This window comes from Sycon ciliatum, chromosome 3, assembly GCF_964019385.1.
Source record: "Sycon ciliatum chromosome 3, ocSycCili1.1, whole genome shotgun sequence".
NCBI lineage: Eukaryota > Metazoa > Porifera > Calcarea > Leucosolenida > Sycettidae > Sycon > Sycon ciliatum.
Genome location: NC_088645.1, coordinates 30,587,517 through 30,644,636, shown reverse-complemented (window position 1 = coordinate 30,644,636; position 57,120 = coordinate 30,587,517). Strand labels below are relative to the sequence as shown.

Below are 57,120 nucleotides of genomic sequence, written 5' to 3'. Positions count from 1 at the left end.
AGTATCGATACCCGCACGAGATACCATTGGGTGTTGACCAGTGTCATACCTGTCAGTTTTTTTCCTGGACGGAAGGAATTGCTGATCTGTAATTATTGTCAATATTGATAGAGCGGTATTGATGACCAGCTTTGTACAATGATGCCAGGAAGTTGACAATCGTGGCTATATCACTTGAAAAGGGATCATTGTTCCGTTCACGACACCAGCCCATCCATTTCTTGAATAGGGAGTCGTACGTCTTCGTAGATTTCTGCCTCCATGATCCAAGGAGGAGTTCTGAAGCTTCCTCAGAAACATTCTGACTGGTGTACTTTCTCCTGAGATATTCCACGCGGCTAGACGAGGGACTATCTCCGGTTCGTTTACGCTGTGCGTCGGCAAAATCAGATCTGGAGTGCTGGGAAGCAACAGGGGCTCCTCTACCAGCAGGTCCAGGAGGGCTGGATACCACGGTTGACTCAGCCATACCGGTGCAACAAGCACTATCCGAGATTTCTGAGGGCAGACCTGTGCTACTACTCTGCTTATCAGGTTCCAAGGTGGGTTGGCATAACCCTGACACTTTGTCCAGTCCAACGAGAAGGCATCCACGTCTATCGCATTTGGATCGGGACGCCGGCTCACATACATCGGCAGGAGATGTGTCAGCCGAGAGGCAAACAGGTCTACATTCATGGGACCCATTCGAGCAAAGATCTCCTTGAATACATCTGGATGCAACATCCAGTCCGATCGATCTTTCATCACGAGAGACTCGTCGTCTGTAACTGTGTTCAGTGATCCTGCTAAGTGAGTGGCCTGGAGACTTATCTGTCTTGCCATGCACCATGTCCACACCTCTTTGGTGAGGCGATTGAGGTCGGGAGACACAGTGCCTCCGAACTTGTTGATATACGTCAAGGCTGTGGTGTTCACGGTCCATCTTCAGGTGAACCAGAAGATTTCGACTTGACTTCAGAAATGCTTTTACAGCCAGGAAGGCTGCTAACGGCTCCAAGCAGTTTATATGCATCTCTCGTTCCTGACAACTCCACGGACCGCCTGTTTGGGAGTTCTGGCAAGATGATCCCCAGCCCACTGTCGAGGCATCCGTCTCTATCACCAGGTCTGGTTTCGGCGTGAGAAGACGACGACCGTTCCAGTCTGTCAGGTGATCGATCCACCAGTCCAATTCCTCCAGAGCTTCGCTGCTCAAGAGACAAGGATGATCGTAATTCTAAGATCCCTCCTCTAGGGCTTTCTGCAAACAGCCCTGAAGGTTTCGATAGAACAAAGGACCTGGTGGAATCGCATGTGCAGCATGGCTCAGTTTGCCCAACAGGTGAGTTACAGAAATTGCTGAGTGTGTTTTTTCCTCTCGCAATTTTTTGCATCTGATCGTGTTTTCTCCACGGTAAATTTATCTCCCGGCAATCTGATCGTCAGATTCTCGGAGTTCACCGGTATTAAGCCGAGAAAATCTATCTCCTTGGTGGAGTTCGGTTGTGGTTTCTGGTAATTCACAATGAACCCTAGATTCTCCAGGAGGAAAATCAGACCGGCCGTGTGGTCGTTTGTCTCGTTCTCCGCCATGCTCAGGATATCGTCGATATGAATGATCACCCTCAGTCCTGAGTGTGATTATCACCGCCCTTGAGGTCTTGGTAAAAACCCGCGGGGCTGACGATAGTCCAAACGGCAGACAGTTGAACTGATACATCTTTCCCTGCCATGCAAAACGCAGCAACTTTCGCTGGTCTGCGGCAATATTCCCTGGCAATGGGAATCATGAAGTGCGCATCTTTCAGGTCGACTTTCGTCATGAAATCGCCTGGTCTCAGCAGATCTTTCAACATGTGTATACCCTCCGTTTTGAAATGGGACACTTCCACAAATGGTTCGGAGCTTTCAGATTGATAATCGGTCTTATCGCTCTGTCTTTCTTCGGGACAGCGAAGAGTTGAGACACAAACTGATTGTTCGTTTGATCTGCAGGCATTACTTCGGAAATCGCATGCCACAGTTTGCTTTGTATTGCGACAACTTCTGAGGAGATCTTTTTCGTTTCCTCCTCTTGAAATACAATCTCCCTTGGGGAAACGATTTGAAAGGGTTCTTGAACAAAGTGAATTTTGTAACCCTGAACACCCCGCAACCATGCATTGGGTCGAGACACTTTGTGTCAGGTCTCTGACACCCATTTCCAAGCTCGGGTATTGAAACTTCTGAAATGGCCTGTTTGTTCGCCATCAAAGTTATTTCGAGGGAGATTTTGATTTCTCCTCCTCCCGAAACACTATCTCTCTTGGAGAGTGAGATTGAAAGGGCTTCTGAAGCCACTGAATTGTGTAACCCCGAATACATTTCAAGATCCACTGGTCTGAGCTGATTGCATTCCAGTTTTGTGCAAGCATTGCTACACTTCCCGCAATCGGGAACTGGTGAAATACGACACTTTCTGTCATGTCTTTTTCACCCATCTGCTGGAAAGCACTCACAACAGAAGACATTGAGTAGTTTTGAAAACTCTTTATTTCCTTTAGAGGAAGGGGTAAAGGCGGATGGCTCACTTTGCTGACTCCTGACGACTTCTGTCGTTGGGCTTCCTGTTGAACTGGGGATTGTACTGGTTTCCGCTGTAAGGTCGGAACCGGTTGCCGTTCTGATTGAAACTGCCCCGATTTGAATGGCCTCCCCGTGGGGCATGGTTGGCTCGGCCTCCTCGAACAAACGATCCGGTGGAAGCCTTGCCACCTCGCGAGGACGCCGCCTGCGACAAACATTTGAGCTCTTCGCTCCGTTCCTTCGCTTTTCTGGAGAAGCCATCTCCAAACAGCTGGGGTGCAGACGTTTTGAACGTATCGTCATCTTCTGCCATTTCGGCAAGGTCGCGATTCATACAAAGAATGGCATTTCGCCGCCTTTCTCTATTCAAATGCATATTTGCATTGCCAATAAAAGCCTACGCCTGTTGGCATGCTTCGACCGTGGCTTGTACGGTGAGAGTCTCTTTCCCAGCTTCCTCTAGTACGTAGGTTAAAGGACCTACGGCATCCAAAAGCAAGGCCTGTTGTTTCGACAGGGCCTTGTCTCGCGACTTGGTCGCAGGGTGTAATCGGGACTTCAACATCTTGTCCATGATGGGCGCAGAGGCCACATCTACTTTGGGGCGCCCAAAACGACTACGCCATTGGCGCCGAACTTCGTTCGAGGTAGTTGTTGTAAATTTCTCCCGAAAGAATTCCAAAGTATCCGAGGACACTTTGAAATCCTGAGACGATTTGTTAAGCAAGCTTGACTCGTCCATTTCCTCTTCTGACTCACAGTCCGAGGGGTTGGGGATCTCACGGGTTTTACCCGGTGTTGAAGAAGCTCTTGGCGCCAGAGCGGAAAACGAAATAGAGGCACTTCGTGCCGGGTCAGGGCGGGATTGAGCCGCTTCCAGAGCAGACACTCGTTCCGCAATACTTGAAACGTCTGAGCCGATTTGCTCCATCACCTGCGAGACCTTTCCAAACTGGCTCATCATGTCCGCCATGATCCTCGATGACTGACCAGCAGCATCGGGAGAGGTAAAGGAGCTTGCAGACGAGTCCATCCTTGAGAGTGGACTTGACAGTTTGACGATTGAAAGGCGGTCTACAGTAAGCACAGAGACACACCAAGTTAGAAATACAACCAAGAGGAAGTACTGTATAAGACAACAGTCGATAACGAGATCGAACAGCTTGCCAAGAAACTTACTTCGAGCGAGCTAGAAAAAAGGCCGAAGAACATAGAGGGAACAAGGGCTTTTATCAACGAAACCTGGTGTTCCACGCATGCGTTAACACCAAGGATTCAAATAAAATCACAAAATTCATGAATTTTCACTACAAAAAAGCTATCAAGAGTTAGGAAACTAGGCCAAACACATTGATATGGAGACAGAGCATTCTGAAGTATAATTGCACACTCTTGTTTATCTACTCTTGGTGATATGTGTGCCAGGCTATGCTCATCAGCAAACAGTTTCGCATGATCTCTACACTTGAGTTCCTGTGTGTAGGCTCCAGGCATAGGCATGGCACAGGGCAGTATCAGTTCCTAATAGTATTGCCTCGACTGTGTCCTATGACACTCCGTCGTGACTGCACTGCAGCATGTGATGACTGCACGGTCAACGTGAACTACTTCTTTCTCTGGCAAAACTCCAGTCCACCACCAGCAGCAACATGACCTGGCGCTACACGTAGTACGATACTCAGACGGATGTCCACTGCACAACTACTTCGTCAACTACTAACAGCAGCCCCCGATGTCTTGTGCATGGTTACACACGACCAGCACCGTCACTGAACCTGGGCCGTGAATCGCCGTTTCATCTTCACGATAGACAACACACCTGGACATTCCCTTTCATAGCTGCTCGGCGGCTTAGACACCAGATTCACGACCACGCTGCTTACAACGACAGATCTTCACTCTTCAAGGTGCAAGGGATTACGAGCGTACTGGGGTCTCGTCATTCATCCTACGCTTTGAAAGACACTGTGATCCAAAGTAGAATGGCCACACGCAAGCTGTGCTTGAAACTGACAGTGAAGCTGGGACAGCCTAATGTCTAAGTAGATCTACTACTAGTAATTAGCTTGCACGAGATAAAATGCCGCTTGACGAGATAGAGAGAGAAGAAGGAAATTTCAGCAGGAATCGAACATGATAATATTTTAAAATATCATAAGATTCCCAAGCACCTATCTTGACCACCCAGAGACACCACTGGCACCAGGGCCGGGAGAGATGCGATCTTCTGAGCCAATACAAAGATTATTTCCTGACCCAAAAAAAAAGTAGCGCCACCATGTTAGTGGCTATGACAACACCAGTGCATGCAGCTAGCTGAGCTTGTACTGTTGTAGCTTGTCCGATCCGTGCTGCTGAGGAGATCTACGAGTGCTGTGCTCATGCCTTTTTCATGGTGCTTTTTTTGGCGAAGGACTTTTCGGTGCATCACCATGGTCATGCCACGCAACAGCTTCGACCCGGCGTCACCTTTGTACCTAGGCTAGGTACATCTACAATTGTACAATTATGTACAGCTAGACTCACGTCGAGCTGGCGCAATCACGTCGTTTTCAACATCAGTTCGTTTCCAGCTATCCGTGACAAACATGATGGACAGTTCTGGAGTTTTGTTGCAACTTTTGGCAACGACCGGAACAAAAAGAGCCAAACTGTAAACCATGGTAAACTAGGAAGGGAGATGACCCTTCACAGCCTGAAGGATTTCACTTGAAAAACTCGGCTGACAACTAACTTGAAGCAGGAATGATGGAGTGGAGTACACTTCACTTGAATGTGGTTCCTGCTGGCCTTGCGGATGAATTCAGCGTACCAGCAGCAGGGCAGGGAGGATGGATCAACAAGAGGAAGTCTGAAGTATCGACAGCCTCTCACTGTTTCATACGGTAAGAGCTCAGCAAGCATAATTATACTGCGAGTCTTTATGGAAGTAATAATTGTTGGTAGGACGTGTGCCTAATGTTTTGATTGATTGCAATCGCCTGCCCACAGCTAAACTAAGCTAGGTCTGCTGGTAGCTGCACGTGCAGTGTCGACGTGCAGCACAGGTGTCTCAGGATTATTGTATGCTTGGAGAGCAGCAGCTACAGTTCATGCTCAGTAAAATCCAGTCGAGTCACTCAAGTACACGCCGGGCGTTGAGCAGCCCTTCAGATGTACTCTCAGTGAATTCCAGGCAAGTCACTCAAGTTGCGCAGCCCTTCAGATGGACTTTAAAAAAAATTAAAAAAAACTTCTAGATTTGGGCCATAAATGTGTCAAACTTTGAGCTTTTGTAACAATTTTTCTGCAGTCTCCTATGGAATCCTCTCTAGTATGTTTCTGAAGTCAATTTTTCCAACGAAAACGCCATAACAAGAATAGGATTTCGGCCACGTTCTGCCCCAAAGGCACTGAATAGGGAAAACCATGAAAAATCCCGGCTGTTTTACTCCACCTCCAACAGTACATTGTGTGTTATGAACCCAGGTTGAAGTACCGGATTTTACCGGTTGTACGTCGACCCCGGTTATAGGTCGACCCCCGTATACTGAGGTCTCAATTCTACGTTTTAAAGCTTTCACCCAAAGAAGCACTACTAACCACTCCCTGCTACTTACACATCAACAAATCATGTAAACATTCCTTATTGGAGGATATAACGTCCCAATCCTTGAAAAAGACCAATAAACTGGCAAAATGTGTACACATGGTGCACTCGTGCATGCAGTACAGGTCATTTTTTGTAAGATACTGATAGTTCCCGGTTATAAGTCGAATCCCGGTTGTAAGTCGACCCCCACACTTTCTCCTTCTATTTTTAGTTGTAAAAGGTCGACTTACAACCGGAAAAATACGGTAACTTTTTGGAGCCTTTTTCAAGTTTCAAATTTCTCGGTACTGAACCCTGCATGATAAAATTACATATGGGCGGGGGGGGGGGGGGAGGGAGAAAATATGACAGCACTGTCGGTTGCCGAAGAACTGTGATTCAGCCTGGTAGACTAGACTGTTCATATTTTCATGTACTACAGTCTATGCACAGTTGAGTCAGCGTGTTTACATTGCTATGCTGTCCTTGGTGACATTCTAACCTGGGTGTTCTTACACACTCCGTTCCTCGGTGTCCCACAGTACTATACGGCTTGAAATTGATGACGTCAGAAGTCAAAATCTAACGATAAATACTGACTTTTGGACCCACTCTGCCTATGGTATAGTATAGGGTGTAGTGGGTGTACTCCTCATGTAGCATGTACACATAGCTGTGACCTCTTCTCTAGCAGGAGTGAGTACCTGACCAGTAGAGACAGTGACCTCTTCTCTAGCAGGAGTGAGTACCTGACCAGGATAGAGACCGTGACCTCTTCTCTAGCAGGAGTGAGTACCTGACCAGGAGAGACTGTGACCTCTTCTCTAGCAGGAGTGAGTACCTGACCAGGAGAGACCGTGACCTCTTCTCTAGCAGGAGTGAGTACCTGACCAGGAGAGACTGTGACCTCTTCTCTAGCAGGAGTGAGTACCTGACCAGGAGAGACCAGGTCAGTGACTGTCGGTGGATGCGTGAGTAAGATGTAAAGGAAAACCACCCAAACGTGACTAGTAGCACTAGTGTTGAAACGAGCGTATCTATAACTAACGAGCAAACAGTTCCACTAACGAGCAAGCTATGGAGTGAGTTAACATTCAGTTGCTTTTAACTTCCAGTGCCGACTAAGCATGACTTTCGCTCAAACGGCGATTCACTAGAAGCACTGACTGTACTGTTATGTGCATGCTGTAACGTATACGGTGCTCGTTAGTGCAAACGAGCTCGACGCACAAACGAGCCGAGTTTCTGGCGAGCGAGCTAACGAGTGCCTGGTGAGATCCTTTCAACACTAAATGGTTCCATACGATAACCGAATCCAAGTTGATCCAAATGTCATCGTTGTCATGGCGCTGGCGTAGCATTGCACTGATGGGCTCCACCCGTGAATAGCTCCCCCCCCCCCCGGAATTGGTGATTTTTCGAGATTTTAGTGCCACGAAATTTGGAAGGAAACTTGAAAAAGGCCAGTCCAAAAGGTATCTCAACTGGGTTCATATCGCATAATGTGCTGTTGCAAATTTTGTGAAACGGCCTGGATTTTCATGGTTTTCCCAATTCACTACTTTTGGCCCGATATCCCGTTCTTGCTAAGGCTTGTTTTCTGGAGAAATAGACGTCAGAAGCTTAATTGGAAAGGTATTACATACCGTAAAGTCGCGGATAAAAGCCGGGTTTGCAGACAAGCACATCGCGGATAGAAGCCTGAAAATCAAACGGGTCAAATGCATAAAAACATGTCGCCCGTAGAAGCTTGGCTTCTATGCAAGCGCGGATCGGGTAAGGTCAAGAGTGCATGCGCTATGCACAGTGCATAGTAAAACTGCCGCCGTACCGGTAGCCAGTAGTAGATCTACGCATGTCACGCGTAGAAGCCTGGCTTCTATGTGCACACAAGCCTGGCAAAAATATCAGTGGTGGATATAAGCATGGTTTGCACACAAGCCTGGTTTGCATTAAAGCCTGATGCAGAAAGCGGCTTATGTGCTTATAAGCCCGGCTTTTATCCACAACTTTATGGTAAGTGAAAATGAAAGAGTATTACATAATTAAAATTGGAATAGGATAAACTTGAAAATCAAGGTCTACAGTTATGGGTATCAACAAAGACCCAAGTGCCATCAGTATGTATTGCTTTTTTTGTATTTAAAGAGTCGCCGTGGAGAAAGCAACTTTATTAGTGCAATAAAGAGTATAATAGATGCAGACATGGCCAGACAAGAACGAATTCATGGATTTTAAAGGATTATTATGTTATTCAAAATCGATTTTTCAGTTATATATTTTAGCGCTATGTTTGACACCTAGTCCAACAGCCAAGAACTCAGAAGTCGTCAAATTCAAGCACCCTGTTGCACTTAGAAATCGAATACTTGATTTTGGCCTCAATGGGGAGTTTAGGTACCCTGTACACCGAATCCGCAAATAAAAAGAGTACACGACTTGCACGCTCTGCAGGGGGAAGCCGACAAAGTGACCATTTTTGGCATTTCGTCGACAGCCATTGTTGTGACCTAAACCCAATCTCCAATGAGTGCCATGCGCGTTTCAGGAATGAACTTTCAATTTTTTTGTGAATGACGGGAAAATCTTGCAAATCGAGAAGATTTGCAGTGTAAACCATTGCAGTTTCCGTATTACACGTGTGCCTGGATTCAAATTACACTGTACAATAATATTGTGGTTGGCCTACTTGTAGAGTGTTGTTCCATTACACATCTCTTTCACTGTTCAATTTAATTGAGCATCCGAATAAATACCTTCAGGAAGATTACAATGAGCTAGTATTGAACATCATCCACCTTCGGGTTTCCGAAGTATGCACCCCCAGTCATGTCAAGCAGGTTTGAAGCGTAGTTTTTACTGTTTGGCAAAAGCGATCTACGCTTCCACCCTGAATGGAATCACCCCCGGAAGGTCCTGATCCCTGGAAAAAATAAGGAACATTGAGAGCTAAAAGTAAGGAATCTGTGGCGATGGATGTTGTACATGTACATCGAGTGAATGCCCTGCAGTTCTCTTCTCCATTACGACCAAATAGCAAACGCCATGGCTCTGGATGCTGACAGCAAACAGTTGAAATAAAGGCAAGGCTGCTTTGAACATGTTGTAACCAGGTAGTAGTACAGTTACCATGGTTACAGTTGTACTACTATCTACCACACTCGAGATCACCCAAAGAATAAAGCGATTGAATTCAAAATCAAAACAATTGTTGGGGATCGTCTGAAGCATATTCAAGCGAGGTACAGTCGGGCTTGATGACTGATCAAAGCCCTCGGGCTGGTCCCTTGGGCTTTGATCAGCCATCAATCCCTCTGTACCTCGCTTGATTATCTACTTGATACCATTGTAGTTGCAAACAAGTAACTACAACAATTGCAGTACAATAATCATGTGACCCGCGCTCTGCGAAAACCGACCTTAGGTGCTTCGTAATTTTTTCGAGAAAAAGAACATAACGTCACGATCTGTCGATTTTTGAAGATTACAAAGTGAGAGTCATGGCGGAACGAAGCAGAAGACGGTTGCTAGCTCAAATTGCTGTGGGCTTCTCCCCAGAGGTTTTAGCCGAACTCCTTCACGATGAATAGTCATTTTTTTGGCCTGGTCCAATCGCAGTTCTGATGACAGCAGTGCCGAGGAGAGTCGGATGTGGAATCGCACGATTATCGCAGAACGTAACGCTGATCGAGCTGGACGGTGATGCGGAGGAGAATTTCGATCAGGCGTCGGTTCTGCCACCAGCCCAGCCCCTCAATGCCGGCAATATACAGAGTGCAGACCAAGAAAAATCGGTTCAAGTACTGTCTACAATCCAGGAGGCGCGTGACAAGTTTGACAAGCGCTGTAGGTGTTCCGCACTGGTGCTGTTTCAAGAGCGTGACACTTGAAACCTTGCTTACACTTACAGCGCACAAAGCGCAGGTCCTGATCAAGACAGATCGCTGCTTGTGTGTAGGCGGAAAGCTAGACGTGCTCAGGAGACGTGGTGAGGCTACCCAGTGCGTCCAGCATGCTGGGAGATGTGATAGATGGGGCTCAACAATACTACTCTGAACTACTGAAGTACAGTCAGTGGCTGGTGTGGAAGTCATGTACATGCATGTCAGGAAGTCTTTGTGTGTGCCTCCAGGCCTGGGTGCTGAAATCTACAGGCTGCTGTCAGTGCAAGTGAAATCAGCCCAACACAGAACTCTGGAATGCACTGCCTGTGGAAGATGTTGTGGAGCTGAAGCATTTTATAGAGCATTATGCTATGCTATTATTATGCTATAGTTCATGGCCTCCCTTAATAACCTGCGGCTCCACATGGGCACAACAAGCCAGTACCAACCTACATGTATTTGCCCAGTATCACTACGAAGAAGCTTGTTCACCAGGCGTTCACAAAGCCTGGTGGCAAAGCTGCATACAGTACGTTTGGCAAGATTTGGATTTGATATCACCGATTACGAAACAATGTGTGTGGCTGATGTAGACATAACTAGATGTTCTAACTACCAGTACCAGATAAAACTATCAATATCCTTTAACCCGGCATTAATCCTAGCTTCTTCACTACTTTGCACCTGCCTCTACGCATCATTTCGGCTGGCATATCCTCAAACAGAGCCAAATACCTCTTCCACCAGATTCGTGAGCAACACCATCCACAGAACAAAGATAGAATGTGTCTATCTCCACAACAGGAAGATCCAATGCCATCATAAACCTTTCCTTTTGAGGATTATGACATACAGATTTATTCTGCAAAGTTTGGTTGCAATCATCCTGCTTGAATTCTCACAGCATTGGTTCCAAAATGTAGCATAAAATCCTGGATTTTTGCTATTTTTCCTCCAAAAATTGCAGAAAAATTGCAAAGAAATTGTCATTGTATCTAACTGAATATGTATGCAATCCACCTAAAACTTCACCAGAAGTTGAAGAAAGGGTCATGGGTCAACAATCCAGCACAAACTCAATTTCGCCAAAATAGCACCTAAGGTCGTTTTTCGCAGAGCACTGGTCATGTAGTTTTTGAATTAGTTATTTGAAAATGGTGAGCATCTTCATCTTCTTCCCGGTGCGCATGTACACATATTATTTGAATCTGTACGTGCTCCAAGCCAACTCACCTCTGCTCACATCGACGGCGATTTATTTCGCGATTTTAGGTCGATCGCCACGGAAAACCACACCACACTTTGACAAAACTCCACGTTTTTCACTGAAGACGCATTGGATGTCCTAATAAAACGGATGGAAAACCTCGTAATGGCTGACGAAGAAGAAGAAATTTGTCGAACTTCCAAGGCGCACTGCAAAGGGAGTGCAAGAGTTTCGCCAGGGAAAGTAGGCAGGTCGGATTCAGTGATGCTTTTGCTGTCCATTGATGTCAGTTCCAGGTATGGTTCAGTCTTTCATGAATCCAAAAACTATGCTGTTTGGCTGCTGTAGCTCTGACGCTTGCGTGTGTGCCTTACATTAAGGGCAGCGGGCCGTCTGTTCTAGCCATTTGCCAATGCATGCACGGCTGAACGTCTACCAGCAAGCTGCAAACACTTCTCTCCCTACCACACTGTGACATAGTGGACATTGTGCGTGTGTTATTGCATTCCTATCTGAACTGTTCTGGATGCAGAGATTTACCCACTAAGCCGGCCTAGAGAAATATGAATAAATACTATACTACTACTTAAAGTAGTACTAAGCTTGGTATGCGGGTGTGACGATGACGTGCTGCTGCTGCTGCTCATCAGATTTGGTCGATGCGACTCTCGTGTTTTTAGTTTTGTTATTTTGCCTGCCTTTTTTGAATTCGTAAACCAAACGGACTAAGCTATCCAGTGATCAGGTCCTGGTGTGGTGGGCGAGGTTTAGTTGGTGATGCTGCTTTCAGTGGTGGCCGCGTGCATGTGTTCGTGCTTGCGAGCGATGGCCCGCGTTTTCTCCCATGCCGCAAGTTTGTCTTGCGTTTGTGTTTTGCATTTGGACTTCCTCCCAGGCTTGGAAGGCTTGCATTTCAAACAGTTTGTCCCACTGTGTGGCTCCCAGTCTTTGAGCGGTGTACATCCACCTATGGAGCTCCAGAGAATTTTGGGCCCCTAGCAGTAGCAGTGCATTCCATGGCCAATTTGCAAGTGTGGCAAAAATGTTCAGGGTGTATTTGGTTTCATCCACATTGAAATGAAACACTGCCAAAATGCATTCAGTAATATCTGCCACACGATACTTCGTCCGTCCACTCCTTCACGCGAATTTCTCCCCTCCAATACGACAACACGACGACAGGATGCTAACATGAGCCTCCATTTCTGAACAAAATAACGTCTCTAAAATGGCCACGAAAAGCTACAGTGATGCACGTCAAGCTTAGGAATACACGAAATCGTAAAGCTAGGACATCGAGGTATACTAGAAAATTGCCTGCGAGGCGGAGAAATTCGCTGACGAGGTTGGCGAGCCCTTGAAATCGAGCGACGATCCAAAAATAATTGCACCCACGTCGAGAAAGAAACCATGCGTAGCGCGTGGGTAACCCAAGAAGATAGCTCGAGCGGCGGCACAGTCGAAGGCAAGGCCAGTGCAAGCTCTAAACTCTATCGAATGACCTGGCAAACACCCGTGGTTTCGGTTGACCTTGCCCGTTTGAGATGGAAGTCGAGCGAAATTGCAAACATACGACTAGGCCAGGTCGCGTAAAAAATGAAAAAGATTAAAATTTGGCGGCCATATTGAATGATCGCGCGTCGCATGCATGGGACAGCCGTGTCTGGCAGACCTTTTCCTGGAGAGAGAAACGTCATCGCTTCTGGTCGCGAATTGGGTCAAATGGCACTGGGGTGTAAGCCGCACGCCCCGTTTTTTAAACACGAAATACAGACATCTTCCCTATCTATCACTGTGGACTTGATCTTGTGAGTATAAGCCGCACCCCCTTTTTTTGGGTGAATTTTGAAGGTTCAAAATGCGGCGTATATTCCTGAAATATAGTACGTAACGAAAAGACAGCGCCTACATTTCGTCCAAGTCACCACACAGTGTTGCCAGCGGTAAAGCTGGGCATTCATGTCCATCACTACATTGCCAGCTCAAAGTCTGAGTAATATCCACTGCTAGGATAGAGAGTAAAGCCCGGCATTCATGTCCATCACTACATTACCAGCTCAAAGTCTGAGCAATATCCACTGCTAGGATAGAGAGTACAGCCAGTACTGAAAGAAGGAGATCATCAAATTAAAGTGGTCAGACGGCAGAACGTTTCTCTGTCACCTGTCAGTCTCAGTGTGAGGAGTGATTCCGGAGAAGATCACTAGAGATCAATGCGCACAAGGGGGTATGGTTGAAGGTTGACTGGTTGGTGTAGCATTCACATAATGTGTCAGATCTTACAAAACATAAATCTACACTGGAGACTGCTGTAAACAGGACATGACTTGACATAACATATATACAACGTTACACTAGGTAGGCACTGTGGTGTGTACATATGTTGATAGGATCCAAACGGGAGTCGGAAAACATCTTACTTGGTCCGCCCAGCTAAAATTGGCGCTTATCTTCACACTTGTCTCAGGAAAGAAATACGAATATTTGAAGCAAGCCACGATGACAAAGCACTATATACATGATTATGTACATGTCAGTAAGCAACTCAGTCGAAAATTCAAGCAAGTACGACCATACAAAATTCAAAAAGCGTCGACCACCATTTTGAAAACATGGCGATGCCGCCAAGAGCAGAGTTTGTGCAGTCATAGCGGCTACGCACCCGAGTTCATGCTCATCGACAGCGATGTAGTCTAGTCGTAAAATACCGGTATTTTACGACTCCCTGGTCTACTCTGTACAGCGAAGGGCCAGTGCCGAAGCGAATCCTGTTGTTTGATGTCGGGAAAGACACGCGGAGAAGACGTCCTTTCTCCAAGCCATCTTGGTCATTTTTCTCAACCCGCTGGTGGGTGTCGACCAAGATATGTCCGTGAGGTACTAATGAACTTGAGTCCTGGCATCTACAAGAATTTGCCGCGCCTAGCTAACCAATGTTGTCAGTAGAACTCAGCGTTTCCTGATCGCGACTCGGCACACTCTTTTCTGTTTGGCCTCGCAGCTTTCACGCTGCGAGTGGGGAGTTTCCTGGCCACAAAATGAATCCCTTAGTTATGACCATGATGAGAGGTGACTGGCATGATCCCTGACTGGCATGAGTCCTTAGCTTGAGTCAACACGAAGGTAAACTCTACACTTGGAACGCTTGCTGTCTCCTCCGTCCTTTCTTGTTGCACTTGCAGATATGCGCACGGCTGCCAGTTTTTGTTAGTGCGCGCGGCGACGCACGGCCGACCTTGATGTCTTCAAAAAAGTAGAACAGCGGTTCTCCTTGGCTGATTCTCACCATCGATAGCTCATTTTCAAGGTCTTGGAATTCTCTATCGGTTTACCGTCCCCGATTTTTAATTTTCTCTTCATTCACTTGTTCGCACGCCTTCGCGTTTGAGTGACTTCACCATCCGATCTCAGCCAAACGAAGGCCAAATCGAAAAATTCGAGACGGTAACCCTCCAAAGACACACCTTCTGAACACGAATCCACAATGGCCTAATGTCTAAAACCAACGAATACAGCCAAGCTCCACTCAGAAAACACCCCACAATTGCAAGAAACAGCCCGTTTTGCCGTGCGCTGATTGGTCAAATCCAAATGACCGTTATTGACGCTTTGTATGGTCGTGGTGAGCCCTGAAGTTACACATCCTCCTCGCCACTATCGTTGCTGGAGGAAGACCTCAAAACGTACGATCCGGACAGCCGCTGCACGGGTCGTTTCATAGCTTATTCCACTTCTCCTCGTCTCGAATCACGCTCAAAGGCAGTGCGTGCCTGTCACCTTCCCATCAGAAGCTGGGTCAGACTGCCCGCATGTTGCAACCCATAACCATGCTGAACGACAGGAATAGGCCAATCTAGACTGACTAGCGATTCTTCCTCCTCGGGCAACTCAGCAACAACAGGAGCTGGAACATTAAGAACAGCAGGCTCACGAACGGGAACAGACTTCAACAGGGCGACATTGACAGTCTTGTCTCGACGACCAGGCTTCGAAATACTAACAGTGGAGGGTGAAACAACAGACTGTACAACCCAACCGTCCTCGAAAGCAGACTGACGTTTCTGGTGACGGTCAGGACGCAACAACAGGACACAATCACCAACCTGGTAAGGGCACGGTTGGACGGGCTCGATAAAGTCTGTTCGGGACAAAGCATCATCCACCAAAGCTCGAATGCGTGCTGAACGAGCAGACAGGGTATCCACCCAATGACTCGCCGAGTACAGCAATGGCTCGGATGCAATTAACAGATGAGGTGGCTGCCAACCAACCATAGCTTGCATGGGCGACAGACCAGTTGCACTATGGGGGCGATTACGGTAGCAGTACAAGAGCATATCAAGGTCCAACAGCCAATCACCAGTGGACGAATCTAAAACCTTGCGCATCAGCCCGAGCACAGTGCGATTCATGCGCTCCGCAGACCCTTGTGATTGCGGGTGACGCACAGCACCAGTACGAACAGTAACACCCATAACCGAAAACAGGGAAGACACAATGGCATTGCAAAATTCCGTACCATTATCCGTACGAACACTATCTGGTGCACCCCAGACCTGACACATCCGCACAAAAGCAGCAGCAACAGAAGCAGCATCATGGCGCTGTAGCGGAGCAATTTCAACCCACTTGGTGAAAGTGTCAACACACACCAAGACACAATGAAAGGGGGAACCATTACTTGAGCCAAGCTCTAGAACATCTAACACCACCTCACCCCATGGGCGACCAGAAATAGCATGACGCGAAGCTGCAACAGACGGACCACGACGAGGGTTAGCAGCACTGCATTGCAAACACTGAGACACAAAACTCTGACACACAGACGCAAGACCAGGAAAGAAGCAGCACTGACGCAACATATAGTACATCTTCTCCCAAGAGCCATGACCAGACACTTCATGAGCATTAGAAACCACAGCAGAGACTAACGCAGCAGGCACAACAGGAACTATCACAATGCCATCAACAGGCGATTTGACAGACCGATACAATACACCATCATCAAGCAACAACTGCGTACGAACATTACGGTACTCACTGGGTAGTGGCTGATCATGTTGAAGGCCACGGATGACGGACTGTAGCGTAGCGTCATCGGCCTGAGCTGCGGTAATGTCGGTCAAACGAAGTGCGCACGGCAGGTGGACACTTGGCGCAGCGGCGACACACTCATCCGGATCAGCAGCAGGCGGCGGCTCAGGAACATCAGGCGGCTGCTCAGCACGCTGCAACAACGACTTGGCACGCTGATTCCACAGGTCCGGAACACGGGTGAGAACGTCGGCACGGTTCTCTGCACTGGGCACCCACTCGATTCGTGCACGTAAACCAGTTACATCGAGTAGATCAGCAAGGACCTGGAGACCCCGTTGAATGAGAACATCATTCAATCCCTTAGTCCGCACTCGCTGGGCATTGGTGAACACTTGGTCCAACCAGGCAGCGACTGTCTTGGAGTCGGTTTTGACCAGCAAATCCCGCACATTCCATGACACTGCAAGCTTGACGCCCTTGATGGCCGCGTCCAACTCAGCCACGTTGATGTGGCGACGATCGCTGACTTGGCGCATCCACGTGCCATCTTCAACCACGTCACCCCCGATCTCCAACAACGCACCGAGGGCAAGATCCGAAGCATCGCACCACACAGTAGCAGAACTGCTCAGATCCGCATGCCATACACCACGCACCGGATCATGATTGTGGAGCCTTTGCTGCAGGTCAACACATATCTGCAGCAACTCAGGTGACACCGTGTCGTCCCAGCCGCAGCTCTCTAGGCATGCCAAGCGCTTCGCCATACTGCACGCGGGCCGCAGCCAACCAACGACGGGGTAATGGCTGGTGAGACGCCCACACCACTGAAACACCTTGCGCTTGGTGAGTGGCTCATCAAACGCTGTCTTGACTCCGTCACGGCGGCGCCACTCAGTACGGCCATCGGGCGGCGTTGACAACTGCAAGCCGAGAACACGAGAGGTAGGCATTGGTTCCGCCGGCTTGGTCTCCAGCCCATAGCTAGCCAGGCGCGCAGTCACCGTCTCTGTCAGGGCAACAGGTACACGAACGTCGTCAATATAGTTGTCGACGTCATCAAACTCTCGAGTCACCCAGCGCACAATGATGTCCATGAATTTCGGCGCAATGTTCAGGCCGAATCCCATCCGCGTCATGACGTAAGAGCGACCTCGCCATACCACGACCTGGTAGCGCAGCAGATCAGGGTGAACACGAACTTGAAGGTATGCCTTCTTCAGATCAACCAGGACATAACCATCAGGGCCCTTGACGCGCCACGACCGCAGCGTCTCGGCACATGCTGGGGCGTCTAGACCAGGACTTGAGATCAGTCGTTCGTTCAGTAGCCGGTAGTCCAGACACGGACGGACAGGTGTGCTGGCCTTGTGCGGCTGGCTGACTGCCAACAACGGCAAGACGCATTCCGGAGCACCATGAACAGCCTCGTCGTGAGGCACCATCCACCCAGCATCGATCCAGCCCTGGATCTCTGCACCAAACTTGCGCTCTTCTTCGTCTGTCAGTTTGGAGCGGGAATACTCGCCGATGCCGTGGCCGACTGGTGCATGCGGTGGCTTGCCATCTCGCCATTGCCAGTTGAGGGTCCAGCAACGCTGCGTGGCGTCCCAACGTACTGACCCATCGTCGGACGTCAGGATGATGTCGTCCCCGTCGGTCTGACAGCTGACATGCCGCAGTGGAACGTCGGCCACACTAGCTGTCACGTCGGCATGCTGGCCGAGCGTCACGCAGCACAAGCTGCCATCGTCATCGTAGCGCAGGTGCAGACCCCCACACTGCGCAATAGTGTCAGACCCGAGCAGAACATCAGTGCCGACCACAGACAGACTTGGAACGACGAGAACCTCCATGGCGACAGCGGGGATACTGACACAATCATCTTCCCGGACGAACTTCAACAGCGCACTGCCCAGGATACGCAAGGGTTGGCCATCCAGCGCCACCACTGGTTGGCCCGTGTGGGCCGTCACAGGAGTCCCGAGCTGGTCGACAAGTGCTGACGTCACCAACGTCCGGGTAGAACCAGTGTCTATGACGGACCGCACACGGACTCCCGATGCAGTGTCACAGGACACATCAACAAAGACCTTCGGCAATCCCGGCCGTGCCAAATTCGCCATGCACAGGCACCTGTCAGACTGCACTGGCTCTGCAGCTGCTGCCGAGGACTGTGCCAAAGAGGCGAGGAACTTGCGGCGCAACCGACAGTCCCTCTTCATGTGGCCCTCTTGATCGCAAAAGAAGCACATAAGCGGTCGCTGCTCCTTGGGCGGAGGGCGTGGCTTCTCAATGCCCCTCTGCTGCCGTCCGCCCTTCTGGTACCGGCGATGTGGACAGTTGCGCTGGACGTGCCCCACCTCATTGCAGTTGAAGCACAACACACTGGACTGGCGAAGTTCCGGAGCAGCAGCGGCAACAGCTCCCGATACACTGGCACGCTTGCGGCAGGAGTCGTCCGTAGATCGCAGAGCACGGACTTTGGCGACGCACTTAGTGACAGTCAGGTCCGACTCCGTGCTCGCCATGCGCACCTGCCGTCCATAGTCCAAGGACAGGCCATCCAACAATTGCTCGAGCAACACCATATCCTTGTCGTCGGCACATGTGTGGCCGGACAGCGCCAATAAGCGCTTCAGGTCGGTGACGTAGGTATCCACGGGCTCATCGTCCCGGAGCGTTCGCGCATTAAATTGGCGGAACGCATCCGCCGGGGTCATGGTGTAAGCAGACTCCAGGGCCTTCTTTACTGCTGATTCACTGGCCTTGTCAGTATCAGACAACTGCTCAAACAGGTGGAAGGCATCACCATCCAAAAACAATGGCAACGATGCCATGCGGTCGGTTTCCGTCGACAGTTTCTGTAATCGGCACAGAACCAAAAACTTCCTCCAAAACAACTGGAAGTCTTCGCCTTTTCCTTTGAACGCTCTCAAGTAACCATCCATTTTGATGGATGCCATGGTTACACTGGCACTGCACTGGTGTAGCTCAAACCAACACCACAAACACTACAAATACTCAAATTCACTCGACTGCCTCCTGCAGTTCTACATGAGCACTCGACCGGTCCTGAGGCTCTGTTCGATCGGGTTTCGGTACCACTTGTTACTGAATTGTTTCTACTACTACAAGCTTAATTAACCACCCCTGCATCCAACCCTTGGCATGCTACAACCGACAACCGTTGCAAACTTGGGTGAGAGAATACATACAGTAGATTCAGTATAAACATTGGAAAGAAGATCATCGAAAGAATGAAAAAGGCAGCTGCATCAGCATGCAGCTGCGCATCAAAATCAAATGTAAAGATGGCGACCATGAACGACTGCGACGTGGATAAACTGCAAAACAAACTAGTGCAGCGACACGGACTCGACTGAGTAAAGAAGCGGAGAAGACGAAACGGCAAGGAAAGCGGATCGCTACGATCGCTCAAATGCACTAGCCTAGAGCGTGCATAGCGCATGCAGTCAAACGGTCACGTGATAAGTGCGTACACAAGTCATACGTCATAATAATGCAGTTGACAAAGAAAAGGAAACAAAGCTGAGCGCGAGGCAAACAAATCTGCAGAGCGCGAAAATATAAACACATTGAACGAAGGATTTGTTTGAGAACAAAATGCACAGGCAGACAAAGAAGAAACAGTTCGAAGCTAGAATCAATGTCCGTGTTTCTTAGAATCAATCATGGAGAAAGCTAACTAAGAGTAACTACCTCTGTCACGCAAGACCGGACCTAAACACCTACGAAGTAAGAATTGATGTGTTACGAGAAATACGTGTAGTGAAATAAATTGGTGTGCATTGCATCGTGACACAACTTGCCAAGCTGCATGTACGTGATTGTAAATGTACAAACAACATGCAACGTCGTAGTAAGCACAATCGTAACTCGTGAATTCCGTGTTGTTGACTCAAGGCAAGCAGTACCTCGTGTACACGTTGACAACGACGAACGAATTGATTAGACTCTGATAATAAATACTAATAATATGAAAGAACAACAAAACGTAAATGTCACCTACGATTACACAACAACTGTAAGTGTTATCCCCGTTCGTTGCAATAATGCGTCTTTGTTTGAGACAAAAAGGCAACGCCATATCAGTGTCCTCTCTTCAAATCGCCTCTTGCGCTTGTCGTACTTGCTGATCAACACCCGCGGCCCGTACCCACGCGAGCCGCTGGTGCTTGAAGATCTACATACAGCGCAGTACAGCGCAGTGATAGCTTCCGCTTGATGTAGCACCTGTGCGTACTGCACCTACAACGCCGTGCACCAGGCTTTTCGGCTAGTTTCCTGAAAGTCCTTTGCACGAATGTTTCTCTCAGGACTTGGTGTTTTCTTTGATTAGCTCCTTTGCCCTGTCCTCTGTGAGCTTCAAAGTGTGTCCGCCGGATTTTTCTCACTTACTGGAGATATCGACATGAGCTGCAGTTTCTTCGTCAGCGATTTGCTGGTGATAGCCCTTCACTAGGCGCTATACTGTGCAAGCACTGAAATTCAAGCTGGCGAAGCGCTTTTTCAGCTTTTCTATACCTCCCCGGGATAAACAATCCTTGCCATCAGACAGCTGGAAGTAGACAGAAACTGTATTCTCCATCGCTCTAAAAATGCGACATCCTGACCTATTTTACGGACTCGAGCGGAGGTTGCAGTGTTTTCTTGCGCTGACGGAAGTGTTCGTCGGCGGCAGCTCCGTCGAAAAGACTCAAACGAACCGATCGCAACTTCTGTGATGGTTTGTGCTGCCATGTCGTCGGATGCAATGGCCAGTGGTTATGTTCGGATGGTAAATCGGTGGTTCCATGCCGTATGGCACAGGTAGAACACCAAAAACACCAAGTGAGAAGATAAGCGCCAATTTTAACTGGTCGGACCAAGTAGTACTTTACGACTCACTGATCAAAACACCGTTGATATGGTTTTGCAAGCGCAGGCTGAAAAGCCTAGTCTTTCCGTACATAAAAAGGACAATTTTTCGATGCGCTGCCAAAAATCACTGTACATGTACATGTATTTGAGAACAATTTTTTTATAGAGAGTGCTCGATGTGCATATTCTCTTTGCCCCCCCCCCCCCCCCCACACACACGCACACACAATCATGTAGAGATCTTGATTGTGTACATTTTGCCCCCCCCCACGTTTTAGTCTTCACGGTGTACCTCTGCCCCCCCCCCACGTTTTAGTCTTCACGGTGTACTTCTGCCCCCTCCCCCCAACTTTAGTCTTCACGGTGTACTTCTGCCCCCCCCCCACGTTTTAGTCTTCACGGTGTACTTCTGCCCCCCCCCCCCCACGTTTTAGTCTTCACGGTGTACTTCTGCCCCCCCCCCCCACGTTTTAGTCTTCACGGTGTACTTCTGCCCCCCCCCCCCCCGTTTTAGTCTTCACGGTGTACTTCTGCCCCCCCCCCCCACGTTTTAGTCTTCACGGTGTACTTCTGCCCCCCCCCACGTTTTAGTCTTCACGGTGTTCTTCTGCCCCCCCCCCCACGTTTTAGTCTTCACGGTGTACTTCTGCCCCCCCCCCCACGTTTTAGTCTTCACGGTGTACTTCTGCCCCCCCCCCCCACGTTTTAGTCTTCACGGTGTACTTCTGCCCCCCCCCCCCCGCGTTTTAGTCTTCACGGTGTACTTCTGCCCCCCCCCCACGTTTTAGTCTTCACGGTGTACTTCTGCCCCCCCCCCCACGTTTTAGTCCTCACGGTGTACTTCTGCCCCCCCCCACGTTTTAGTCTTCATGGTGTACTTCTGCCCCCCCCCCCACGTTTTAGTCTTCACGGTGTACTTCTGCCCCCCCCCCCACGTTTTAGTCTTCACGGTGTACTTCTGCCCCCCCCCCACGTTTAGTCTTCACGGTGTACTTCTGCCCCCCCCCCCCCACGTTTTATTCTTCACGGTGTACTTCTGCCCCCCCCCCCCCACATTTTAGTCTTCACGGTGTACTTCTGCCCCCCCCCACGTTTTAGTCTTCACGGTGTACTTCTGCCCCCCCCCCCACGTTTTAGTCTTCACTGTGTACTTCTGCCCCCCCCCAACATTTAGGACACTTGACTGCTTGTAAGACCCCCGTCCCCCGCCTTCCCGCCCCCACCCACGCACGCACAATCATGTAGAGGTCTTGACTGTGTACATTTGCCCTCTCCCACGTTTAGTCTTCACGGTGTACATTTACTTCTGCCCCACCCCCCCCCCCCCAAACATTTAGGAGACTTAATTGCGCATTGTTGCCCCCCCCCCCCCCACCACCCACCCAGGTTTTGGAGTCTTCACTGTGTACTTTGCCCCCCCCCCCCCACACTTCGTTTCTGAATCTTGACTGTACTTTTTTGGGGGGGTGGGGGTGGCGTGGAGGGGGGGGGGGGGGGGGGAGGGGCAAAAATACACTGTCAAGACTTATGAAGAAGGGGGGGGGGGGACTTTTAAAGTCAAGACTACTAAATGTGGGGGGGGGGGCAAAAGCACACAGTGAAAACTTATAAACGTGAGTGTATTGGGGGGGGGGGGGGGGGTGTTGTGTTCACACATACATATAATCATGGACTGTCACACGCATAATATATACACAGTGCCGTTTGTACTCCTATCCATTTACATAGGCCGCTTTCCACACCTGTGCTGACAGTCGGTACGCACCGACTCTGTACTCATGCACGTACACCATGACATTCTGTTGGCATCATTATTGCGGAGCTTTCCGGAGCTTCGAGTTAGTTGTTGTTTGGAATAAAGTAAGAGACCAACATTACATAGGCGCTGTGAGCCAACGCCTGATCCTCGCCATGTCCCTGCTGCCACTACCGCCTCCGGAGCCATTCCCGATCTACAGCAGTCTCGGTATGGGTGTTCCGAGGCTTGTAATAATTATTTGCTCAAGCCGCGCATTGGCATTGGTGCATGTCGGTAAATGCCAGCCACTGCTGCCTAGCTCAACATGTTTTGTATGATGTAGAATGCACTCTGTGTATCTACAATCGAGTGACCTGCTTGTGTGGGCTAACTGTAACTACACCAACAGTTGCACTAGTATGTGCACTGTGCTGACACAGCCTCGTGTATCATACTCAGTCTTGTCACTTCTTCTCCCACGTTTACTGTATTGTTGAATTCACTGTACACGTCTTGCCCAGCTCCTCTAAGGCCACACAGAATTAGTTTGTTGTTTTGGGCCACTACACTCAGCTGGTGTAAGGTTGGTCTGCTTCTCTCTTCCTTCTCTTCGACGTGTCCAGTCAATCATTCATGTCAAGCTTTGCATAACTTAGATCACTGTATATACAGTCACCTGGCTGGAAACGTCCATGGCTGCAAAATCCCATCTTTCTTGAGGGACCCCATTTTATAGAGTGGACGACATTCACTTTCCTGATAGACTCACCTCAGATGCTGGTATTGTACCCATCCCTGATTTGTACATGCACCACTTTTTTGGCAACTCCGAACAGTGAGAATGTCTGCTGTGGATAGTTCTCATGCTTTAAACTCATTCCTAAATTGAATGTAAACAAGTACGGTATAATACCGCCAAAATGTAGTTCATTACAAGTCGTCGATTATGATCCTTTGCTGAGACGAAAGCTTCGGGACCTGGGAGTACTTGTGACATACCCATATCATACTCTCTCAGGTTCTGAAGCTGTGTGCTGTGTGTGTCGTGTTTGCTTTGCTTTAAAGTATATTAAGAGCTCTGATGGTCTGCACTCCTCTTTGCATGGAGTCACCTCCAAGGGGTTATGGCGATCGAGTGCATGTATGTTCGGATAAGGGCCTGGGAAAACACTCATCTAAAACATACTCATTTCCTCATGCATACTTTCATTTCTCATTCTTTTCGGCACACACTCCAGCTCCTCGAAATTATCATGGGATGCATGTTGATGACAGCCTGCTGCCATGCAGCTTGAGCAGTTCGGACAATCAATCATTCGGATAATCGGCATTCTATAATACTATAATTATTACTACAGTTGTAGTAGCTGTATTTCATGTACAGTACTAACAGTTACAGTAGAATCAGGCGCCGAAGAACATGTTGCCCAAGAATGTCCAGCCTGAAATGCTAAGAACGCCACCGCCTAAAGTTGAGAATGGCGGTGTTGGTTTTCCGGCAGCTTTCGGGATACACGATTATGATCCTAACATTACTGTTTCTAAGAACATGCTACAAGAGCGCAGCCGGATGGCTGAAAAATAAGAACACCCCAGGCTAACCTCTTGGACACAACGTTCTTGGACGCTCGACTCTACTGTAGTATGGAAGAACGCTCTTCGGCAGGGATGTTACATGTTAGAAATCATGCGTACAAGATGCCTATTTAAGTCTGCTCTTCTTTCATGACAAGCTTTGGCATGGATGCAGCTCTTAATTAATCCCAAAGGCTGAATGCAATGACATGTTGAATTAATCCCAAAGGTGGAGTGCGATGACATGCATTTGGAACCGTGATCCTTAAAATCCTGCGCTAAATTCTAAGATTTAGAACTATAAGTGATTTTGCACACCCAAGAACGTCGTTCCGAGGGCCTAGGTCGGGGGCGTTCTTCGAAGAACATCATGCTGGATTGTAGATAAAATATATAACCCACATGTGTGTGATAACAAAAGCTGCAGTACAGTGCGGAGAAACTAAGTATAACATACTAATATCACCAGTAGGTTTTCTAAACTTCTTGTTCTATACTGGAGAATATTCCAGCGAGTGAATCCAGAGCAAGTGCTATGGAAATGGATTAGCGAGAGCTCACAACAGCCAGACAGACCCACGAGTCCTTTCTTGAACCGAACAATAATCATCTATGGCATTCAACATGCAGTTTGGGAAGCCATGCAGTCCTGGGACAAATATCCAAAATGCATTCTTGTCTCCAGACCAAACAACTATTGTTATCATACCTGACAATTTCCAACTCTACGACCACCATGCCAGCTCAAGCAAAAAGAAGCAAAGGAAGACGGAGATTTCTACTTGTGCAGCCATTCAGGGAGGAGCACGAAGGCTGTTTTAACATTACATGATTCGACTGTGCACGCACTTTCCAAAAGTGTACTTATCACATACCACGTGAACTCTAAAGGCCGATTCACAATACAACTTTCTGCGACGCGACACGCGATTTGCGACAGTTGCGACAAGAAACTGCCTGTCGCGAGCTGTCGCAAGCTGTCGCAATGCACCTGTCGCAGAAGTTGAAGAAAGTTCAACTTTTGCGACATGCATGCGACACGCGACATACACAAATGGAGTACAGTTTCGACCCTGGGTGCACGTGCAGTGTACGTGCAGTGCACGTGCATAGTACTTCTTGTGCATGAGGATGTCGCAAACATGAAGAATATTGTGAACCGTGTGTCGCTGTCGCAGCTCGTCGCATGCGTCGCAAGTCGCATGTCGCGTCGCAGAAAGTTGTATTGTGAATCGGCCTTAAAGCGGGATTCACAGAAGCTTTTTTTGCGATGCGACACGCGATGCGACAGACGCGAAACCGGGAAAACCCCAAATCGCAGCCATGTCGCACCACACGCAACTGCCGCAACAGGGCCATCGCAGGCCATCGCAGAAGTTGAGCTTGGCTCAACTTTTGCGATGCGATGCGACAAGCGATTTGGCGTACGATTTTGACCTTTTCTACAGCAAAGTTGTACAAAGGTTCAAGAGTTGCCTATAACTTTGTACAAGCTGTATCAAACCGCGCGAATATCATGGTGACGTACCCAAATCAGCAAGACTTTGTTGCAAAGCTGACTTCTTCTGTGAATGGTATTTCGCGAGTTCGCATCGCACGCATCCATCGCAGATCGCGTCGCATCGCAAAAAAGCTTCTGTGAATCCCGCTTAAAGCCCGATTCACAATACAACTTTCTGCGACGCAAGTTGAAGAAAGTTCAACTTTTGCGACATGCGACACGCGACATACATAAATGGAGTACAGTTTCGACCCTGGGTGCACGTGCATAGTACTACTTCTGCATGAGGATGTCGCAAACAGGAAGAATATTGTCGCAAGTCGCATGTCGCGTCGCAGAAAGTTGTATTGTGAATCGGCCTTAAAGGCCGATTCACAATACAACTTTCTGCGACGCGACATGCGACACATGCGACGAGCTGCGACAGCGACACACGGTTCACAATATTCTTCATGTTTGCGACATCCTCATGCACAAGGAGTACTATGCACGTGCACCCAGGGTCGAAACTGTACTCCATTTGTGTATGTCGCATGTCGCATGTCGCAAAAGTTGAACTTTCTTCAACTTCTGTGCGACAGCTCACGACAGGCAGTTTCTTGTCGCAACTGTCGCAAACCGCGTGTCGCGTCGCAGAAAGTTGTATTGTGAATCGGGCTTTAGGGTGTTTGCAGTGCGATATTTTTACATGTGCATGCCCTTGCCGCACATTCACACTCCAGGACAAAACATAATTATGCAAATATGTAATGCACATACTGTGACATTCTACGCTTGAAAGCAGATCAGCATTCGAACTTTTTCATTGCCTTCAGGCTGCAACAGCATATTGCAAGAGGGCACAATGGCCCAACCCAACATCTTCCCGTGAACAACATCGGCCATGGCAGTACAGACCATCTGACATCACTCACACCACCCACATAGAAGAGAAGCAATGTTGATACTTCATAGTTAACACGTTACAAATACTACTGAGAGTGCATATAGGCAGTACACCAGGTTCAGGATGCATTGATCCATTTTTCTGCTTCAACTACCGTAGCTGCTCATTTGATCTATGGCTATGCATGCTGTCATCAGTGAGCCACATCATTGCGAAAGACCGATGACGGAGAGATCACTGCGCGTGTGTAGTCACAATACTATCAGAGAAATACGTTTGGCAAATATAGGAATACTGTGGACAAAATTGTACACAATAACCTGCCTTGAAGCAAATCTCAGAAAGAAAGTGCTGTGCAGATGCATGTCAGCCGCTTCAGATTCAGTCACTTCGTGAGATCCAATATTCTTCCAACTGTACTGTTCAGCCTTCGGTGATCCACAAAGACAGACACACAATCTGTTCCGTCCTTCCACATGAGAATTCCACATGTTCCAGTTCATTCCAGTATGAAGGTGGCGGATACAGGCAATGAAAGTCATTGTTGGACCAACATGACCAGCTTTCAGGCATGGGTTCTCAGAGACCTTCGCTCATGATACTGGTATTTACCCTTGGCTACAATCCTGCAAAACACATGAAAAGATTGCAGCAAAACAAACTGAATGTTATAAAGAAGCAATTTAGGAAAACTAAGCATATCGTATTTGTAGTACAGTGAAGCTAAGAACCAACACTCAGCAGGCAATCAAACTTGCTAATATCCGATGAATTAGCATGCCTGGTCATGGCACACCGGGTACAAAATATGCAACCAGCATAACGTTTCCACCAGCATTGATAATCTAAACGTTATTATCAAACTACATAAGTGCTAAGAATGTGCAACTACTAACATAAGGTACGATCGGCTTCGAAATCCAATGATTATGAGCAAGCGCGCATATATTTCTACATGTGCCATGTAGATAGAGTGTTTCATCAGGTTCAGCAGGCATGGATCCACAGTTCATTGTTCTGCTTCAACTACCGTAGCTGTGATGTACACGTTTTGATCTCTGGCTACGCATGATGGTGTTAGTGAGCCCAATGGCCCACAAAAACCGAGGTGATGAAACTTTCTGCCGTGGGCAGAGGGATCATCGAGTTGCCCACTCTTGGTTATGTACTCATGCCATTACCAACTATCAGTGCACAAGTACTGCTACGCCCTCACTATGATCCATTGCAACAATATCACCAGGCACATGCACACTACTGCACCCATTAAACCAGGAGTCGCAAATAGGAAAATCTTTGCTGTAAACCACAGCTATAAGGTGCTTTGAGTCCAGTTTTGTGGGAAAGTTGCACTGCACGATGCACAATACCACATCGAGCGAAATTCTTTTTTTCACATAGCGTGAAGTGTCTCTCGAGAAATGCAATGCACAATGCATAGCACATCACAGAAAAATCTTGTATTGCACCTGCAGTCTAAAACTGCTTGCCAGCCAGAGCTCTTGAGTCACATGCACAGCCAGCATGCAGGAAGTGATGCCCATCACGTGTCAGGGGCGTAGGAGGGGTTTTGGAAGTGGTACCACAGAAGGTCGGCGCGGGCGAAGGCCATTTTGGAGGGGGTCCGGGGGACGTACCCCGGGAAAATTTTGTAAAAAAGACACAAAATCATGCGTTCTGGGAACTTCTTGCACAGTTTATAAAGTCATAGAATTATTTCACGGTCAGAAGAGACGTGCAAGGACATGCACAGATGCATGGCCGATCTACGAGTACGAGTCTAGAAAAAGGTCAAAGTCTGATGCGCATATATGCATTGATGGATCCTGATTTTTTATTACGGTTTGGCACGTTCCGGACGGACCACACTTTTCGAAAAGTGGTACGGCCATGGTCGTACCAGTCGTAGCGGGTGCTACGCCCCTGCGTGTCACCCAACCTAGAAGTGGAGCTGGACTCAATTTCCCGTGATTTAGAAAAGCGATCCTGTCAGCTTTTCTATTATTGTGTTCACATGGCAGAAAAAACGACATCGCTATGCTACGTAAGTTTCTACGTAAGGTGCTCGATATTTCACTTAGGCTACGTAAGTCTCTACGTAAGGTGCTCGGTATTAGATCTACCAACGCGTGGTAGCCGTGTGCTGTGCACGTGCACGGCAGACATTGTGTTCAGTGCATGCAGTCCGCGGATTAGGGCAGACCCGAATTTGCTAGCAATTCTTCTAGCAAAATATCGAAGAATTTTGAAAGGGAATTTGCTGGCAAAATGGAGCAAAATATCGGTGTGTTGGCTGGGAATTGGGAGATTTTACACATAATACGGTGCACATGACTCATTTCGGCACAGTTTTACCAACACGTGACTCACTTTTTCTCATTTTTGCCAACACGTAACCCACTTTCGGTCAGTTTTCTCACACGTGACACAAATTTTGGAGCAAAAAGGGAGCAAAATATCGAGTGGCCTAGCAAAATGAAAGCAAAATTTCGACGATGCACGAGCAAAATTATGCCGCAAAATATCGAGATTCAGCTGGCAAATTCGGGTCAGCCCTACCGCGGATCCGTGTTCGGATGTCCATGCGCGAGGAACTAACTTCCTTCTTTGGAACTGCTTCTTGCATGAGCTGTTTCGGATATTTCGTCTCATGGCCTGGCTTATTTCGTTTCGGCGCTGCTGAGACCTCCTTTCGCGGAATATTACTCAATGACAGGTGAGTTGACCAGTTGCCTTTGATTCATTTGCTTGTGTTGACTGTTTCATTCAGGAAAAGTGTGCTGATTTTGGGGCGGAATGCAATAAATAATGGAAAAGTTGACAGGATCTCTTTTCTAAATTTTACTTTTCTGCTGCCGAGCTGCGAGGCGTCCTTTTACGGAATACTCGATGACAGGTGATGTGCACACGCCAGACAGTTTCTTGGGATCGGGAGAGCTTGATTTGACTGAATTTGACTGACACTGCACAAGAGGTAAAATTATTGTTCTTGCTGTGAACTGAAAGAAGACGACGACTAAAGCGCAAGGCGCTTGCGCAGAGCAAAAAAGGAGGAAAAAACATGGAGGAAGTCGCCAAGAGGCGAGTGAGTCAGTAGAAATAATAAACACGCGGCCCCGCTTCGGTGTGGGAACGCGGAAACAAACCGGGGTAGAGAACACAAACTATGACGTGTACTGCAAATAATCTCATGACGTTGAACATCATGTCAACGTCGTGACACTCCCCCGCAAGAGATGCAGAGAAAAGGAGATAATTCGTAACAAAGTAACGTGGAAACAAAACACAATAAGTGCATATATTACGCAAGGGTGAAAGAGAGTAGACCGTCACACACAGAGAGAGAGAGAGAGAGAGAGAGAGAAAGAGAGAGTTCAGATGTGAACTACCAACTGTCTAGCTGATTCAACTAAACAAGTTCGCTGCCAATTAATTGGCGAAGCGTCTGACGTTGCTTCTTAGCGGCAGCACGTTGTGGACGACTGGGTGGAGCAACAGCTGCTGGAACTGGCAGATCGGCTTGGCCAGTGGTGTGTGTGTCCGGAGCGGTGCTGTTGTTGTTAGCCTCGGAGTTAGCAGCAGGACAGATAGGGTACAGGAGAGACAGGGGTCGTTTGAGCTCTGTCTTCTCTGCAGTGATGACGGTTGCGGAACGTATCTCCATGTCCTTGCTTGTATGGAGAGCGACAATGCGACCAAGTCGCCATGAGCCACGGGGCATGTCATCCCTTATTAGTACAACATCGTCAACGGCTGGCTGTTCTGAAGCGGTAACGCGTGCCTGTCGGAGCTTCCGAGTGTGACTGTTGCGGAGATCAGCCAAGTAGTCGTCTCGCCAGACACGCCAGAACTGGTCCAATGTTCGTTGACCCTTCTTCCAGACAGAGAGAAGATTCTGAGCTGCAGTCGGAACTTCGATGTGGTCCGGATCGCCGTCATCAGCAGTGGGTTGCACGCCACCAGTAGTTGCGGACAGGCACAGAAAATGACTTGGGGTGAGTATCTCCTGCAAGTCATTGTCCACGTACACCAGTGGACGCGAGTTGACGACTGCTGACACTTCCATGAGAATGGTAGTCAGTTGCGACACAGTGAGGAGCGCGCGGCCAACGACCTTCTTCAGGCTTCGTTTGACTGTTCCAACGAGACGCTCGTAGAAACCACCCATCCAAGGTGAGATCGGTGGGTTATAGTGCCACTTCACACCAGTCCTCGACATGTACGACAGGACATCATCACTCGTTGCCATTTCTTCAAAGGCCACATCCAGAACAGACTTAGCTAGGATGAATTGTGGCGCGTTGTCAGACACTACCTCTTCAGGGCAACCACGCAACGACACGAACCTGCGGAACGCTAGCAGGAATTCCTCTGTGGTCATGTCTGCCACCAGTTCTAGATGGACAGCTCTAGTTGCCATACATGTCACTAGGAGGACCCATACCTTCTTGGTACTTGGCTGGTGCTTGACGAGCAGAGGACCGAAGTAATCTAGTCCCACATGGGTGAACGGGATAGATCTTGTTGCGCGGGCAGATGGAAGCGGGGCCATATCTGGGGTGCGGTATGGACCACCGTGGTGCTTCCGGCAAGTCAGGCACTTAGTGATGAATGACTTCACTGTTGCACGCCCTCGTGGTAACCAGTACTCGTAACGCAGTCTTGATAGCGTGTGTGCAACGCCGCCATGCATCGTCATCAGGTGACAATCGTTGATGATGAGCTGGGTGATGGGATGCGTTTGGGGAATCAGTACTGGATACTTTGCTTGATAGCAAAGTTCGGCGTTCTCCAAGCGTCCTCTGCATCTGATGAGGCGGTTCTCATCGAGGAAGAGCCGCAGCTTGTCCTTCGGGCTGTGCTTCTTACAATTTTCGACAGCACTGACGTCTGACAGATTCTGTTGTGCATGGTGTAGCCACATGATTTTGGCTACCTTGACCTCTGAGTTACAACTAGAATCCACCCCGAAGGACTTGCCGCCTTGTGGTCTCAACCTGGAGAGAAACCGCAAACACAGAGCAGAAACACGCACTAAGGCACTGAAAGACGAAAACCTGGCACAATCAATACCAAATGGTGGTTCATCACATGTTTTTTTTTGTTCGTGATGCGCATCAGGCTTTTTTTTCATTTCGTGTGCAAGCTCAGTGTCTGGACCGGTGGACTCTGTTGGGTGTGATACAGGTGCAGGTATCTCCGAAGTGCTTGAAGGACCCTCCCCAGCGGCAACGTTGACATGGTGATCAAGTGCTGGCTCGGCGTGATGGTCAGCAGTGGCAAGGAAGTGTGGACCGTGCCACCATAGCGAGCTGGCTTGAAGGGAAGGAACAGAGACACCGCGTGAAGGCAAGTCGGCGGGATTGTCGGCAGAGCGGACATAGCGATAGGCAACATCGGGAACCGCACGAATGGCATCAATACGGTTGTTGACGAAGACAGGTAGTTTGTCAGAAGAGGCCAGCCAATGGAGAACTGTGGTGGAGTCTGACCATAGAAAGGTAGAGGAGAAAGTGAGCGGAAGTTCCCGACGGACGAATTGGATCAGACGAACACCGAGAAGCGCGGCCATTAATTCCAGACGTGGAATGGTAGGTGAAGCAACAGGTGCAACACGGGACTTGCTGATTAGAAGGTTCGACGTGTGTTGATCGTCAAACGTAGTAGTAAGGTAAGCAACGGCACCGTAAGCCAGCCCAGATGCGTCGCTGAAGACGTGGAGAGAAAACCGAGCGTCGCTGGCACGTGGTGCACTGATGAATCGTGGACATTTCGTTGATGCAGCAAGTTCAAGTTGAGCCGCAATATCACACCATCTACAAATGATGTCTTGTGGAAGGTCGTCGTCCCAGCCGACGTTCAGCTTCCAAAGATCCTGAAGCAGAATCTTCGCACCAACAAGAACAGGAGACTGGAGACCAAGGGGGTCAAAGAATTGGGCAGTATGTCGAAGGATACTCCGCTTCGTTGTGGCCGACTTGGATACGGCACTGACAGGTGCAATATGTAGAGTATCATGTTCTGTATCCCACAGCATACCGAGGCACTTGTGGATAGTACCCTTGGCTCGGTCTGGTTCTGGAATGCTGCTAAGAAACTCTGCAGAATTACTAGACCACTCGCGAACATTCATAGACGCAACACTGAAGAGGCGCTTCGTGGCATCATAGATAGCAATCGCCTCCGTCCCAGAGTTGGCACCAAGGAACAGGTTGTCAACGTAAATATTGCGAGACACTAGGTCGGAATCTGTTGTATCAGCAGCGCTAAGATGATGCTGAATAGTGGCAGCCAAGAGATATGGACTGCTGACAACGCCAAACGGAACACGACAGAAACGAAGTTGTCGTATGTTGTCTGGAGTAGCTGAGCTGGATGCATCGTGCAGCCATAGGAAGCGGGTCACGTCACGATCATGTGAGTGCAGACCAATCTGCAGAAAGGCCTTTTCTACGTCTCCACTTATGGCTACCGGAGAAAGACGAAAACGAAGAAGAATACCGCAAAGGTCTGGAACAAGATTGGGGCCAGCGTGCAAGCAGTCGTTGAGACTGGCGAGTTTTTCGGAACATTTTGCGGACGCATCATACACTACCCTCAGCTTCGTGGTAGTAGCAGTAGGTTTGAGTACTGAATGGTGTGGAAGGTAGTGAATCTGGTTGGTTGTAAAACCACGAGGAACATCTTCTATCATGCCCCTGTCAAGCTGGTCTTGAATCACGGTATCGTACTGGTCAAGAAGTTCCGGATGGGCTTCGAGGCGACGCACTTGTGCCTTCAGGCGACCGAAAGCCAGACCGTAGTTTGTCGGAAGAGGAGGATGTGAGTCCCTCCAGGGCCAACTCACCGCGTACCGACCCTCGGCAAAGGAGATGGAGTTGGCGAAGCGCTCGCCCACAAGATCTTGCGACGACGTATCGTCAAAAGTACCCAAGCTCTCTGTCGACCAGAACTTACGGAGGTCGAATTCAGGGTCCGTGTCTGTTTGATGAGCAAGACATGACTGCGCCTCTGTGGTGGCAGGCACAGGCAGACTGCCGGTACAGATAAAACCAAGAACGGAGTCGAGCAAGACCAGACCACCGCTTAGTTCGGTGCGGTCCTTGCCGATAATATCATAATAGTGATCGAGACCAATCAAGACGTCTACGACCATGGGCTCTGCGCTGCTGGAGAGCGGTTCTGCAAGTGGCAGAGACTGTAGAAGAGGAAAAGAAGAAGCAAGTGGACATCGCGCAATTGGAGCGGTTATGTTCGGAAGTACACTGGCCTGAATCGCACGAGTGGACCCATCCTTACACTGCATGGTCAAACTCACCTTGGCGTACACGGTACTTTTTCTTTTGTTGTTCCCAAATGTAGCCAAGGAGAGTGTTTCATTTCCGATTGTGGGCAAATCGAGCTGATCTCGATAAGCTTGCGTGATGTATGTCTTGGTGGAGCCGGTATCAAAGAGAATACGGCCATTGATCGGCTTCAGCTTGGAGGAGAGAAACGGTGCCACAGCAGTTTGCATCATGATCTGGTGATCGGCGTTTGCGACCGTGCTCGTGGCAGGCTTGGGTTTGAAGGACTGAGCATTCGGGCTCATAGTGGAAGCTTGCCTCTGAGTGGATGCGGCAGTGAATTTATCTGGACACAAGCTGCTGTGGTGTGCAGGATTGTGGCAATAGAAACACCGCCGTTTGCTAGAGCAATCGTGCACGGAGTGGCCTGATCGCAAACACTTGAAACACCTTTGTTTAGCTACGCTCTTCCTCGCTTCTACTGTAGTGTACTTATTGCATTCGTCAGAGAAATGTGCCTCCGAACTGCAAAAAACACACACTCTCTTGGGCTTCGCTTTTGAAGTAGCTGAAGCTGAGGCAACAAGAGATTGACCGGACGCACTGGCAGATGGTGATTCGTGCGATTTTTTCGGTGGCTGGCTGAGGCGATCTGCTGCTTCATTCGCTATTATGAAGTTGGCTACTGCAGCGCGCAAGTCCGAAACGGTCCAGGATTGTGGCCCCTTTTTTAATTCCAAAGCCGCTAGCGTGGTGCGTGGCAATTTGTTCGTAATCATTGACACAAACACCGCCTGATTAACATTCTCACCAAGCGCTGTGAGGCTTCGCAAGTGCACCTCCAACGCATCGTGCAACCTACGCAAAGATGGAGTAGCGTTGGACGCAGGCGGTAAGTCCATGATTGCCGTGTAGTGTGCATTGACGCGAAGCTGATCATTCCCGAAACGTTTGCGGAGAATGTCAAGCGCGGTTGTGTAGTTGGTATCTGATATGGGCAAGCCAGCTATGGCATCCCGAGCCAAACCCGTTACGTGATCTCTTAGGTACGACAGTTTCTGGACACCCGACAACCCTTGATTCGCATCAATAGACGCAACAAACATATCGTGAAACTCAGCCCATTTCAGGAAATCACCAGAAAATGTTGGTATTTCAAATTTGGGCAAATTGACTGAACTTGTGGGAGCTGGTTGTGGTTGAGGTGATGATGCTTGCATGTGTTGTACGACTAGTTGGTGTTGTTTGATTAGATCCTCTTGCGACTGTAATACTTGCTGGTGTTGACTATGTGTAATAGACTGCGTACGAACAAGATCTCCTATTGACTGTTGGATGCTGGACAAATCAACCATACTAGTTTCTTGTTTGATACCCGCACTGCCCGTACTCTTGGTGCTACTTGGTGAGCTAGTACTAGTAGTAGCAGCTTCTGGACGGTTCGTCTGGGCTCTGTACTGCGGAGATCGCTTGCATTCAACAATTGACCCTCTGATGCGTACCGAATACGCAACCACATCGCAGATCTCCGTTTGCAGAGCCTCATCTGAACCCTCCAGAGTCTCCGAGTCCAAAACACTGGCCAATGCATCACACGCCTCATCATATGCGTACAATTCTTCAACAATACAATCCACAAGTGTACTTAGCTTTTTTGGATCCGAGTCCACGTGTTCTGGCGACAACTCGTCGGCCCTTTGACCTCCTTCCTTCGATAAAAGGAGTTCGGCCTCTTTGACGAGTTCGTCGATGGATCCTTGCAGCTGCGCGATCTTGGCCCGGCGCATGATCTGCGTGCCGGTCGCGGTCGTCACTGCTCTCTTCGGCATGTTAGCTCGACGACCCAAATCGGGCAAGCTGCTTACAAATTATTTGAGTCGAGTCTATCTTTCCCGGGTTTCGGCACCACTTTGTGCACACGCCAGACAGTTTCTTGGGATCGGGAGAGCTTGATTTGACTGAATTTGACTGACACTGCACAAGAGGTAAAATTATTGTTCTTGCTGTGAACTGAAAGAAGACGACGACTAAAGCGCAAGGCGCTTGCGCAGAGCAAAAAAGGAGGAAAAAACATGGAGGAAGTCGCCAAGAGGCGAGTGAGTCAGTAGAAATAATAAACACGCGGCCCCGCTTCGGTGTGGGAACGCGGAAACAAACCGGGGTAGAGAACACAAACTATGACGTGTACTGCAAATAATCTCATGACGTTGAACATCATGTCAACGTCGTGACAGGTGATCTCTAAGTTGACCGGTTTCCTTCGATTCATTTGCTTATGTTCACCTTTCATTTACGGAAACGTGTGCTGATTTTATTCGGATTTAGATCCATTTTTATCTCTTTGCCCTTGTCTACAGTGTGCGAAGAACGCGAGTTCAACTTCTTGACGGTAAGGCTTATGTTAGACGTGTTGTCGAAATACTCATATTCATTGTAGATTCTACATTGGTACGTTACAAGTAAGGCACTGGTCAGTGGCATACTATCGTTGGCAGTTCCCAATCTGGAGGGAAAGGTTCAAGTACCAATTGACCGAGTTTGCAAAATAAATTCGCATATCAGGGGAAATCTCTATTGTGGAGAGGTTCAGTAACTTGTTTGTTTCATACGAAACAAGCCAATGGGTGCAGTCTCGTCTCGTGAAAATCTCGTACTTGTATGATTGGATTTGTCTACTCAAGTCGGGGCTGTTTAATTTGTGAGTACCGCCGAGATTGCACTGCCCCAAATATAGTTTCGTGCCGCCAAAGCAAGAATTACGACCTGCAATCTGTTTGTAGTACCTGTAAGAATGTGGAGTGCATGTATCGTACTTTCTCTGTTGCTGTTTCACTTGCCGTCATGTTGCTAAAGAAAGTTTCAGTAGAGAGGTTCTGCAAAACGAAAATTCGAACGAAGTTTCGTGACAGTCCTTGCGAAAGTGTGTACGAAGTTTTGCACGAACTTTGCGTTCTGCACATTATCGTAGTTTGCGCGGGCCAAGTGCACGTACGCCATGACCCGATCTCACGAAATTTCCTACGACAGTTCATTTCGCGTTCCCTGCAAGTTTCGCGTCCAAAGGTGCGAAGTTTCGCAGTTCATGATGTAGAGCGAAAGTTTGTACGCATTTTCGTTTTGCAGAATCTCTCTAGTGACTCAATTGTTTCATACGAGACGAGTCAATGAGTCGGTGTGGCTTAGAATCTTTCGCTGTAGAAGAAATCTATTCGTATGTCTATTGGAGATATATTTGTATTCTCTGGTTATAAAATAGGCTAAGCTCACAGAATAAATACCATCGCTCCCTTGGTGTTTGTCCTAAAGAGGTTCGACTGGATATCATTCATACTCACCAAAATATGTGTAAGATTTTATTATTGTGGAGTGCCTTGTTTATCTCTCAGTACCTCCAACCATAGCCTTGCCCCTTTTCTCCTCAGGATCAGTGTAGTTGTTGGAACGAGGTTTTGGACTCAGCAATGTATTCGTTTACATTTTAATACATGTTTATTGTTCCTCCTTTGCTGTGTTGTTTTAGACAATCGTGGACTAACAGTTTGAAGTCATTGAACTACTTCCAAAAGTTGTATCGACATCAACAGGATTACGATTTCAGTTTCAATATGATGCTGGATGACCTTATCACGATAACCCATGACTATAAACCATTATAAACACAGAATCAACAAAAACATCTGTGACACGCACCTGGCGCATGGCTACATTTCTCAAATAAATCTGATTGAGGGTGGAGAAATCTGAAAGGCAAGACAATTTATGACAGAGTCATGAAATTCTGCAACAGCAACATGCACAGAATGACCTCCGTATAAAAAAAGTATCACCACCACTGCTCACATGTTTCCCCGCAGAAGAACATGCATTATGCTAGTGCCATTTTCTGCAAGAAAATGCTTGCACATCAATGCGTATATCATTATAATTATTATTATGGTATTGATATGATGTGAAGGCCATCATTTACATATTGATATAGCCATAATAGGGCATTCCATTGATTGGTGACAGAAAAAACAAAAGAAATTATAGCAATAAAAACTGCTTTATGGCAGTTTTCTAAAAAAAGTTATTGTGTTCTAGTCCATGGACCCCGTCTAAAAAGTAAGAAATTAACGAAATGTGGTAGCTGAAAATTAAAATTTCACACAAAACCTCACAATAATCACACACAGAATGAAAAGCTACATGCAGAAGACCTTTTCCCCTCGTGATCCTCTTTCCTATGCATGCATGTTGCCAATTGTTGGTGCAGTACAAGTTTAGTGTTGAAAGCAGCATTTCAAGTGTTGTGATTATTGTGAGGTTTTGTGTGAAATTTTAATTTTCAGCTACCACATTTCGTTAATTTCTTACTTTTTAGACGGGGTCCATGGACTAGAACACAATAACTTTTTTTAGAAAACTGCCATAAAGCAGTTTTTATTGCTATAATACGACCTGTGATGGAGCTGAAACAACCAGCGATGCAAGTTTGCAGTCCAATTATTTGAAACTGGCCCGCTATGTTGCTGAGAACGTACTCAAGCCAACATTTGAGAAATGACCTTTTGAAAAAATGTTCGGTTCAAACCTGGCCGGATATTGTTTAAACTTTACGGTACTGTACAAAGAAAACAACTATTTTATTGCATTGACTATTAAGGAGCTATCCAGCATTATCGATAATTTTCAGTAAATGAAAGAAGGACCCTCCTCCACCCACCCAACACCCCCCCCCCCCCCGATTGATGTCTGTAATATCAATATTTTTTCGAAACGAAACTCCCCTTGACCCACCCACAAACGAAACTTTTTCTCTTCGTGTAAAAGATCGACAATTATGGACCTGGCATTATTGATAACTTTCACGAAATGAAAAGTTTAGTTTTGAGTAACTTGTGACCGTCCCCCACCCCCACCTACTCACCCCTCAACGAGGAATAGCTGGAATGGACTAGTGTTTCAGCTATCAATATTTTTCATTACGAAACCCTTCTTGACCCACCCGCCCATGAACGATTTTTTTCTCGTTTCGTGTTAAAGATAGATAATTATGGACGGCCCCTAAAGTGCCAGGTTAAAATGAATGGACCGTAGAAGATTGTTTGTGATATCACACGATCAGAACACGTGACAACCAACACTACATGGCTGAATACTTGATGTGCTGCATTTACTGGGTGCAATGCAGGGAGTTGTAGCATCTAGGTAGACGGCACAGGCGACTGTAAAGCTAAAATAATGACATGGGGTTCGACCCAGGGGTTCCTGTTTCAGCCACCCCTGGGGTAACATTGGGCAGATCTATACACGCTCGTACATGGCATTGCTAATCTGGGCCGTTCTCAGGGTCAGTAGGTCAAGGCCGTGATCGCGGGTTGCACAGATCACGGAGAACCTCCAAATCCTGACCCAAAATTCTATAAAGTATTGTGTAGTCTCCCTACAGTGTAGGTGCTATGACTCCCTGGTGCGATGTACCTGCTGGTAAATAGACAAATTGCAACCAGGCCATAATTCGGATAGAGCAGACGATCCTGTCCTGGACCCTGTTCCACATTCAAAGTATCTACAGTCAGTTTCAAAAAGATTAGCAATCCTGGTGATCGCCCGGGGAGTTTGCCGTCTTACCGTATGAGCGCTCGAGCGCTGCCTGGAAAAACTCACTGTGAACTCGAAGAAATATTCCGCGCGAAAGCATGAAAAATGACAACTCACTCAGGTCGATGTCGGTACAGTCGTCAGTCGTCTGGTTCACAACAAACGAGTTCTTCCTCGTATCGATTATAGAGTCAGAGAGGCCATGTCGAAAGTGTAGTAAATGCCAAGGCTGACGAGCGGCATGGGTCCTAATATGTTTTGTGACCAAATAGTTTCTTTGAGCTGCGATGCAATTTACTCTCACCATATGACGAAAGCGACATCGACACAGACTCATTGCCAAGGCCATGACTTGGCGAAGGTATCCGTATGACTTCGACAACATTTTGAGAAAAGCAGACGCCTGTGGAAGCTGATAGAAGACGGCGTTGACTTCTAAATTAATTCAAATATATTGGCGATCTTGAAATACTAAAATAATTCTCAAAAAGAAATCGATCGATCGATGTGCCGGTGTATTCAACACGTACTGTAGCTACAGCGCAATGACTTCCGTATTCACTCACACCGTTTCAGTGTTGTGGGTGTGTTCACATGGCGTGAGCCAGTCAAGTGTCAGTTAATTCGGGAGGATGCGGGAGCTCCAACAACAACAATCGTGAACAACATGACAAGTCTGCTTGATCACCAAAAAACAATGAAAAAAAGTGTGAGTTGAAGATAGGTTGGGATTTGAACTCACAACTTCATGGTCAGCAGACAGCATCCATAACCACAAGGCCAGAAAGGAAAAGATAAATCGTGGGTTTTGATAGAAAAATCGATACTGGCTTCCAGGGCAAATTGCAAACCATGGGAAAAGGCCGGAAACCTGGCCGAAATTCTAACTCCTTAACGGCTGGTCCAATTGTTCCGAAACCTTCACAGAACAATTTGCCGTGCCCTAACCAGCCCTTTTATGTACTTCGTTGTCCAATTTTCCCTTATCTTCATACTTTTTAAGACCAAAACCTGATTGCTAATCTTTTTGAAACAGACTATAGACTCATATAGTGAGGGAGGAATATTGTGGTACCGACTCCGATTTTCATGCGCTAAGAAATTATCAAGTACATGTAACTGTAAGTGATAATCACTCAAAGTACGAAGCTAACAGTAATATTCACTGGTTAGAGGGAAAGACACAAACAAGGTCTGAAGAAAAAATTGACTGTCACCACCAGGATTTAAACCAGGGACCTTCGCTTGAGGCCAGCGATGCTCTAATCACTGAGCTAACGTGTAGCCGTCATCCCAGCCGAGATCGTTCAACATTTTCTTCAGACTTCGTAATGCACACTAACAGCATCAGCTAATGGTATATGTACTCTTTTTCGATTGTACATGCAAGCTCTACCTTGTGATGTTGAGCTCTCTTCGTTTAGTGGGGGTACTCCGATCCTCTAATGTGAACCACAGTCCACCTACAATTCTACATTTGCAACGTTGTCCAATGTGCATCGGCACGCATTGTGCATAACTGTTACAGCAGAGTGTAGATTATCCGCACCCCTCGGGCGCACGCTTTCTCCTGGGGGTTCGGATAGGGAAAAATTCAGATAAGGGAGCAGTCACACATCCATCTAAAACTTGCACATTCCTTCACGTTTCCATCATTTCTCACATTCTTTTCACAGGAACTAGACACACTCTAGCTCCTCAATATGACTCCACGGTGATACATTGTTGCTCCAACCTGTTGCAAACTATCTTGTGCACCGCTTGAATGGTGCTTGGGGTTGGGGAAAATGAGCAGAAGCTCATTTTCGCCCCTTCAATTCAATGGAAACTGGCATTTCGGATAAGTGATTGTTCGGATTATCGGCATTCTACTGTATTCATATCCCACGCTTTCGGTACAGTCTGGAACAGGAGATCCTAGTTCGACTCAGACTGCCCTTTCCATAATACGTTTCCCATGTACTCGCAGTTTTTTTATCGGAACATCTTTTCTTCCCAACCTCAAATCCTGTGCAACACCGGTTGGCTTTCCTCAGTTTCCTGAGTGGTGTTACCTCTCAATAGAAGCATGAGTGGCCATTCAATGTATAGAAAAAACATTTCCATAATTATCGGAGGAAGGATCGGATGTGGCTAAATAATTTGAAACTGTCCACCTCTCCTCACTGCGCTCTTGGCCCACATTTACCACACCATCGCGAGGAAGTTCGTTCTTGGATAGATGCTCTACATCCTCCAGACATCTATCCAAGAACAAACTTCCTCGCTATGGTGTGGTGAATGTGAGCCAAGAGTGCAGTGTGGAGGGGTGGACAGTTGCAAATAATGTTACTACAATGTGCTAAGCAGAACAGAGGCACTAGCACCTGGGTGGAAACTATTCTGAATTTTGAATGCCAGGGAAGGCTGAAGGATACCCATGAAACCACTGCCAAAGCAAACACAAATTTGAAAAGCAGTGCATGCATGGTGGCGGTGGGAAAAAGGAGCCAAGGAAAGTGTGTACATACATTTCTTGAAAGGATGAGAATTCAAAGAAAGCTGGCTGCTTCCTCTATTTCCATGATCGGCCAGTGCCTGCAGCACGAACAGTACATTGTATTACATGTGTGTGCATAGACAGACAAATAAACACTAACCTGAGCATGGGTGCCGCTTGTATTCGTGGTCAGGAAAGTGAAAGTACGAACGAACGAGAAGAAGATTGTTGACCATGGCGAACAACTGCATATCCAGAGGGCACACGGCTTGCCAGAATGGGTCGGCAACATCTTCGCTAATTTTCTATCCTAACAACATTCAGCTTCGAGGTCAAGGACGACGGCATTATTGGAAGGAAATTTCGAATTTTGGAGAAGAAGCTTGCTTTCCGAAAAATGTTCCTTTCACGCAAGGCAGCATGCCAGATCAGGCGTGTGAACCAGGTGACTGTGCCGTGAATCGCCCTCGCTCTGACACGCCCGGCTACGAAGGAGTAATTTTACAACTCTTCTTCTTCTTCTTCTTCTTCTTCTTCTTCGGTAACTACAAGTCATAATAAATATGAAAATGACTGTGAGAGTACAGTGTACATGTAGTAGAAACTTAGATCAGTTTCTCCAGTTGCAAGAACTGGATAGCTTCTGATGGTTGTGTGAGAATTGCCTCCCTGACTGATGTGAAGGTACATAGACGTGTACCTGCTCGACTGCTGTGTCTGGCAGGGCAAGCTAGCAGGAGGTGGGCAGCATCATCAACTGTTCCAGGACAGTGAGTGCAGTCGGGTGAAGGTGCCGCCTCAATCTGGAACAAGTACTTATTCAGCAGGCTGCAATGGCCAGTGAGCAGCTGATTGAGGATGGTGGTCTCATGCCGGGACGGAGGGCTGCGGAACTTGCTGGTGTTGAGTAATGGCCGGGGGTATGCGGTTGCAGACCGAATTGAAGCCTTGGCAGCTTGGATAGGTAGCTGAACCTGGGCCTGTACACACTGTGTTCCATTCCGCGCAAGGCGATCCGCCTTGTCATTGAGAGCAACACCGCAGTGGCTGCTGATCCAGACAAGGTTGATGGAATGAGCCTTCCGAGCAACCTCTGTCAGAGCATCGAACGCAGCAATGGTGTCTGGGCTGATCCTGTATGGGTCTCCACGGAGGGCATCTACGAGGGAGAGGCTGTCAGTGACCAGCACAACGTCCGTCTCCATGGTGGTAAGGTCGTAGACTGCCCTCAGGCCAGCTGCTGCTGCTGCTACTTCGGCAGTGAAGGATGTTGCGACAGCGCCAGCTGGTAGACACCCAGACAGTATCTCTGACCGCTGGGTTGCAGTGGTTTCCATGACAAGTAAACCACCTCCACCAGCGTTGGTGTCAGAGACACTGCCATCTGTCCAAATGTCTAGACGTCGCGAGGAACAACAGGAGCGATAGGCTTCCTCCAGGCATGCTAGTGCCTCTACAAGTCGTACAGTAGGAGGGTCAGACCGGGTGCAAGCGGACTTGAAAACAGATAGGTTTGGAACGGAGGACCAGGGTGGAGGACGGGATGGCAGAGGTGCAGGGGATGGTGGAAGATGCCGCTCTGCCATTTGTCTCCATGTCTCCTTGGTTTTGCGGATCCGAACAGGGTATGTTGACTGCAACACGGCACTAGCTGGTGTAGGAGCACTATGACGCTTCGCGATATTAGCTATACAGGCCGCCTGGCGCTCGACTTTCAGCTGGATAGTTGGTGCACCAGCTATTTCACGTAGTTGATTCGTAGGTGTTGTCTTCGTGGTTGGTTGGTTGTGTTTATTTAAATTCGCAAACCGAACGGACTGAACATGTCCAATGACAAGGAAGCGAATGAGGTCCAAATAACCCAGGAATGGGGACAGAGATGAAAAGAAAATAATGGGAACAGAAGGTTCTCGGCAAAGGAAGAAGAGAAAGGAAGGAAAGAAAAAGAATAATGGAGAAGAAGAAGAAGAAGAAAAATCGTGGTCACGGCGAGAAGAAAGCTTTTAGCAAAAAGACAAAGGAAAGGATGAAGGAGAAAATGGGGAGACACATCGTGGTCACGGCCAAAGCCGGAGTAGCGGCAGGACACAGTAGACAAAACAACACCAGGAACAAGCACGCATGAAGCATGGGCCATGCCGGCCCAGAAGCGGGAGACCCCGAAAGGAAGAGAGAAGAGAAGAGAAGATAGAGAAATCGAAGCATTGCACATCTACATGTACGCCCACACATCCACACATCCACACACCCACACATCCACACACCCACACATCCACACATCCACACATCCACACACCCACACATCCACACATCCACACACCCACACCTACACCCACAAACACACATACATACATCTACATGTACATACCCACACCTACGCACCAATACACACATACTTAGACACATACCCCCCCACACACACACACACACACGCGCGTGCACACACACACACACACACACACACAACACACACACACACACACACACACACACACACATGTACATTGACAGCCACACATACAATTGCTTTGCAATGTTCTCAGTTCATAGAAGAAACGGGACTGCGGCAGCACGGAATTGACGAGGAACAGAGATGGAGCGAATACTGCTTGGCAGGTTGTTCCAGCATAGCGCACCCTGGAAGGCGAATGTCCCCTTTCCAGAGTTACTGCGGGCGGGTGGCAGGCAGAGACCCATGCTGGAGTCCAGGCGCGTGGACCGGCCACAAGCTGGCAGTAAGAGAACCTGAAGCTCAGGACTTGCTTGGCCGTAACGGCAGCGCCATGCAAGGAATGCCAGCTTCTGCTTGTACACTTCGGTAACCCGATACAGTGAGAGGCGCTCCAGTAGGTCATGTGCGGATGTCCACGGCGGGCGTCCGAACACTACACGGGCACCACGGTTTTGCAGAACCTGTAGTCGATGACAGTGCCTGGCTGCCAGAGATGTCGAAAATGCATTTGATCCATATAGAAGATCGGGCATTATGATGGACTGGAAATAAGTTATCCGACCCTGTGTGCTGAGGCAACGCCGCATCCTCCACAGGACTCCGATCTTTCGTGATACACGGTTTGCACAGCGGGTTACGTGGTCATCCCAAGACATGTTGCTATCAAATGTTACGCCAAGGTACCTGGCAGACTCCACAAGAGGCAGCAGGGTCCCGTTACAGTTCACCGAGAGTGGAGTATGCTTCTCAGGTAGGTTCCCGGAAATGGAGATCACCTGGCTTTTGGAAGCATTCAGGATCAAGCCACGGTCGTTTAGCCAGTTAGCAATAGCTGAAGCTGACGCAGACAGAATTGCAGACACTTCAGACTTAGTCGGTTTGCTGCAAGTGAGACCAATGTCATCTGCAAACTGCAAAGACAAAGCATGTCCAGCAACATAGGGTATTTCCCGAGTGTATATGTTGAACAAAATGGGGCCGAGCACAGATCCCTGTGGCACTCCGCAGGTGCAGAGAGTGATAGTGCTACGTGATGGTCCGATACACACACGCTGGGTCCGTTCGGAGGAGTTGCACCCAGTGGAGAGGCGGAGGCAGCTATTGTAGGCAACATCAAGATGATGCTGACCTTGCTTGGTGGCAAGACCATAGTAGGCTGGTGCCCCATACAGACCAGAAGAGAGCACGTACTGGTTGACAAGCCGAGTGGTGTTTTGCTGATTGAGGCCCCAGCTATGGCCACTCGTAGCTCGCACGATTCGAAGGCGTTGTTCAATGCGACGGCGTGCAGCGAGGCACTGTTCCTTAAAGCTCATCGTTGCGTTGACCAATAGACCGAGGAAGCGAGCTGAATCAGCTGAAGGGATAGGTGTGCCGTTCAAGGTCTGCGGGATGGCAGCACAGCGGATGGCATATGAAGTCGATATCACAACCTGCACAGATTTTGAGCCATTCAGGGTGATACAGCTGCGCCGGCAGAAGTCGGCAACATGGTTCAACAGATCCTGCGTGACAGATTGGAAAGCCTCGACCAGACGGCTGGAGACAGCGATAGCGATGTCGTCAGCATACAAGAAAGGCTTAAAGTCCGCACGGTGCTTTGCTAGGTTAGGCAGCTTTAGGTCATCGAAGATGGGCGCCATATACAGAAGCCAAAGGACGGGAGACATCGAGGAGCCTTGCGGGACACCACGGTGGATGGATCTCTTCTTGCTCACTGTAGACCCCACTTGGTGTCAACTTCCCTGCCGCGAATGAAGGAATTGATCCACTTAGCTAATGATGTCATGGCAATCGGCCGTACTGTGATCGTGTCTCTAGAAAGCCGATCCTCCATTAAACTTTCTGCGGGGCTCGCCGGCCTGGCCTTGCGCCCAGCTGTTCGTCCCATGTCCTGCATGGGTGTTGGTTGTATTACGTCTGGACTACTTGGACTGTCGGGAGTTCCCACCCTCCCACGGCCAGGGTGGGGAAGTTACTCGCTTCAGAAAACTCTTAACTGCACTCGACATGATCACAATCTAGATATAAACCATATCCTCTCGTGATCCTCTTTCCCATGCATGCATGTTGGTGTAGTACAAGTACAAGTACAGTGTCAGACTAAACAAGTGTTGAAAGCAGTATTTGATTGTCAAGTGTGGTGATTATTGTGAGGTTGTGTGTGAAATTTAATTTTCGGCAATCACATTTCGTTAATTTCTTACTTTTTAGACGGAGTCCAAGGCAGTTTCGAAGCAATTTGGGGAAGGACCCAGGACTAGAACGCAATAACATTTTTTTAGAAAGCTGCCATAAAGCTGTAAAACAGGCCTTAGGCCTGTGGGGATTGCCCTATTCAAAATTTAAATAATAATACTTCCTCCGCGTCATCGAAATTGTCGCAGTTTGACTTTTGATGTAAAATGCGGTATTTACTCACCAGCACTCGTACCAGAGGCAAGGGATCGGACATAGGCGATAGTCATCAGTATAGGGTGACGGCAAAGTTCTATTTTCTGTTATTGGAAGCCGGAATTTTTGAACTAGACGCAATTTCTTCGCTGATGTCGCTGTGCTGGCAATTTCGACTCGCTGAGATCAGTCAGGTGTTGCAGCCTGCACATTTCTCGTGCTTATGGCCATTCACTCAAGCCCCATCACTGCTTTACCTTAGCTGGGGTGAGAATGACTTCGTGGAACAAGTGGCAGCGCTTGGAGAAACATCGAGGGGTCGGCAAACTAAATGCCTGCAACAGCGATAAAATTTGTCGCTCTGGCTGAGACACTCAGTACTACTACTAGTACATGATTGTACCTGCAAGAGCCGTGTAGACTCTACACGTAGTGCTAGTGATGCACGCGCAGGTGCCGTACCATGGTATACCAGTGTTGAAAAAGAGGGCGCGCTGGACGTGATACTACACTTACCTGCATGAGCTGTGGGCATGCTACGGCTAAAAAAAGTTCATTATTTTCAAGATCGAGGTGATTCCGAGGTGATTCCGCCGACGGTAATAAACCGACCTCGCAACGATCGTGTATTCTTACTAGGCTTCGTTGGTGGTGAAGTAGAAATCATCCAGAGCTAGCAGACGACAAGCATAGCAGCTCTTGTCCTGTGGAGAAAGTCAAAGCGTTTCAGATGAGGCGCGACCAACTTTCAACCTTCCTTGAAATATTTGGGAACGATATTTTTGCGTCCATTGACATCAGCGACGACGAGGACTTCATCTCTGCATGAAAACTCTCAGTCCAATTGTCCTAGAACGTTACTCTAGTCTTCAGACTATCATACTGTGTAATAAGTTTCGAATGGCTTAGTTTATGGAGTTGTCAGTAACAAGTGACAAGTCACTAGTCAAACTGCGACAATTTCGATGACGCGGAGGAAGTAAATAATAAAAGTAGAAAGGAAAAGGACATATGGAAACGAGTTAAGAGTAACTCTCCACCCCTGTAACTAGATACTATATACAGTCAGAAAGTGCAACAACTAGGCACAAAACTGACAGAGTACTGAGACATTCGACGTCCTGACACCTAGCTTCAACACATCTCCGTAGCGCTAACCAACAGCCTTCCAACTTGGAAGGTTCAAGGTTATGGAAAGACCAAAGAGGGGACGGCAAGCGCAACGAAAACGAGCACAAGCTACAGTCCCAACGGAACAAAGAATGTCGATTGTCACTGGACGATGAGGAGACCAGTAGGCGATTTGACAAAGCGGTCTAACTACAATTCGAAGCAGCAAAGCAGCACACCACCCAACTTGGGTGGGTCAAAAATATCAAAGATAAGTTAAGAAGGGGGAAGCTTTGCGAGAACGAATTGTACAAGCCGAAATGTAAACTCCTACAGTTCTCCTCATGCATGACATTGTGATGGAGTAGTTGACTACAAAACAAGTTGTTTCACACGACGTACGTTTCGCCGTATGGTTCATGACGGCTCATCAGGTGTGCAATTTGAAACTCGGGTATTGAGCCAATCATAAAAGTAGAAAGGAAAAGGACATATGGAAACGAGTTAAGAGTAACTCTCCACCACTGTAACTAGATACTATATACAGTCAGAAAGTGCAACAACTAGGCACAAAACTGACAGAGTACTGAGACATTCGACTGCCTTCCCCTCTTTGGTCTTTCCATAACCTTGAACCTTCCAAGTTGGAAGGCTGTTGGTTAGCGCTACGGAGATGTGTTGAAGCTAGGTGTCAGGACGTCGAATGTCTCAGTACTCTGTCAGTTTTGTGCCTAGTTGTTGCACTTTCTGACTGTATATAGTATCTAGTTACCGGGGTGGAGAGTTACTCTTAACTCGTTTCCATATGTCCTTTTCCTTTCTACTTTTATTATTGGCTCAATACCCGAGTTTCAAATAAATAATAAAGCAGATTTTATTGCTATAATTACTCTTTGCATACATAGTCCATCAGCCAAGAACTCAGAAGTCGTCAAATTCAGCACTTAGAAATCGAATACTTGATTTTGGCCTCAATGGGGAGGTTAGGTACCCTGTACACCGAATCCGCAAATAAAAAGAGTAAACGACTTGCACGCTCTGCAAGGGGAAGCCGACAAAGTGACCATTTTTGGCATTTCATCGACAGCCATTGTTGTGACCTAAACCCAATCTCCAATCAGTGCCATGCGCGTTTCAGGAATGAACTTTCAGATTTTTGTGAATTACGGGAAAAATCTTGCAAATCGAGAAGATTTGCAGTGTAAACCATTGCAGTTTCCGTATTACACGTGTGCCTGGATTCAAATTACAATAAAATTGTTGTTCGCCTAAAGTTGTAGAGTGTTGTTCCATTACACATCTCTTTCACTGTTCTATTTAATTGAGCATCCGACTACATACCTTCAGGAAGATTACAATGAGCTAGTATTGAACATCATCCACCTTCGGGTTTCCGAAGTGTGCACCCCGAGTTATGTCAAGCAGGTTTGAAGCGTAGTTTTTACTGTTTGGCAAAAGTGTGATCTACGCTTCCACCCTGAATGGAATCACCCCGGGAAGGTCCTGATCCCTGGAAAATAAGGAACGTGGAGAGCTAAAAGTAAGGAATCTGCGGCGATGGATGTTGTACATCGAGTGAATGCCCTGCAGTTCTCTTCTCCATTACGACCAACTAGCAAACGCCATGGCTCTGGATGGTGACAGCAAACAGTTGAAATAAAGGCAAAGCTGCTTTGAACATGTTGCAACCAGGTAGTAGTACAGTTACAGTTGTACTACTTCGAAGTACTATCTACCACACTCGAGATCACCCAAAGAATAAAGCGATTGAATTCAAAATCACAAAAATTGTTGGGGATCGTCTGGAGCATATTCAAGCGAGGTACAGTCGGGCTTGATGACTGATCAAAGCCCTCGGGCTGGTCCCTTGGGCTTTGATCAGCCATCAATCCCTGTGTACCTCGCTTGATTATCTACTTGTGATTATCTACTAGTTTTTGAATTAGTACGGAGCATCAGCAAATCGAATTTTCGATTTGATTATTCGAATGGCAAAAAGAAAATCAGAGAGAAAATTCGAATGAAAAAGAGGTTCAGCATGTAGCGCAGTCCAGTATTTTCATCGAGTTTTTTTTAGCTTGAGCAGTTGAGGACTGGGATTTTGAGATGTGCAATGAACGGAGTTGCTGTTGTTTCTCATTGCCTTTGGGGATGACGCGAAGCGGCGGATGCTTCATCCGATTCAGGCTATTGGCGATAGGATCTCTCTTGGAGACCCCTTGAAAAGGCGGATCTCGGCCGAGCTCCTCCGCTATCCCTTGCATATCAGGAGACCCGCGGACGAATAGGTGAGGGTGGGCCCTACACTGCCTCAGCAGAATGAGATCCATGGTAAGGTCGACCCTCAAATATTTGGCACACTTTGAGTTGCCCTCTCCCTGCGGGGAACTCACCATAGACGCAGATGCCGAGACAACGCCAGCAGGGCTACTGCAGTACTGGGAGCAGGAGGCATACCGGGGCTGGTAGTTGGTGACAAAGCCATGATTCCAGGATACTTGAAATGAAACAAAATGCACACTTGATAAAACTTTTCACAGTTCGAGAGAGAGGAAAGCGTCAAGATTGACAAGAAGTCCAGACTAGTACTTTAGTAAGAACTAGTAGCTACATGCGCAAGAATGAGTACTCGTAGTGCGCCGTGTACTAGAGCACGCGCGGAGCATTCGAAAAGTATTCGAAAAGTATTTTCTGTTTGCGGGCATTTTTCAGTCGAACAAAGCCCTAGTTTCGACTGATTGAGTGCTTTTCGTGACGATTCTCGAATTTCATTCGAATATTCGATTTGCTGATGCTCCGTATAGTTATTTGAAAATGGTGAGCATCTTCATCTTCTTCCCGGTGCGCATGTACACATATTTTTTGAATCTGTACGTGCTCCACGCCAACTCACCTCTGCTCAAATCGACGGCGATTTATTTCGCGATTTTAGGTCGATCGCCACGGAAAACCACACCAAACGTTGACAAAACTCCACGTTTTCACTGAAGACGCATTGGATGTCCTGATAAAACGGATGGAAAACCTCGTAATGGCTGATGAAGAAGAAGAAATTTGTCGAACTTCCAAGGCGCACTGTAAAAGGAGTGCAAGAGTTTCGCCAGGGAAAGTAGGCAGGTTGGATTCAGTGATGCTTTTGCTGTCGATTGATGTCAGTTCCAGGTGTTCGATTTGTAAGTGCAACAGGGGACTCACTTTGGCACCACTGGCTGATGGACTAACAGGGCTACAGGGGTAGTGGGGAAATTGTACAAATATGGGGTTATGAAATGTGTATAAACCAGGGAGTAGTATAATAACTACTTCCTGGTATAAACTATATTGCATGCAGGTGAGTGATCCCAAATATGGAGTGTATTGACATGTAGAACAGCAAGGAGAAGAAAAGAGACCACTGACAACAACATGTTAACAGCGTCACTCTACCTCAGTGTACTGTACAGGCAGTACATTTCGTCTGTCAATAATTTCGTCCAACTCCAAAGAAAGGGAGTTCGTCCGGTTGAAAATTTCGTCCATGGATTCTAAGAGCGTATTGAAAAGCTGGACAAATCGACATTAGTCCTTCATTTAATTTAGTCCAAAATCTCCTTGGAGTAGTTGCGGAGAGAACAAAGTTTGCCATTCTGTTTGCCTTCCCCTAACGTGTGTGTGGTGAGTGCTGTGTTCTACGAAGTATCAAGTGCTGGCGATAGTTGTTCAGTCTCTAGCTAAGTCAGTCTCTCTACTCTGCTCGCAGACCTTTTTTGCCGACTTTGGTCCACGGACAACCCCCCCCCCGTCGTCTTCTCGGTGAGTTTCTGCTGCTGTGGTTAGTCCCCTTCTCATGGTCTATAATCGTACTTGTGCTTCGTTTCAACCCGCGATATTCTCTATTGGCTCCATGGCTGTGTGAGTTATGATGTCGGTGACGTCATTCTTGTATTGCGTGTGACGTGTATCGATAGGTTCTTGCTGTCTGCAAGAACTGACAGTACCGTATGTCCCCGATTATACATGTAGGTCACTCGATTATACATGTAGGTCACTCGATTATAAGTCGCCGGCACCCCCATTTTCAGGTTCGAGCAATACTGTTTTGATATATTGATTTCAGTAGTAAGTCATGCTCGATTGTAAGTGGCACCCCTGGTCCCCTTTTCACCCTTGCTTTTTAGTGTCAAAAGGTGCGACCTGTAATCGGGCAAATACGGTATGTCACAACTTTCTGTGTGTCAGGATCTAGGAAGAGATTTTAGGCTCACGGGTTCACGGTGGATGGTCTAGTCAATGGGAAAGCCGTGAGCAAAATAGTTAGAGGGAGGATTCACGCTCGTGTCCTTTCCACCTCACTATGCAGTTCCCACATACACAAGTTCCTACTAGTAGTACTACACTTTGTAGTGGGGTTTTGTGGGAATTGTCACGAACATCAGTTGGGATCATTTATGTGCCCCCCTTTTGGCACCAAGCGACTCCCTTTTCTTTGCACCCAGCCATTTCTGGCTGTCCTGCAGCTAGAAGTGTGCTCTACTTGCTCTCCGTTGGATGCATGTACCCGTTTCTGGCTGCCGTGCATGTCACAGTGTGCTCCCCTTTCTGCGCATGTATCCGTTTCTGGCTGCTACAGCTCGCGTTACGCTTCCCTTGCTGTCCTATGACTAGGCTATTTGTACACATGTTCGTTTCTGGCTGTACACGCATGCCTGTTTCTGCCTCTGCGCTGACCCCTGAGGGATCGCGTTAGCCTAGTATGGATCTAGTGATCCGAATGTAGCGCCGTTCCCAGCAAGAACTTGCCGACTTTATATTTTGTTGCTCTGCAAGCACCTTTTCTCTAGTCTTCTTCATGACTCTTCTCAGGCTGTGTTTACATGAGGCGTTTCAACCCGGGTTGAGTTCGACCCGGGTCAGATTTCAACCCGCCATGTACACAAAATGAATGGCGCGTTTACATGACGCATTGCGCTTGACCCGGGTTGAAATTTCGCCTTGATTTCAACCCTCCCCCTAAAGGGAGGGTTAAAGGGGAGGGTTGAAATCAACCTTGGTCAAGAAAATCGTACAAACGTACTTCTGTGCGTATCTCGCGCCAGGTTCGAACAGCTCTGCAGATGCAAATTTCGCGCCAACGGATTCACGTGACCATGCAGGAATGTAGAAGTGGACTTTTGGCGGCATATCCGTATTTGATCCGGGTCAACTGTCTTCATGTAAACGCTCACCTATTTTGTCTATCGTACAGACTTTCTACCTGAACTCGACCCGGGCTGAACTCGAACCGGGTTGAAATTTCTCATGTAAACACAGCCTCAGAGTAGAGACCAGATTTTTCCTGCTCTTAGGCTGCATTCACACACAGTACAAACATTCTAGTTTACATGACCGTACAAGCTGCTTGCAACGCCTGTGCATTCACACAGTCAAATGCAGTGCATGCCAATCACGTAAAAAGTTACCCGCGTGACCCATGACGAAGAGCGGAAATTTTGATTTCTGCATGAGCCTAGCGCAGGTGCCGCCTTTGATGACAGTCTCCAGCTGCTGTGACACTCTGTTGTAGGTTTCGGGTGCACTCTCGAAGAGTTCTTGCTATGGACATCAGAGCGGTGTTGGTAATCAGAGCGGGCACTGGAGTAATGGTGGCATCTTTCCACTCCTGTGGGATTTCTCCGGTTAGGAATGATAGATTAAGGTGGGACGATAACGACGATGCAAGTTCTTTAGCCGCTTCTTTGAATAAGCGGTTTGGTATAGAGTCGAACCCGGGGCTTTTGTTGGTATCAACTCCGCGGAGGAGTTTTTCGACCTCAGCTTGGGAAGTCGAGATTTCTTGGAGGGGACTGAGGATGTCGGGGGTGGTGTTGATGACTGGAGTTTGCTCATCCCCATTGGACAAGGACAGCTTGCTCTGTGAAATGAAGAATTCGTTGAGGGCAGCAGCTTTTTGTGCTGATGTCGTTGCAGGAGGTGCTTGGCTGACGAGTTCGGGTATGTGCTGTTTTGTAGCTGTAGTTAGGTGCTTCATGAGGCGGTGTAGGGAAGTAGAGGAGGCTGTTGAGTTGTTTGCAAAATCCGATTTTGCACGACACAGGAGAGTGGTGATACGGTTTATTTGGGCAGTGAACGTGGTCCAGTCGTCGGGCGAGCGTGAGTGAAAGTTTTGCTCTGTGTTTTCTGTGCTTATCCTTGATCTCTTCCAAGAGGCCCTTTGATATCCATGGTCGTCCTGGCACGTTCTTCCTGTCCCAAGGGGGGGGGGGGGGGGTGCGAGTAACTTGGCAGTGTTCTTGGGCGATGCTCAGGACTTTGTCGCGCCAGTATTGCCAGAAGGTTTCAACTGGGCATGGGTCGTGTTGGTTTGGATGGTAGTTGAGATTTGTGCGTGAAAAAGCTTCTTGAAGGTGGATAGTGGATAGTGCTATCTGTCCATGACCAGAATGTGGTGCTTCTGGATTGTGGAGGGGAGTTGTTCATTAGGGGGGGGGGGGGGGCAGTTGATTATTGATGTGGTCACTGATAGTAGTGTGATTGGATGCGCCAAACGGTGGAAGTGATTGGATATGAACATCAATATGATTGCTGTGGAATGAGGAGATAACAAGGTTTAGGCATGAGATAGGTGTTTGTCGGAGGATGCAAGTAGGGAACCAGACCTGTTTGTTTGGTTTTTTTACTAAGTACACAACCTACTCGTCAGAAGGGGAGAAGACAACAGAGTATACAATAACAAAACAGCAGGGAGAGTAGGGGCTGCAAAGCAAGCCTGTGCTGGTGAGGCAAGCCCACAACACCGACCTATGGTCTCGGCGTTAAGGTGTGCTTGCGCACCATAGCTTAAAGAAGGGGATGATTTAGTGCGATAAAGACAACGGAAGTGTGAGGCCGTATGCATGTAGAAGAGTTTGTATGTCGTCTCCAAGGCGATCTGCTCTGTCTGTGGTGAGCCAAACACTGTTCTTGGCATTGAAGTCTCCAAGTAGTAAGAGATGGTCACCTTCGGCTCTAGCAGTTTTAATGCTTCTTTCCAACTCCGCACAGAAGAGGGTGCCATCGCTACGGGGTGGTCGGTAAAATTAATGTTTGCAACAACGAGGGAAAGTTTTTCGGTGGAAATTCTCGTCCATGCGCATTCTGCTGCTGTCATTGGTATTGTCAGTACCTTTGTGTTGAAACGTTCCGCTGTGTACAAGACAACGCCACCACCAAAGTACTTGTCGTTGTCGTCATCACTCAATGCCGCCAGAACAACCTCTTGGTTGGCCTCTTGGGGTGGATTCCTTCCCCCGAGAGCTGGTGCACATCTAACATTAGTCTCTAGGAATGGTTCATACGTCTCATCAGTCTGCGGGCTGCCATATATGGCGCCATAAAGCGCAGCACGATCCTCATCGCTGTCTCGACCAGACGTTTCCCTTTCAATCATCCGGCCAGTGGATCTCGAGGACGATTGCAGCACAGCGGAGTCCAGATGCCCGGTGTCGAGAAGTTGGCGTAGTAGAGCCAGTCATGTCAGCAGGAGCAGCACATGCCTGTGAATATGCTTGAGGTGACTGGTAGCAGACAGTGGAGCAGGCAGGTGCAATGGTCGAGGTACCTACTACTATAACTGCAGGAACAACAACAGTAGCACCTTGCGCAGACAGTATGTCAAAAGCATGGTGGGGTGAATGGGTTGAAGTAGTAGAGGATATCCGACGTGGCGTATATTCAGTTGCAGTAGTACAAGGAGACAAGGAAGACTGCGATGACTGGCTAGAGCCACACACAGACTCAGAGCTGATGCTCTTCATAGTACCATATCCTGGCACAGTCTTGAAAATTCGATGCCAGCTCTTGAAATTTGTCCAGGTGGCGAAAGCTGTTTCCGAGTCGTAGGAGCTGTCCTCACTCGCATCTCCAGCAGGAGAGAACCAGTTGCAGTTTTCTTTCGATACTTCTTGTACTTCAGAAAATATCTCGATTGCACACCGTACATAACAGGCTCTCAGTTGCATCGAATAGATTTCCTAATGCCAATATTTCGCCCATTGGGCATCATCAGGGCATTCATGATTATTTTCCGATGTGAAAACTACGCTGCAATGGAGTCTGAGAGTTTTACGGACACACTTCTTGTACTGGTTCTTTAAATTGTCTATTTTGTTGTGAACGATAGCGGCCGCGTATATCATTTCCTGATCACCTCCGGAAAGCTGTTTTGCGTACAGATTCAGCTCATCTGCAATCCTCTTCTCGGCAACAGCTCTTTTCATCATAGTTCCACTTTTTTCTCGCTTGTATTCTCCCCATAGTTCTATCAGCCGTAGCTCCACCTTGGCAGAAACGACAAATCGAGGCATGGTACAGGACTCTCCAAAAACTAACAAAAACTCTGTGCACTCGACACACCAAACCACTCGTTTCGACTTGCCTGAAAACGAAAAGCCGAAATCCGCTTTCAATGCCGCCTTCAAAGCCGCTCCGGGATGGCTTTGAACGTTGACGTGATTTTCACTTTTCGCGCTTGTTTCCATGCTCACTTCAAAGAACACGATCCTTGTATGCTGTTTTGTACCGTGTGTGAATGCACCCTTAGCAGTACAAGAGACCCAGTACAGTATAACACTTTCAATGTTGTCACTCCTCAAGTCACCCTTAGCAGTACAAGAGACCCAGGACAGTATAACACTTTCAATGTTGTCACTCCTCAAGTCACCCTTAGCAGTACAAGAGACCCAGTACAGTATAACACTTCCAATGTTGTCACTCCTCAAGTCACCCTTAGCAGTACAAGTAACACTTTCAATGTTGTCATATGGTTATCAAGAGCGTTGCTGTTGTTTCAATCAGGCACGAGGGTTGTTTTGTTCTGTTTTCGGAAAGAGGTTTGTGCTTAGAGCGTGTGTTTGAGACATCCATATTTTTAGTTTGTGAAGCGGAGGAAACGTTGTTGGCGCAGGCAAAGCTTTGAAATGTGGTGTGATGTGTTCTGGACATCTAATGTGTGTGTGGGTGCGGGTTTGCG

At 47.9% G+C, this 57,120-nt stretch overlaps 3 protein-coding genes across 3 annotated transcripts; all 3 read right to left on the bottom strand.

Annotated features, from left to right (window-relative positions):
- Positions 1-14,982: 14,982 nt before the first annotated feature.
- On the bottom strand, positions 14,983-19,212 carry LOC135812998 (uncharacterized). The gene has a single exon (XM_065326216.1). It carries the CDS (start codon positions 19,210-19,212, stop codon positions 14,983-14,985), a length of 4,230 nt encoding a protein of 1,409 aa, XP_065182288.1.
- An 11,027-nt stretch (positions 19,213-30,239) lies between these two features.
- Positions 30,240-35,945, bottom strand: LOC135812997 (uncharacterized). Its single transcript, XM_065326215.1, has one exon. It carries the CDS (start codon positions 35,943-35,945, stop codon positions 30,240-30,242), a length of 5,706 nt encoding a protein of 1,901 aa, XP_065182287.1.
- A 6,838-nt stretch (positions 35,946-42,783) lies between these two features.
- LOC135812996 (uncharacterized) lies at positions 42,784-43,764 on the bottom strand. Its single transcript, XM_065326214.1, has one exon. The coding sequence runs from the start codon at positions 43,762-43,764 to the stop codon at positions 42,784-42,786; it is 981 nt and encodes a 326-aa protein (XP_065182286.1).
- Positions 43,765-57,120: the final 13,356 nt, after the last annotated feature.

Excerpts from the sequence above, each read along its gene's own strand:
- LOC135812998 (XM_065326216.1), bottom strand. The coding sequence starts at position 19,212 with ATGGCATCCATCAAAATGGATGGTTACTTGAGAGCGTTCAAAGGAAAA.
- LOC135812996 (XM_065326214.1), bottom strand. The coding sequence starts at position 43,764 with ATGGCAGAGCGGCATCTTCCACCATCCCCTGCACCTCTGCCATCCCGT.
- LOC135812997 (XM_065326215.1), bottom strand. The coding sequence starts at position 35,945 with ATGCCGAAGAGAGCAGTGACGACCGCGACCGGCACGCAGATCATGCGC.